The sequence below is a fragment of the Capsicum annuum genome, chromosome 7 (genome assembly GCF_002878395.1).
Source record: "Capsicum annuum cultivar UCD-10X-F1 chromosome 7, UCD10Xv1.1, whole genome shotgun sequence".
NCBI classification, from domain to species: Eukaryota; Viridiplantae; Streptophyta; class Magnoliopsida; order Solanales; family Solanaceae; genus Capsicum; species Capsicum annuum.
Window position 1 is genome coordinate 180,375,624 of NC_061117.1, and position 72,089 is coordinate 180,447,712.

A 72,089-nucleotide genomic window follows, 5' to 3' on the forward strand; every position below is an offset into this window, starting at 1 on the left:
AAATCTTTTTGGGTTTTCAATTTTGAACTTCAAACAAAAATGAAACTTAAAACTATTAAACGAAAATCTTTTTATAGTTTTCTTTTAAAGATGTATATGAAAAACCTACTCTAATAACGAGTGAAGAAAATCTTTTTTGAATTCCTTAAATAAGATCACCGAATCCTAGAAGGGCTGCCTACGTATCTCACTCCTGAAAAAGGAGAATCAAGTGTATGTAGTTCGTCTAGATTGGACAATTAAGGATTAAATAACAAACTAAACCTTGACTTAAGAGACACAACCAAAGACAGACGATGAACAACGTCAATAAAATCATTTTTGGATTTTTAATTAGACATTTCACATAAAACTGACACCAACAACTATGAAAGAATTATTTTTTGGTATTTTCGTTATATGAAATGTACAAAACTTCTACCATATTTTTTGAATTTTTTTTTTTAAAAAAACTCCTATTGAAAAAAATCTTTTTAAAAATTTTCAAATTATGAATACTTGCTAAAGGAAAAAAGGCAAAATCTTTTTGATGTTTTATTTTTTGAGTAAATGAGTGCAAAAGGTAACAAATCTTTTTGAATTGTGAAAAACAAAAGCCTTTAAGAACACTAAAAAACTACGAAACTCTTTTATTTTTTTACTCACTTTTTTTTCTTTTTTTTTTCCAAACTTTTCCTTGCCTCTACACTTTTCTTTAATTTTAGCACATGTTTTCCCCAAAGATGCAACAATTAGCACATACGGATGCTTTAGGGGTGAGTCTCCTACAAAGGATCAAGTGGGTCTCTCTAGGTCTCAATATGATGCAAATAAGCATGACCTAAAGGTTGACCTACGCTGGGTTCCACTAACAAGGCTATTCGGGGGAGCGTATGGTCGATGGTGGCTGTGATAGCTTTCCACCTACTCCATACCAGCCGACGACTCCCCCTCCTAAAATAAGGGTGACTTAACTAGAGTTTGTGTACAAAGCGTGTACGACGGGACTTGTTGCAAAAAAATGACTCGGGTTATGCAAATGATAACAGATATAAAGCGATAACACATAGAAAAAAATTGTAAACACTTAGCACGTATGCACTCAACAATGATAAAATAATAACACAATGATATTTATACACCATAGTGTCAACTAAGTCGAATGAAATTTGTTTTGAAAAAGGATTCTTTTACATTTAAACTCAGAGTCGCCACTTGGCATAAATCAGGTGTGCCAAGTCACCTTTGGAAATCTTTTTCAAAGGTTTGACTCTAAAAACTGATCCACGAACAGTGATTTCAATTAAGGAATTCTGTTGACCAAAGGTAAGATGTTTGGCATCCCTCGGTCCCGTGGTTTGACCATGGTCGCTCCGTAGAGTATATCGGCTAGTATGATGCTATAAAGTGAATAGACCAACAAAACTCATAAAACAAACAAACAAATCAAACAAAATTCAAAACCAAAATAATGTCCAGTCCAAATTATACAGTCCCAAAAATAAGAATATATGGAAATGTAAATCCTATTCTAAACTAATCCTAGACTAAGCTCCACCCAACGTTTCGGGTCTTGATCACGAACCTCCTTCGAAGACTACGTTGGGGCATTGTTCGGTGAATAAATACAATTTTCTTTGGGACATTCCCCAGCAAATGATACAAGGGATTCATATGCGATAAGACAAAAACCATTCAACAAACATTGCAAAATATTCAATAGTCCACAAGTTTAATATTTGCCTACCCAAACCTAAAAAATTTGCCTATCAATGATCAACCTAACACGTGATACTATCGAGTTTGAAAAAATTAGTGTCCATTTCAAATCAAACAGCAATCAATGAATCGAACTAATCAATATTCACCTTTTATCGATTTTTCAATTTCCTCCCCAAATTCATTCTCAATGTAATTAGCCTATTCCAATATGCAATCCACCAATCAAGAATAACGAACATTTAACAATCTTGCATAGCAACATCAAACACTCAAATGTCACCAACAACTCACATAAACAAATAAAACCATGATATCGAATCAAACGTTCACAATCACATAAGAATTAAAAGGAAAAGAAGAAAGAATCAGACCTCAATCCCGCTATCAATCAAGTATTATTCCATTAACGAGATGGAGTCCGCGCCGAAACGTCAAATCAAAATCCTCAATACGAACCCAAATCAACATCTTCGATCCCGAACTCTGATTTACTCAGACCTGATTTCTTAGTCACTGGCAGAACATTTGATCGCTTTTTTGGTGAGTAACCGTTGCTAGAATAGTGACAACAATGAAAATTTTTGGCAAATTTCCAGTGAAGGGTCAGTTTTAGTTGGATGATTTTAGTTTTTAGCAATGGTTTGCTGTTCATTGTTGTTTTTTTGGTGGGAATCGATGAGAAATAGCTGGGTTGTTATTATTTTTCCAATGGGGTTGATGGGATCTAAAGTCAGTGTTTTTTGGTGGGTTTCCAAGGATGGTTTGATCATGAATAGGGCGGCGGTGACTGGTCGACTTTTATTTTCGATGATTTTCGGCGAGGAAATCATCGAAAAATTCAACAACTACGAATTTCTCCCTTTTCCGTTCAACCCTTGACTTTCCTCTCTCCCTCCTCTTATCTTCACTCTATTTCACTCATTGTTATGCTCCTTCACTCCCCATTTCTCTCTGATTTCCACTTTTTACTCACCCCTCTTTTCTCTCTCTATGTGTAGAGTGTCTTTTTTGGAAGAATCGTAAGTCCCCTGAGTGTGTGTGCATGTATTATCTATATAGGAGTATGTATATGGTGTAATCTCTATGGAATCCTCTCCATCTATATGTGTGCGTATGTATTTTGTTATAGTTCCAAGGGAAAAAATGTGACAAAGAGGTGGGGCTAGGGGGTACATGGGATATGTAGGGGTATATGGGGTAGGTGGTGAGTAGTTAGGATAAGGTGAGGTGGTTAATTTTGATTGGGTGGATTATTAATTTGTTAGAAATTTTGTTATTTTTGTCTTTTTTTTGTGAAGAGATCACATGGGGGTAAGGTACCTGGTAAGGTGAGGGTAAATGGGTATAAGTTGATTTTGGGAGGGACAAAATTACATATCTATAGGTGCTTTGAAGGGCTAGAGATTAACTTCCAGAAGATTAAGATGAATTGTATTAGCCTTTTATTTTTTTGGTGTAAACTATAAAGGTTTGAGAAGTAGAAGAGAAAGATAAAATGTTATTCACGTACAACTCTTTATAGAGCAGATACAAGACTAATACAATCTGATAAGTACAAAGAAGTAGAAACATGGATATCAATAGCTACATATTTCATTCAATTATGAAAAATAGGATTAACACAAATGTTAGTGGTACTGACGTTGTCACAGAGAATAGTTGGTGCGGAAGACAGTGATAGGTGAAGCTCCAAGATCAAATTCATGAGCCAATTGACTTCAGAAACAGCAACAGCAATAGCTCGGTACTCAGCTTCCATGGATGAGCGTGACACAGACTTTTATTTTTTGGAAGACCATGGGATTGGTGAGTTCCTAAGGTAGACAACATAACCTATTGTTTATGTTTTGTCATGTGGATTTCCAGCCCAATCAGATTCAGAATATGCAAGAAAACAATCTATTGATTGTCGACTTAACTGGACCCCCAATGTGCTTGTTTTCTTCAAGTAGCGCAACAAGCGTTTGGTAGCCTTCCAGTGAGACTCTTTGGGATTATGCATAAAATGAGACAACTTGCTTACAGCAAACCCGATGTCAGGCCTAGTGAAAGATAGGTAGTGAAGCTTACCAATGATTCGTCTGTAAAGTGAAACATCAATAGCTGAATCGGTCTCTGTGTCAATGAAGTAGCAGGTTGATGTTACTGGCGTTGGAACACCCTTGCATTCAACCATATACAATTCATCTAGAAGATCCATGATATATTTGTGTTGGGACAAGTATATGGTAGTTGGCGTGGATATTACCTCAACACCCAAAAAATAATGCAAGAGACCAAGATCTTTGAGAGAGAATCGCTGAGAAAGTGATTTAATTATGGACACAATACTTTCCTGAATGTTGCTCGTAATGATTATGTCATCAAAACATATAAGAATGTAGACAATAGCACCAGAATTATGGAGGATAAATAAAGATGGGTAAGATTTTGATTTAACAAATTCCATACTTGTCAAGTAGCTGGTGAGCTCAGTGTACCATGCCCTAGGATCCTGCTTCAGTCCATATATGGCCTTATTGAGCTTGCAAATGTACATAGAATTTTGAGAGGACTCAAAACCAAGAGGTTGTCTCATGTACACTTCCTCTTCAAGTCTATGTCGTAAGAATGCATTATTGACATCTAGTTGATGAATAGGCCAGGAATGTTGGGCAGCAATTGCAAAGACCAAACGAATTGTTGCAGGCTTAACAACTATGCTGAATGTGTCATGATAATCTAACCTGGGTATTTGAGTGAAGCCTTTGGCTACTAGGCGGGCCTTATACCTGTCAATGCTTCCATCAGGTTTATGTTTAATTCTAAACAACCATTTACAGTCCACAACATTCCGAGAGAGATCACTAGGGACCAAATCCCATGTCTGGTTTCTGACTAGAGCATCATATTCTACTTTCATCGCTTCTTTTCACTGGGGATATAGTTGTGCTTGACGTTAGGAGCGGGGAATTGGTGGAAAAAGATTGGTTTTGGCAAGAAAATTCTTAGGTTTCAGACTATTTGTTTTTGAGCGGGTAACCATTATATGCGAAAGGGTAGCTGGTTTTTGTTGCGGTGAAGGAGCATTAAGGTATGGTGGTTGCAAGACAATGGTTGGAGGAACCTAAGGAGCTTGGACAGATGGAGTAATCTTAGAGGTCCAGCAGCTATAGGTGCGGGTAATGGGTGAAATACTTGTTGCTGCTGGAGAAAAAAGAATAGGAGCTGATGCAGTTGAATATGGAGAAGTATGACTGCTTGCTGGATTATTGGATGAAGGTGGAGATGTAGCTGAGCTTGGCAACGCTACTGTGGAAGGAATGCAGAGAGACCTTTGTGCGCCTGTAGACAATGGCTGAGGTAGTTCAAAGCAACGTAGCTCTATTGGGATATCAATGTCCATCTCCTTTGAAGGAGATAACTCATCCTAACAAATTTTCAAATTTTGATTTTTATAATTAGAAAAAATATTGCTAAAAGGATAACTAGTTTAAAAAATACTACATCTCTCGAAAGACAAGACTTTGGAGGTGGTCGGGTTAAAGCATTGATGGGAATAATGTTTGTTTGAAAACCCCAGATAGACACGGGGCTTTGATTTTGTATCAAGCTTATTTTGTGCATACAGTTTCAGCCACGGACAACATAAACAACAAAAAAATTTGACGTTGTCATAATTTGGTGATTCTTGAAATAAAAGCTCGTATGGACACTTATCTTTTAAATTTGGAGTTGTTATTCTGTTTATGAGAAAAACCGCTTGATAAAATGCAAAACTCCAAAAGGTGGCTGGCAAAGAAGCTTGGTGCATTAGAATTTTTGCAGTTTCTACAACATGTCGATGTCGTCTTTCTACTATAGCAACTCGTTGTGGAGTATAAGGTGGAGAAATTAAGTGTTCAATGCCCTGTGATTTCAAATAAGAAGTTAAACTCTAAAATTCACCTCCTCCATCAGTATAAAAAAATAATATTTTTGTTTGAAATCGGCATTCGAGTAATGGATGTAGTGTTTTAAAAACATCTAAAACCTCGTGTTTAGCTTGAATCGTGTGGAGCCACATGTATTTTGAAAATTGATCTACAAACAAAACATAATATCTTTTTCTGTCAACGGACAAAAATAGGCGATGGACCCCACACACCACTGTAAATAATTTGTAGAGGCTTATGACTCTGCAAGGAATTCATACAAAAAAATTGCTTGTGGCTTTTATTTGATTGGCATGAATTACAAATAGAAAGAGAGTCATTCTTAACAGGAATGGAAAACTTATTCAAAAATATATCTAGAGTACGGCGCGGTGGATGCCCCAAGCGCCAATGCCACAGATCTAAGGAAAACCACATTCCATTGCGGTTGAAAAGAAGAAGCATTGTCTGGCGGCTACTCATAAAGACGTCCTCTACTTCGCCCTTGAACTAGCAGCGCCCCATACTCAGATCCTTCACAAGATAAGAGAATGGAAAGAATTCAATGGATGTTTTATTATCACGACAAAATTGAGAAACTGAAATCAAGTTACTGACAATAGAAGGGGAGCAAAGTATATTGGATAATTGAAAGCTAGAATTAGATGCATATAAGTCAGTGTTACCAGTAAGACAAATTGGTATGGTGTTACCATTTCCCATAGTGATTTATTTCGAACCATTGTAGTTAGTAATGCTTATGAGACTTTAGGTATCCGATGCAACATAGTGTGTAGCCCCTGAATCAACGATCCATGGGGCTACTTGCTACCTTTTTTGTTCAGCAAAGTTGGCCTGAGCCTGAAAATAATTGTGAGATTGAGAGCGACAAACACGAACAGAGTGTCCAAGTCGGTCACATAACTAACACACTAAGTTGACTTCTTGCGTATTGGTGCGACGATTACGTCCTGGCTGAGAATGTTGTTGTTGGTAGTTGTTTTGACGACTATTATTGTTGGTGACGTTGGTCCTTATTTGAGAGTTGGACTCTTGAGCAACAGCAGCAGTAATTGTGGTGGAGTGAGGCAGAGCATTGTGTTTGAGGAAAAGCTCGTGATCAATAAGCTTTTCAAACAGTTCGGCATATGAAATTGGGGTGTCATGTGCTCGAATTACTACTGAGATTTCTCGATATTTTGGTCCAAGACCAGTGAGAATCTTGACAATGAGTTCGTCATTTGTGACTGGAGTTCCTGCAATTGCAAGCTCATCGCAGAGAGATCGAACTTGGTTGAGATAGTCCATCACAGGAAAACTCTCTTTGGTAAGACGAGCTAGGCGATCTCGCAAACTGAAAATGCGAGTTTGCGACTTATTGGCATAAGTAGTATGGAGGGAATCCCATTACTTATTGGCATAAGTAGTGGTTGCAGTGGCAGCAAGATTCGTATCTACGAATGCTAAAATTGCATTCTGGATCAATTGGTCCTGACTGAACCAATTACCATAATCGAGGTTGACTGAACCAATTACCATAATCGAGGTTGACAATTGTCTGGCTATTTGTGGTGGTGGTCACGACAGGAGTAGGGATAATCCCATCTAGATGTCCGTAAAGATTGTGTCCTCTCATGAGCATAATACTTGTGCCTTCCAAAGAGGAAATTATAGCTGCCAGCAAGTTTAGTCGGAAGTTGGATAACCGAGTTGAATTGGATAATATTGGTGGAGTTGGTTGCATCAGAGTTGGTAACAAAGAGAGCCATTTCTGATGGTTGGGAAAAAATATCTTAGAACTCTGTGAGAAGAAAAAAAAACTCTTGATACCATATAAAGGTTTGAGATGTAGAAGAGAAAGATAAAATGTAATTCACGTACAACAACAATTTATAGAGCGGATATAGGACTAATACTATCTGATAAGTACAAATAAGTAGAAACACCTAAAATACAGGAAACTATGAAACTTCTAAATATAACACATAATAACTACAGTATAATTGGATATAGTTAGATAGCTACAATATCTTAAGCTAATAACAAACTGAGGTGGCATATATTATCTATTAATATAAACAAGATTTGTCAAGCGAGGTAAAAGATTTAGTTGATTTCTTAGGAAACTTGTAATCTAACTACCCTCATGGGGTTGTGCTGACCACTCTGTAGGATGTTAGTTTCCAATTCATCATCTCTTGGATGATGAATTTTGAGTGAATACAAAGTTACCATTTCTTTTTTTTTAAAAAAAAAAGAATATACTTTTCAACTCAAAATTCGTACCTTTACTTGAGAAAAAGTGCAGGTATTTATAGCCAAATGGTGTTGCTTCCGAAAGGAAGCAACAGTTACCAAACAGTGCATCGTTTTCGAAACGACTCACACTTGTGTTGCATTTGCGCCCGACCTACGCTACATCTGCATTCAGAGGTAGCATTTGACAAACCAGAATATTTTGGCTTGGCCTGCACTCGACCTGCGCCTGACCAACGCGCACATGTCGTCATTTTATTCCGAAACGGTACCTCACGTCTCTTCGAGATGCGTTGTGACTGCATTTGCAGTCAGCAATGCGTCCGCAAATGGAGAAAAAATTTTCTATTAGATTTTTGGATTAAACATTTTACGTATTTTCAGGTTTCAAATAAATTTTGTCCAAAAAGATAACCACTCGATCAATCCGAAGCCGAGCGACGACGACGACTGCGCGAGGCATGTCTTGTTCTTGCCTCACTATTCACATGAAGGAATGTTTCTCAATATAAGCATAAGAAAGGTTTGTGGGAGAAGTTTGCTTCCTTAAATTGATTTTCACTTTTTCCTCTATGTATTCCCTCCATTTTCCATTCAAATATTTACTTAGAACCCAACAGTACACACCTACAACAATTCCTATTTCATATATTTGAGTCCTAGTTTGTCTCTTTCGTGTAGATACAATAGAAACCTATAGAACACACAACTACAATTAATTTTGATAACTCTTTATTTTTGGCTTTCATTTGAAATTATTATTTCTGACAAAACATGCTATCTTTCCTCAGGTTTTCAAGTCAAGTCTAGTACTTTCCATCCCATTGATCAATTTGGTTGAACATCAAATGTGATCCAAGTTGTATAAACCTGAAACATCCCTGGGAAACATTGGATGCTCAAAAATTGTGTAATCACTAGGATAGGAACAACAGGTTGTAGAAACAGAATGTTCCTTCTAGCTACTTGGAGCATCTATTTCAGATGCATCTTTTTTTTCTTTTGCGGTTGTAGGTTGTTTTGAGTTGTGCTGGATTTGATTTCTTCTCTTTTCTTGACGGTAAGAGTTTGTTCTTAGTTTGAACATGCTTTTGGTGGAAAAGACTTTGAACCATGTTTCCTGCAATTTTGTGGTTTACATAGCTTAACGGATCGCTGTTTATGAAGCAGTAGTGTGACTCTGATTAAATGTTCAGAACATGCTAATTATGTTCTATCATCAAAGTAACTTAATTTTGATTAAAATGAGAAACTGAATTGCGACTTTTAAAAGGTGTTCTTTCGATACGTCAATCTTTTCTTATTGCAGATGAGCAAAAAGAGGTGCTTTGTACATACTTCAATCTTTTCTCTGTCTGACTTACTTGCGACTTTTCCAAGGTGTTTGCAATTTAAACGGTCCGTTAGGATGATATTGCAACTATATTCAAATCCAAGAAACACTTGTTTTATGTTCTTCAATTAATACATAGAAATTCAGAAGTTGCCCTCGTTTCTTAAGAATATTCAAGCTAAAACCATAAGCCAGTTCAATATCTTCTCAAGAGGTATATGCACCTGGAGTAGTAGCATCTAGATTTCAAAAATAAATGTTCTATCCTTAATTAAACCCATGACCAATCTCCTTCTATTAAGAAGTGTTTGGACACGACTCTCGCCTCAGCATTTATGTACAACAAGAATCGGTCTTTTATTAGATGGAGTTATGCATAGGATACCCTTTTAGCAAATTTATTTTCTGTTTTTCCGCTAAACTCATTGTTAGCTAATGAAATTGGCTTTCTATTGAGTTACTTTTTCCACTTACCACAAATTAACCTTGCAGTAAATTTTAATTTTTGTCCCTCCTGGAATAGAACTCGTTACATTTTACATTATAAATAATCCCTTCAACTTTTAACTTTTATTTGGTTAGTTAAAGTGCACCATCTATGTTACACATAAGTACCAGCTGTATAAGCTTAGCTAGATATTTATCCCTCTTTGGTGAATGTACAATTTAAATAAGCAACGACTTGAACATACAAAAATGAAGCACGGACATTGAGATCAACATATCCGCATAAGTTAAATTACTAAATGAATCAAGGCAGATGATTAAAATTCAGACCTAAGGAAAAGGAAAAACAGAAAAGGAAGGGTTGAGAAGAGTGAACCAGAAAATATTTTCGTACCAGAAAAGAAAAAAGGGGAAATCCAGCAATACAGTTGTAGTTATATACTACGATAAGGTGTCTGTAGCTGCTCTAGTGTCTTGAAATAAGCCTCATTTATACCATTTTCAGAACAGATTGCATCTAATAATGACTGCCACACATGGATATCTGGAGTCAAGGCTAGAGAGATCATGTCCTCCAAACACATAATTGCAATGTGTAAATCACCTACTTGGCAAAGACCTTGGATAAGAGAATTCAGAGTTCCAGCTCTAGGCCAAAAGGAATTGATTGACATTTGCTCCATCACCTTGCTTGCTTCAACATATTTACCATCTTTACATAACCCATCTACCAAAGTTTCATAAGTCTCATAGTTTGGCACACAACCTACTTGCCTAGACATCCTTTCCAAATACTTAACAGCACTAATAGATTTTTTTTCATGGCATAGGCCTTTTATAACCACATTGTACAACCTAATATTTGGAACACAGTTTTTCTGTACCATCTCACAATCAATGACCATAATTGCCTCATCAACCTGGCCGTCCCTGAACAAAGCAGCTACCTTTGCTTCATAAATCACCGCTGATGGTTTGAAGCCTTTGTCATGCATTTCCTTCAGCACTTTGTTGCCTTCATCAATCTTGCCTTCGGCATAAAAGTCAACAGCCATTGCTCCGTAGCTATCTGAACTGGGGATTATGCCTTTAATCAAAGCTTCATTAATCAAAACTTTCATGTATTCTGTATCTGTTCCATTCCGGCACTGAGTAAGATCAATGTGGTTGTAGCATCTTTTCGGAGCTTTTAGTCCTTTTCGCAATACCTTACCAAGAATTTGAATGGCCTCCTGCCCTTCTTCATTATCACACAATGCTTCCAATAGAGTTCGATAGACAACAACATCTTCACCATTTCCCTTTTGAGATATCCTCCAGAACATTGCGTATAAAAGATGAGTAGCCTCATTGAGCCGCTTTTCTTCACATAGGCCCCTCATCAAGATCCTATAACTCTCTTTGTTTGGATAGCAGTTCTGGTAACTCATCTCTTGGAAAACATGCAATGCAAGATCTGAGCGTTTCATTCTACAAAGAACATTCATCAACAAATTCAACAAACGAGCCCGAGACCTCACTTCCCATCCACAAGAGTTCTCAAGGAATAACTGATAAACAAACTCTAGCTTAGATTCTTCTGCCAATATCTCTAAGAGAGTATTCAAAGATCTAGTCCATTCTATACAATTGAACTGCGTAAGAGACTTAAAAAGAAAAATGGCTTCATTTGTTAATCCAGCTTGTGAATAGCTTCTAATGGCGTTCACAAATACTGTGTCATGACACTCACACGAGTCCTCTTTCATCAGATTAATTATTCTCTTCATCTCAGTTGTTCTACCGGATCTGCCTAAGATATTAATCATAGTTCCATAAACAGGACCATTGTGACGGTAAGTTGGATACTTGCATTTTGCTTCGTCAAAAATTTGAAGCGCTTTTAGTGGGTTCTTCTGGCTCTGTATTATCTGTGAGAGCTGTTTTGGTGTTAGTATCCTTGGCCATCTTACGCCCATAAGAAGCAACAACGTTGATGAGATTCTGAAACAAAATAGGAGAGATATTATTATACCACGATTTCATGTTTCGAGAATTCCATCAAGACTATGATGTAGCAGTAAATCCTTGGAACTTAGTTCATGTATCAACTTACTTCATTCACAATTCCTCATCGACCATTCTGACAGTCATGCAGGGAGTTAATTATTCAGTGAAATGGACACGCTTAAACACAACTAAGATGGCCAATCACAGTTGCAACAAGTTGCAGGTCCAGTGGACTGAGCAAGCAATCCAGGACTTGACTTATTCCTCGGCATTTCCCACTAACACTCGGTTACTCACAAGCTGGTTTCCCTCTCAGGCAATTTATCAAACAGTTGATGTGCACCTCCCAGCAATAAGTAACAAAGGAAACGGAAGCGCCTGAGGATGTTTTTCTAAGATTGAATACACAAAGGATTTGGGATGAGAGGACGGTGGCTACAAAGAAGGAAGAGAAGAGGACTTACACAAAGGATTCGCCGGGTCACAAGCAATTTATCAAACAGTTGATGTGGGTCAGCCGAATGTCGTCTTCTGCATGTTTCCACTTTAGCGCCAATCTACCTGTTTGCTGCTTTCATTTCCTCCTTTCCCCTCTGTTTTGCTTCTTTCCACTACTCTTCTATTAATTGTTTTCATTAATGCCCGCAGACAGGGCAGAGGCCGAGGGAGTTAACATTTTCACGAGCCGGAGACCAAAATATGCCCACACTAAAAAAAATAAAAATAAAGCTATGTCATAATTATAAAAATTACAAAGTTATTAAAATAAATTTAGGAGAAGTTTGCCAGAAGGAATGAAATAAGTAAGGATATTATGACGCATATTATGAAATATAAAGAAAAGAAGAAAAGAAAATGGAGCAAGAGATGTCTTTATTTCTCATTAGTAATTATTGAGGGGTTAATTACTGTGAATAAAAATAATTTTGGATTTTTAATTCTTTTATAAATAGATATTCACTATATATATGATAAAATAGATATTCACTAATATATTTATAATACTCCTTCTTGAATGTCTAATAGATAGATAATGTGTCTCGTTAAAACCTTATTGGAAAAAACTTAATGGAAAAAAATCTAGTGAAGAAAAAGAGTATACATATCTAATAATACGCATATCGGTTGCCTCATTAAAAACCTTACAAGGAAAACTCAGTGAGACAAAACCTCGTAAGGGAAAAGAGTACAACGCATATTAACTCCCCTTAAGGAGAACATCCTTGAGTCTTTGCATCTTGATCTTGTGCACCATCTTCTTGAAAGTTGCAATTGAAGGAGAGTTGGTGAATAAATCAGCCACATTGCCACTTGAACGAATCTATTGTACGTTAATATCACCATTCTTTTGGAGCTCATGTATGTAGAAAAATTTTGATGAAGTGTGCTTCGTTTTATCTCCTTTTATGAATCCTCCCTTAAGTTGTGTTATGCATGCTGCATTATCTCCGTATAAAATTGTGAATACATTATCACATTTCATACCATATTTTTCTCGAATGAAATGTATCACGGATCTCGACTATACTCATTTTAAGCTTGATTCATGAATAACTATTATCTCGGTATGGTTCGATGAAGTGGCTAGATAGACTGCTTTGTATATGTAACGCCTCCATTCTATGAACCGGTACGCTACACGATGCTCATGACCCTGAAGGACCACAAGCTAACCCATAACTGATATTTGTACCTGTACACTACATAATATATGATTATAAATGCGAAAACATGAACTGAAAGGCCATAAGGTTCAATACTGAACATAATCTGAATAATAACAATGTCTGAATAAAGTGGTATAACAATACCAAAACAAAACTGAAATACTGAAATTTGAATCTAGTCTGTAATCTAATCTGAAAGCCTCTAACTATCTGAAGTAGGGAGTGGAAGGAACATGTCTCCAACTAACTCCCGACTACTGAAAGCCAAACTGAAATACTGAAGTAATAAAGTAGTAATCATGTCCTCGGAGAATGAGGACTCACTGCTAACTCTGACTGCTGAAATCTGCAATACTACTGCTGCTCTGGAACTCGTGCCTCTAAACCTATGGCATAAAATAAAATACCATAGCGCGAATGCGTCAGTACGACTGAATGTACTGAGTATACGAGTGAGGTAGGCTAAATGCAAAGGGTTTATATGCATGAACAATGCTGACTGATATGAACGTGAGAATACATACATGTATAAGTAACTATAACTGGACTCGTGGTGATACTGACTACTGAGTCTGAATGCTGACAACATGAGTGCACTGATACTGAGATACTGAATGACTGAGTTCACTGATATTTATATGTAAGTCACTATTAAGTGAGGAACTGATACTGCATTACTGAATAGATGAACGACTATTTCTGACAGTTCGAATTATGAAGAACTGGTTTGATTGACTGTGTCTAACAAACCTGAAATTGAATACTGATAACGTGAGTTATGATGGCTGATATAACTGATATGACTATGGTGATCAGCATAACCGATGTAACTGATACTGAGCGACTGTATCTGACAGTCTAAGTTCTGATGGAACCATCTGAGTTCCGTTCTGTATGGAGTAACTGAATCTGAGATCAGTCCTATCTAGCGAGTGATCTCTGAGTATAATGGTAACAAAGATTATTTGACTTATTCTGAGATTAGTCCTACCTAGCAGGTGATCTCTAAATCTAATGATACTGATACTGATTAACCATAGTTGAGGTCAGTCCTATCTAGTGGGTGATCCCGGAGTGTAACGCCCCGAGATCCCATCCCGAGACGTCACACGGTGCTTATGGACCCGAAGGACCACAAGTTAACCCTTTACTGATATCTGTATCTGTACACTACATAATATATGAAAGAAATGCGGAAACTGGCCATAAGGTTCAACACATCTATACATACTCAAAACTGAAAACTAAATACTAATACATTCATCATCTGTCTGAAAAGCCTTTAAACTGTATGAACTGTGGAGTTGATAGGACAAGTCCCCAACTAACTCTGTCAACTAAAAATAACAAAAAAATCTTATACAAATAATGGTAAACTGAAACTCATCCTCGAAAGAAGAGGACTGACTGCTATGACTACTGTTGTTGACAGGGACTGAACTGCTGAGGAAACTCTGGGTCCTGTGCCTCTGAACCTATAGTGCCAAATAAAATACTATAGCGTAAAATGCATCAGTATAAGGATGTACTGAGTATGTAGATGAGGTAAGGCTAAATGCAAAGGCTCATGCATATACAATATCTAAACTGAATGATCATGAAAATGTCGCACGAGAACACATACATGAGACCATAAACACAATCATCACAACTCTAGGTAATAAAACTCGGATACCACTTTACTGCACACTGAACTCACTACTGACACTGAGATACCAAATCACTGACTTATCTGATACTGAGAACTGAGGATCTGGATGTACTTACATCAAGGAATGAATTCTAAGCTTTACTGCTTTCGACTGACAGGATTAGAGATCAACCTTTCTAATGGATGATATTCAAAAACTATTATCAATGATAAGAAATATGATTATATCCGAATCTGACAACAAGGATACTCAATAGAATATGAGACTGTGAATCAAGCCTGTCTGGCGGCATATCTCTGAATATGATATCAAATAACTGTATACATGACCAAGCCTATCTGTCGGGATGGTCCATGAATCAATGGAACTATCTGAGTTACTCATAATGATAGATGACTGTATCTAACAGTCTTGATTTCTGAAGATTGATACTGAAACTGAAACTGTGGGAAGTATTCATCTAACCGACATGCCCCTACTATCTCTTAGGGGTCCAACCTCTACCCCCGGTTGGGAGGGTACTAATATCGTGCCACGGGTAAAGACATTATCTCTTCTCTAAGGTCAGGCTCTCTAGCGGTGACCCTTAACAGGTAGACAACTGTTCCTGTGCTGGCTACACAGTTCTGGAACACAAGGATTGCTTGTAAGAATCACACCCCCTACTAGCAGGTGAGTTTCCATCCTTAGGTTCGCTCGGTGCTGAATCCTACTCCCAACTGAAAAACTCTGGGTTGATTCTTAAATTGTACACAACAAAGTTGAATCCGTTACTGATCATATTTCTCAAAAAATCTGACTGAGTTGCGCTGAGATTACTTAGTTCCGTATCTGACGAAAAAGGTATCGAATCATGGTATCTGACTGACGATACAAATCTTGAATAGATTACTCAAATCACTTTAAAGATTAGAATTGAATCATTTGAATACTATTAGATCTGAGCTAATTTGCAGGACTGGGGATAGATTACTAGTGGTACGGATATTATGGAAATAACTGAGATTACTGAGCTTTCTTAAGTTCTGTAATTGTCTGAGGATATAGAGTTCTATAGTTCACTGAGTTCTGAGAATCATGTCTCGACTGGAATTATCGAGGAACTGACATGGGCTCTAGACAACAACTCTATTGTCGGGTATAAATACCCCCAGGACTCGATAACATAAAAGTAAAACATAATCATTCCTCCATCATCACAACCATTTATTCACCATCACAGTCATTTATTCATCATTACAGTCAGTCATTCATCATCATTATCATTAAAGCATCTGTTCAAGTATTTAGGAAACATAACATACCTTCACCTTTGCAATCATTAAGGCATTGCGTCAAGCATTTAGGGAAATATCAACATATACTAGCGTAGGGAAACATGCTACTAGGTTATACTTCCTTCAACAAGGTCTTACCTCAAGTACTTCACACCTAAATCAGTCTTGACATGTATTTGGACATCACATGATTGGAGGAAACTTCATACTATCACGTCACAACTTACTTGCTAACCACTTGGCATGTATTAAAAACTTAGCATACATCAAAGATCACATAATTGAGGGATTTACTACTATCACATCTTCACTTGTTCACTAAAAGGCCTTCAACAAACACTAGTCATACACGGGTCCAAACGTATTTGGGAATTTCCTACTATCATAGAATAATTCATTCACTTGGGTATTTGATCAAACACTAGGCATGCATAGACTAGCTCACAATTTGGGGCTTCCTATTCAACATACTATAATGGCCCATATGTTTCTCCTAATCTTTTATCAAACCTATGGGAGACATGCTCCGCTTATTTAACCAATTCTACACCCAAAAGTCATGAACACATCACATAGAGAGCAACTTCAAGAGGGTTTATCATCAACATCACATGAATTCCACATACAAGGGTCAAAGCTCACAAATCTTGTAAACAAACATGAATCAAAATTCAACAAAACATGGAACATCAATTTCAACTCATACAAATCATGGAATTTCACAAGCATAAAATCTTTAAGTTTTAAAGATGGGTGCTTGAGCTTCTTGGATGAAAAGGACCCAAGAATCAACATCTACGTACCTTGGGGAAACTTCTTTTTTGAAGGTTCTTGGAGAGATTCTTGATTTCTTGACTTCTCTTAATCTCTCTTAATTTTTCTTGAAGAAGAAATAAGGATTTTAATCTTGGAAATACACCCTAATTTGATGTTTTGGATGAATGAGAAGTTATGTGCCTTGATTTGGAGTGATTGGGTGTTAAATAGGGTGAAAAATGACCCAAAAATCTCTTTAAAACGGTGTTTCCGCGCTATCTCGAACAAATCTGACGGTCAGAGTGATGGACCGTCACTCTGGTGACTAACTATCACTCGCACCATCACTTTTGGTCCATAAAATGGCCTTTCTTCTTCAGTTTTGACGGCCAAAGTGACGGGCCATCACTAACTTGACGGTCTGTAAGTTTGTTCGTCACTCCTGGACAGCTCAGATAGCTCTCAATAAAATGACTATAACTTCTTACTCCGATATTGGATTTTGGTAAAATTGATATCGTTGAAGATATAATTCAATTATATATCCGTTGGTAGGTTATAAGATCAAAAATTCTTTGTATAATGGGAGATATGCTCGTTTGAAGTTGACTATGGCAATGTCCTTCTCAAGAATTCAATCGGTAAGGGATGTTTTGATTCGTCTAATAGCTAGGACATATTTAAGGCCTTAATACACATCAAACTTAATCATAACACTACCAAATAATTAAGGTTTATTTATCATGAACTTGAATCATGGTTCTACTATCGGTTAGGATTCTCGGGGTATTACAGGGAGTCTATTGATAATAATAGGGATTGACTGTATCTAACAGTCCTGAATCTGTATCTAAAACTGTGGGATATATTCATCTAACTGACATGCCCCTTAATAGCTAGTTTGGGGTCTAACCTGTAACCCCAGTTTAGAGGGTGTCAGTACCGCGCCACTAGTAAAGACAACTGCTGTAGAGTAAGTCCTAATCTAGCAGGTGACCCCTGGGATCAGTCCTATACATTTAAATGTGCTAACGGGTGATCCCTGAGTATGTCAGTCCTATCTAACTGGTGACATCTCGTACCTATGCTGGCTACATAGTTTTGGAACTTAAGGATTGATTCTAGGGATCTCAGTCCTATCTAACGGGTGAGTCCCCATCCCTAGGCTCGCTCGGTACTGAATCCTACTCCTATCTGAAAGACTCTGAACTGATTAAGTGAGATCAACTAATTATCTGAACTGAACCGATACTAGTGGTATTGTTTAGCAGATCTAAACTGAGTTTACTGAGTTTCGTTGACTGTCGGAATATACTAAGTTCTGAGGACTAACTGAGAGTACTGTAGTTACTGAGATTTACTGGGAATGCTAAAATCACTGAGATTACTGAACTACTGAGATTACTGAGATTTATAAGATTTCCTGAGTCACATGACTGACTGAGTTCTATGGATCATGTCTTGACTGAGAGTATCGTGAAAATATGACATATCTCTAGGCACACAGCTAAATTGTCGGGTACAAGTACCCCCAGGAATCGATGGAAAGAAACTAACATAGCATGGCTTACTTGAACACATGACCAATCAACACAATTCATAATTTATATATTGAAGCACTTCATCAATCATGTGATATGCATAAGCTTGTACATACATGGGAATTTCATGATGTCATGCTAGTTAGGCATTTTTCCTTCATCTAGGCATTTAATCAAAAATATTGTAGGCATAGTACATGTAGACTACATTATATAATAAATAAACATCATGATTCATCTCTAATTTCATCATTCATGGGTTTAGTCATAAGGTTGTATGAATCTATAGCTATAATAATTAAACCCACATAGAAATTATCACCCAACATGGACTTGAATTCAATTGATCATTCTCATCATAAACAAAATATGAAGTTTATAAAGAAATCCATAAACTTGATCTTAGAAAAGGGAATCTTGGGCTTCATGGACGAAAGGAGTCCATGAATGAACACTATGTATACCTTAGGGATTGAATCTTGAAAGCGAATTGAACTTTCTTGAATGTTCTTGGGTTAGGAATCTTAATTCTTGAATATCTTGTAGAGAGTGTGATGGGATCTTGAAGTTAATTGAGAAGAAACCCTAAGTTTGTTCTTGGGAACAAAGAGGGTTAAGAACTTTTGAGACTAAATACCAATAGCTAAATACGTGTTTTTGGTGTTTTATGTTCTGGGGATAAGGTTTAGGGTGATGGAAAAAGACCAAAATACCCCTATGAAATTACTTCCCAGTTGCTGAAATTATTAGCTGATGACCAAGGCTGATAAGCCATCAGATATGTCATAGCCCGTCGGCCCAGGTCATCACCTAGGAGCTGGAATTGATGGGTTGCTGTCTAAGCTTGATGACATGGCTGATAAGTCATCAGAAATATGATAAACCATTAGACAAGTCTTCAAAAATATGATAAGCCATCAGACAGGTCATCAGAAATGTGATAAGCCGTCAGACAGGTCGTCACTCAGTTTTCAGGCTGACATGCTGGAGTAAAATGGGTATAACTTTTTTCTCCGATATCAAATTTTGGAAAAATTAATATATTTGGAAAGATAATTCAATTATCTATCTTTTGGTGGGTCATGCAATCAAAAATTCATAGTAAAACAAGAGATATACTCATTTGAAGTTGACTATAGCAATATCATTCCCAAGAATTCAATCGGTAAGGAATGTTTTGATTCATCTGATAGCTGGGAGTTATTTAAAGTCTTAATATACCTCTATCTTACTCATAAAACTATAAAAGAACCATGATGTACTATGCATGAGATTGAAACATGACGCTAATATTGGTTTGGATTTTTTGGGGTATTACAGTATATCTCCAAGATATGATGGTACCCCTACATATGAACACATAATTTATTTAAGATCGAGGTTTATACGGTTCAGATAAATACCCAGCATCAGCATAACCAACAAGATCAGGAATACAATCTTTAGAATAAAATAAGTTCATATCTTAGATCTCATTACAATGTCTCTTAGTACGAGCAGAACTATACCTTTGCTAACAAATTGATTGAAAGACTATATCGAGCCTTGTAGTATTTGCAAGATACATGAGTCCATCAATTGCACTAAGATATGGTACTTCATAACCAATCTAAATTGGTATATTGTTTTCATTTTAGCAAATAATCTATTGTTTTTGAAAACACTCCAAGAGTTTCAATAATTTTCAAGCTATAAATTTATACAATATAAGGATTATAAATAAGTTTTTCAGAAACTTTTATATTTTTCAAACATTTTAAATCCTTAAAAGGTTTTCATATAAAAAAATTTTCAATTGGCAGTATTCAACATTTCATGAGTGAAATCTTCAAGTATTTGGGCTACAAATCAAATAAGTTTTAAGCTTATCAAGATGCATCCTTTCATGTCACTTGATAAATATTTCTACATTAGCATGCTTAAATAAACGTAAAATTCATATCCTTGTGATCTTTCACAATACTGCATCAATATTATATCAATGATATTGATGATATATCATTTCGTATCAGTTCACAATGTGATATAACATTTTGATATCTCATTACTTCATTATTTTCAGGTACCTGAACATCTCATAAGGTTTCATGAAATATTATGCCGTAGGCTCTTTAAGAGCGCATTGTCTTCTTATTATGATCATTTTCTCCTTATCATTTTCAAGAATTATTTCATATTAGAAGCGATTGGTCTACCACGCTTTAAGTGTGCGTAGAATTTGTCCTTTAGGACATAAATAGAAGCAATTGCAACTTAAACATGAGATACTTTCAGTATTTGACTTTCATTATCTTTTGAATGAGGATCTGATGATAATTTTTAACATATTTCATAGCTGCTTATAATCTCCCCCTTATGTTAGGAAAACTAACATACATCCTCCGTCTTCTTTAAAAAAATCCATCTTTGTACATCATGGTATATTCATTAATCGTATACTACACATCAGAACTATTAGATGGACAATGTGTGCTTCCTAACTCAGAACCAATTTAAGGGGATTTAATCATAATTTAATGGTTTGATGCATACAAGTATTTTTGTATATAATATTTCATATTTTAAACCAACACATGAAGCTTTGTTCTCATTAGCAATGATTCAATAATTTATCGAAGGCATTCAACACCGAACCATCATCATCAAGATGAATTGTCTTGATTACACAATCTGAAAGTTATGCTCTTAACTCAATTTTGTTGAGCAAGCAACTTTATGAATGTCAAACTGTAAGTTGACAATAAATGTACATGTGATTATCTTACTCATGCATCTTTGAAATATATCATATGATAGGTGAACAAGCCCTTTTTCACCTTTTATACTTTTCAAATTTTAAGGGATCTAATCCCAAAATTAGTTGGTCCAACCAACTAATAATGAGAACCAACAACATCAAAAGTTCATAAAGAATTTTCTATTTCTTCAATATATGTTTAATACTCACTATGCACATTTTTGGGATGTCACAATCATTCATGTCAATTTATGAACTTTTCTACTAGTAAGCACCAAGTTTACCATGACATGTACATCTTTCTTTAGTAAATTTCAGATTTACTATTACATCAATAAATTTCAGATTTACTACTTCAGAAGTAGATTTCAAAATTATTCAACCTCATTCGGAGATGAGTTGTGATACCATCACAATTAAGTGCACATTTGCATTAATAAGTTTCTCATTACCCAAGAATAAAATATAATCGTGCCTTAAGCCTATCGAATTCTGATAGCTTATAACCTCTTTTATGATATTGCTACTTCAGGAGCAAATCGAGGCATACACATAGTGTCGAGAATTTTTCTCTAACATATCTTATAATCATAATAAGCATGTGCAATTACTTTTGATTATTATCATTTTTTCCCTTCACGCTCATATTCATACATATGATCATTTGTCGTCTTTCAAATATATTGTGCACCGTTACCACCTTCACTTTAAGGAATAGAGCATATTCAATAGGACAAGTTTTATGATTTTTTATAAAATACATATTATTTTGCCTTAGCCATCATAATATCATCAATATGGTGCATTAAAATTCAAACTCAACGTCTTATCCATATAAAGACGTCTTACGCATAAATTGATGGGATTTAAACCCAATATCTTATTATCACGGTCCATTGAAACTTTTAACCAAATGTCTTACCCTCTTAATGAGATGAGATATAAATCCATCATCATATCTTTTAACAATATTGTTCTTTATGAACGAACTTACAACATAATTGGTTCCAAACCAATTATTTTTTTCTCAAATTCAACAATAATTATATCATTAGTAGCAAAAAACAAATAACATAAGAAATTACTAACCTTGAAATTACCTTTAGATTTACAATATCACATTGTTTGGCAGAGTCTCGTGCTGATAATGTATTATGAAATATAAAGCAAAGAAGAAGAAGAATGGAGAGAGAAGAGATGAGACTTCTTTATTTATCACGATGAATTCTTGAAGGGTTAATTACAGTGAAGGGAAAACCCCTTTATTTATAGGGGAAAACTAACCTTGAAGTTTCTAACTTTTTCATAAAAAGATATTCACTATATATGGTAAAGTAGACATTCACTATGTATGGTAAGTAGAAATTCTCTATATATGGTAATATATTTATAACAAGGTGGGATATCTCATGAGTTTATTTTACTTCTCTCTCGTCATGAAATAGCAATTTCATTATTTTAGTATACATAGTAAAATAAAATAATTTCTTGTATTAAATATGGGATAATATTAATCTCAAGTTTATTTTTCTTATTCCATCTACCAAACGACCTTTTAGTGTATTATTTTTGCACACTATATATAATTTTTAACTGAATAAGTTTTACAGCGTCAAAGTGGATAGTGCAAAAAATAATGTACTATTGTTTCTTTTATTTATTTAGTGCACTATTTTTGTGCGCTATCTAATTTTTTTCATATAGTGCACTATCCATTCATATAGAACACTATTTTTGTGTGTTGGTGAAAATTACAATAATATTACAATTGAACAATTACAAGTGAAGAAAATAAGAAATTATCTTCTTCTTCTTCAGCTGAGGTGTGGATAACTCAGTCTCTTTAAGGAGATTCAAGCCCACTACAGTAAATAGTTTCACCAATCCAGTAGTAATTTTCTTGACTTGTCCCTTTCAGGATACAACAACCTTCTCACAAAGAACAGCTCAACAACTCTGGACAAGAGTTCAGTTCAAAACTCCACAAAAAGAACACCCCCTTCAAACTAACAAAATCCCCTTTTCACTAACTTTTGTGAACTCTATTTATCTTTTTGTACTTAGAAAAAATATGTAAGACCACCTTCATTTATAAGTAAGAAAGTCTTTCATACAATGAATAAGAATGAACGAGGGATAGTAAATATGGAAGAATAATGGAAATAATGTCCTAGAGGTCACAAAATTTACATGTAACTAATGGTACTAATGATCATATTCGAACATCATAAAAAAAATGGCTTATAATATCACCAATTAAATAAGAGCTGGAAGCTAAAAAAATCCAGCCATGCAACATGGGGGTAAGTCCAATAATGTTAGTCATTTAAGTATATTCTTAAATCCTCCTGCATTAAGAAAATGGAAAAGTAGTAAGCCAATAGTCAACAGCTTACAGAGAAGCAAATTAATATTATTAAAATGATCATCTTCATCAATCTCTCACTCATTAATATTAATAAGAGAGTCCATTAGTTAAAGGTAGACTACCATGCATAATAAAGAGGTGCTCTGCATTAAACCTCTACTTAGTAAAATAATAGTTTTTACTCCAGAGTCATAGTGGTCTCAGACTTAAACTATGACTGCTGAAGGAAAATAAAATATTACTGAATTAGACATAATAATCAAGGTTCTGACATAAGCTTTGTAGTTAGCACATTACTACCTTGTGTTATCCCGATTTCATGAGTGTCTTTAAGAATGACCTTATTCTTATAGAAGTGGTCTACCTCCATACTCACATAGGTAAAATATGTCGAGAATGCTCCTATAATTTTAGCACCTCACTCATACGAGCTATAAATTTTTATTAAGATTTTTTTAAACTCGATCTCATAATCACTACAGGTAAATGCACTCACACTATAGGGAGGTATAAATAGTAGTGTATTTTTCACAACAAGTCATTATATGATTCATTTTTTTGACTAAACCTGGTTATAGGATCGCTAGTCTCAGGTTGGGTTTCCTCACATATGACTCAAGAACTTATAAGCTTCAATCTCATCCCTTCAATGTGCTCTAGATTTTTTCTCTTGATAAGGCCTTAGTCAATAGATCTGTAAGATTATCACAAGATTTGACATAATCAACATTAATAGTACCATTTATCAAATATGATAGCACATTACTGTGTTTTCTCCTTATAGGTCTGGATTCACCATTGTAATAACATTTTTGAACTCTACTAATTGCAGCAGTGCCATTACAATAAATTAAAATAGGAGGAATTGAGTTTTCAAAATAAGGTATTTGAAATAATAAATCACTCAGCTGATTTGATTCCTCACTAGCCGAAGTTAAAGCAATTAGTTCTGCTTCTATGATAGAGTTAGCAATAATAGTTTGCTTTTTAGATTTTCAATAAATAGCACCACCACCCATTGTAAAAATATAATCAGTAGTAGATAAGAAATCACCTGATAAAGTATTTCAATCTGCATCACAAAAGACTTCAATTATAGAAGGATATTTTTTATAGAACAAACCATAATTTTTTGTTTTAATTAAATATCTCATTACTCTCGTTATAGCATGTCAATATTCATTACCTGGCTTGCTAATAAACCTTCTAAGTACTCTTACTTCATATACAATATCAAGTCTAGTACAATCAGTCGCATATCTCAAACTCCCAATCGTACTAGCATATTTATTTTGATTTATAACACTATTTTTTTACTTTCAACAAGAAACAAGTGAACACTAGAATCAAGTGGAGTTACAACATGCTTGCAATTAAGGAAATTATATTTTTTCAAAATTTTCTCAACATAATGTGACTGATCAAGGAAAATTCCATCACATATTTTAGTAATTTTTATTTCTAGAATAAAATTTGCCTCACCAAGATCTTTCATATCAAAATGGCTTCTAAGAATATTTTTTATTTCTCCAATAACATTCACGTTAGAGTCAATGATCAATAAATCATCAACATATAAAAAAAATAATATGCTAATTATTCCAAGACTTATGATATATGCACTTATCACACTCATTTGTTTTAAACTTATAATTAATCATTTAAGAATTAAACTTTTCATGCCATTGTTTGGTGCCTATTTTAAGCCATATAGGAACTTAATAAGTTTACATACTTTGCTTTCTTGGTCAGTTTCAACAAAATACTCGAATTATTTTATGTAAATCTCCTCATTTAGGTTTTCATTAAAAAAAGCAATTTTACATCCATTTGAAGAATTTGTAAATAAAAAATCACAACAATGGTAATTAAAAGGCTAATGGATGTAATTCCAGCTAATGAATGTAATTCTAGTAATCGAAGAAAAAGTATCCAAAAATTCTAGGCGTTCTAGTTGCTTAAAACCTTTAGCCACTAGTCTAGCCTTGTATTTATCAACAAATTCATCTGATTTTAACTTTTCACACAAGACCTGTTTACATCCAATTATTTTACATCCCGGTGGTAAATCAACTAGCTCCCAAGTTTTATTGAAAATTAGTGATTCCATTTCATCATTTACAACCTCTTTTCAAAAAATAGCATCATGTGAAGACAAAGCTTCTTTAAAGTGATAGGGTCATCTCCAACGTTAAAAGCATAATAATCGGGACCAAAATCTTTTTCTACTCCAGTTTGTTTACCTCTTCTTAACTTAAAATCATCATTTTCTTTATTTTTTAAAGTAGAAGTAGAAGAACTAGGTAGTGACAAAATATTTTTTTCAGTTCTTAAACCCCCACTATTTTAAGAATCAAAAGAAAATTTATTTTCAGGAAAAATAGCATCGCCTGATTTTATTATAATACTATCTTCAGGATTAAAAACTAAAGATTGTACTATTTGAAGCATAACCAAGAAAAGCAAAAGTAGTAACTTTTTTACCTAACTTAGAGATTTTAGGATCCATTAACCTTACATAGGCTAAGCAACCCCAAACTCATAGATATTTCAAATTTGGCTTATGATCTTCCACAACTGAAAAGGTGTTAATTTGGTCATTTTATGAGGCACACGATTCAGCACATACCAAACTATTCAAAAGAGCTTCACCACAAAAATTTAGAGGTGCACTTGACTCAATTAGCATGACATCAGTCAACTCAACCAAAGTTCTATTCTTTCTTTCTGCTACACCGTTATGTGCAAGAGAATAAGGAGGAGGAGTTTCATGAATTATGACTAATGATCTAACAAAATAACTGAACTCATTTGACTCATATTCATAGCCTCTACCACTTTTAATTCTTTTTATTTTCCTACCAGATTTTCAACTTCATAGAGAAAAGTTTTAAAATTCTCAAAACCATCACTTTTATTTTTCATTAAGTAAACATATGTAAACTTAGAAAAATTATCAACGAAAGTGATAAAATATCTATTTTTTCCATGAGTTAAAATTTCTCCAAATTCACAAATATCAGTATGAACTAATTCTAATAAATTGCATTTTATTTCAACTTAAAAATAAAGCCTTTTTGTGATTTTGGCTTTATTCAAGCCTCACATTTTTTAAAATTCTTTTTGATCATTGAAATTAGTCCTAAACTACTCATGATTCTCATATAACGATCATTTATATGATACAAACGAGTATGTCAAAAATTAGTAGAAGAAAGAATTTAAACAGAAATAGATGTTTTATTCATTTCAACATTCAACTTGACCATTTCATCACAAGCATACCCATTTTCAACAAAAATGTTAACTTTCACAATTACATATTGGTCAGATTCAATAATCTGTTTAAAGCCTGCTCTATTAAGAAGAAAACTAGACATCAATTTTTTCTCATAAAAGGAGTATAAAGTACATCTTTTAAAATTAATACCCTTCCAGAAGTAAACCTCAAGTCGACATCTCCCGTTCCAAGCACTTGAGTTGTGTGATAATCTCCAAGCATAATGATTTTGGGGTCCTCAAAAGAAGTATATTTTTAAACCAATTTTTATCATAACAGAAATTACGGTTTGCACCAGTGTCAATCCACCATCCATCAATATTCTCCACCATGTTTATGTCTGTTATCACTGTCACAAATAGTTTTTTGGTAATATTTGCCTAAGGTGTCAGCCCACATTTTTAAAATTTACAAAATCGAGCAATATGCTCACTCTTGCCATAGATAAAGCACATTCACTTTTCATGAACATGTTAATATTTTGCTTGGTTACTTCAACTATTATTATCCGTGGGATGTCTACCATAATTTTTTTTGAATTTTTTCTTCTTAGGCTTCAAAGTACTATTTTTGTTAGTTTCAGGGGTAGCTTTATTTGAAGTAGTTAAATTTACCTTTGGTGTGATGTTGCTCTCTTCTATTTACAAAATTGCATCTTGTCCCCTTGCTTCTTCTTCCATGTGGATTCTCATTATTAAAGTCTTAAGAGAAGTTTTCTTTTGCTTGTGCCCCATATTTTTTTGAAATTCCTTCCACGAAGGTAAAATTTTATCAATAATGCCACAAACAATTAGGTTATCTCCAATTTTGACTTCTTCAGACTTGAGCTCTCCAACAATCATTATAAAGTCCTGAGTTTTGTCTACCACTAATTTGTTGTGTACCATTTGAAAACGGGAAAATTTGCTAGCCGCATATTTTGTTGCTCCAGCCTCTTTGGTATCATACTTACTCTGCAATGCTTTTCAAATTTTCTTTTCACTAGAGTAAGTTCTATCATAATAATCATACAAATTTTCAGATAGATAATTAAGAAGAAAATATCAACATTTGTTAGAGTCACTATCATATTTTTCAACTTTCTCCTGAAAAGAGATAAGTTCATCATTATTTATGGAAGATTTATCTACTTTATTTGGATTTTTCTCAATTAACATATAAGAAACATTGATAAGACTTAAGTAGAAAAGCACTTTACCCTTCCATCTCCTGAAATGAGTACCATTGAACTGAAATGGCTTGTTAAGATCTCCCATCTTGACATCCGTGGATTTTTCAGTTGTTCCTATTGAATCTCCTTAAAATTATTCATGAAAATTACAATAATATTACAACTAAAAAATTACAAGTGAAGCAAAAAATAAAAAACTATCTTCTTATTCTTCAACTGAGGTGCAAATATCTCACTCTCTTTAAGATGATTCAAGCCCCTACAACAAATAGTTTCACCGGTCCAACAGTAATCTTCTTGACTTATCTCCTCCAGGATAAAACAACCTTCTCACAAAGAATATGTAACACCCTAAAATTTTGTCTCTTGAAAATTTCTTGAGCTTTGAGCTCACTACCCAGACTACGACTCTCCCTACGAGTCGTAGGGTGTCCTAACAAGTCATAGTACCCCAAGTCATAGGGTGTCCATAATTTTTGCCTGAGATTTTTCCTTGGGTACGACTGAGGGCCACGAGTCTTAAAGACTATACGACTCGTATAGTCCCTCCCATAGCCAAACCAGTGTGGTGAACAAAGGTTTTTATGCTGACTATGACTAGACCCTACGAGTTGCAGGGTCTCATTACAAGGGACACTATCCAACCTATGAATGGATGACGTGAGTCGTAGGGTGATCCTACGAGTCATAAGGTCACCCATAGTGACTAGGCATCGATTTTAGTCTTTTATTTTAAGGTTACTTTGTACATTTTCCACTTTAGCCACATGACGTTTATAAAACATTTTTGGGCCTTATTTTAACACTTAAACAAATCAAAAACCCTCTTTACCCTCTCAAACTCTCTCAAGTAAAACAAGCTGGGGTTTTCTCAAGGTTGAGCATCTAGGGGTCAATTCAATATTTCTTCTCCATAACTGTGAATCCTTCAAGCATGTTACTTTTTCCCATCTATTATATTGAAAAAACATGCATTTTAAATAGTCTCTCATATGGTTTTGCTGTTAGTTTTAAATGTTTTCCTATGAATAGGGTTTCCCATGGGTTATGTATGATTGTTCATGCTTTATAAATGATTTTAAACTTATGGAGTGCATGGGCATACTGAATAAACTAGGGTTTGTGATTTTCTTCAATTTTGTGAATATTGACAATTGAAATGGTAATGAACCCAACCTCATATAGTGAAATTGATTTTGAATATAAAAAGTATGCACATTGAACTATTGTTGAACTATTACATAATGTGAAAGGCTAATAAAGCATAATGGTTTTGAATTGAACCTTTTGGTATTATCTATTTTCCCTAAGATAATGTATATTGAACCAAGAGGGATGTGAATTCTCACAAGTGATGATAATTGGTTTGACATGTTGATATTACCTTATAAGTGTAGTTGGTATGACGATACCAATAGTGTTTGCCTTAATGTGTATTATGATTCAATTAATAGAAATGTGTGATAAGTGTTCTAATGGGGCTTAAAAGAGGGTTGTGTAGCTGGTCCGTGAAAGTGGTGGTCCCGAAGGACCAATACTAAAAACCTCATTTGGCAGTGCGGGGATCTAAATGGCCTGGGGTTTGACTCCCCTTGCTTATAACCGGGTGGTTTGAGTTTCCCTTATTGTATGACTGAGAGGTTCGAGTCCTCCATGTTATATTTAACTTTTAAGTGCTTAAGTCACCTTAGTATATAATTGGGATGTTCAAGTCCCCCGTGCATATATATATGATTATTCTCCAATTCGCACGGCTACACGCACTGGGGCCCGACCAGAGGGTGAGAGATGGGGCCTATATAGCCCATGAATACTATTATGATGGTTAAGCTACATAATCTAGGCTAAAGTTTTAAAGTGCATGTTAAGCCTTGTTCCCTATCTCAGCATGTGATATATATATATGCATTTGATTATTTGCATTGGATTTGAATGATTTTAAACTGTTGATCATGGCATTATGTTATCCTTTTTTTCTAAGTTACATGCTAGTGCTCAACATGCTAACCATCTCTGGACGTTGTATCCCCACCAAATGAAGGAACTGAAAATACCTCTATTTTTTTGTGCAGCAACTAGGTGATCGTGGGATAGCTCGTGAGTCAGATTAAAGTTGTGAGCTTCCATATTTTGGAAGGTTTACTTCATACTTTGGTTTTATGTTGTCATAGACTATTTCTTTGGACTTATTTTGGCTATATTCGGGGGCATGTCTCGACTTAAGATGTCTTTGGTTTTGTTAGAGGCTTTGTGGATATTGCTGTAGACTTAGGTATTGGTTATTGGTTGTTGGTTTATGGTTGACGGTTATAGACATATCTTAGATCTTTTAAGCCATTGATTATGCTATTTTGTTATATGTTTGGTATTCAGCCACTGTTGGGGTATTGTATTTTGTTTGACTAGGTTAGAGAGGTGGTCTTCGGTCTACGATGGACTTGAGATACCCATCACGGCCAGGCCTTGATTTGGGTCATAATAAAGTTGGAATTAGAGCCTAGGTTCATGGTCAATTAGGTGTCCACAAAGTTGTGTCAAGTAGAGTCTCTTTTATGGGTGTGTAGTGTGCCACACTTATAAGGGAGAGGCTATGATACATTTAGGAATGTTTTTCTTTTCTTGTTGTTCTATTTCAATCCATAGAGTCTGAGGTTTTGAATCTCTACTAATTCTAGTTTATTCGCATTTTAAATCATGTCTCTCAGATGATCTAATGCTCATGGAAACTCCTCTGTACCACTTGAGGAAAATATTAGTAGAACTCATCCTGCTTATAGGGTACAAACTCGATCTAGGGGTCCAATTCCTTATTACCCTCATGGAGTTCCACCAGTTCCCTCTAGTCCTCCTCAAACTCCTCAGACTGATGTTTCTAATGCAGATTTTTGTTAGTTGATTCATATGCTTACTCAATTGGTGGTTTTTTAGTCTGAGCATGTTACTTCTATTACTCATTTTTCTGATGCCACAAAGGGTTGGCCAAGTTATAAGGTTGAGTCTTATGACCTTTACTAGTTCTAGGGTTGAGAGGGTCCTCAAGGCTCCATGGATAAGATGGAGAAGATCTTTAGGGTAATGCATGCTACTAACTATGAAAGTGTTGAGCTCGCCGCATACCAGTTGAAGGATGTGGTGTATCAGTGGTATAAAGAGTACGAGCAGTCTAGTGGAGATAATGCTGAGCCAGCTATGTGGGATGATTTCTCTAGTGAATTTCTTGATCGCTTCTTTCCTCAGGAGTTGAGATAGGCAAAGGATGAGGAATTCATGAACTTGAGGCAAGACAGAATGACTTTAAAGGAGTATGCCTTGAAGTTTCATCAGTTGTCTTGCTATGCTCCAGAGTTGGTGTCTTCTATGCGAGTGGGGATAAGGAATTTTGCTTTTGGTTTTTCTTGAGAGTTGGTGTTGGATTGTAAGGCTACCTTGTTGAAAAAGTACATGGATATTTCTAGACTTGTGGTGTATATACAACGGCTTGAGAAAGAGAAGAAGACTTCTATCCCCAAATCCCTTATAATTCTAAAACCCTTTACCATTTGGCATCTAACACTTTGAACAATTGAATTTATGAGAATTTGTATCCCTACTAATTAGGAAAACTTTTTTTTTTGAATTTTCCAATTTGGGTTTGGTGAAACTGAAGTATAAATTGAAGAATCTTCTTACTTTCCATTACTATGGATGCTTTGAATGAACCTTATGGCATATTTCTTCCTCTTTACTTCACGAGTAGCTAAATTTTCTTGTCTTGGGACTATGTTGAACTAAGGTGCAATTATATGTGGGTTGTGATGTATTTGTGTAGATTCTAGTTTGTTAATGATGGGTTTCACTATTGCTTGTTTGAATTAGTTAGGGTTTGTAGGTGAAAACCCCAAATACCCAAAATAGATTTGCGAATTAAAACCTCAAATTCTTGAAAGCTCGCATCATCCTTAAAAGAGGGATGCGGGTGAACTTTTGGTACCCATATCATCCTTGAAAGTGGGATATGAGTGACAAAGCAATAGTTCTTAATAATCGATGTAGTTTGCTATCTTTTTACTATCTTAGAAGTAAGGGTGAGTAGAGAGATAGCTATGTCTTTGGCATCTTCCTAGAAATAGGGATGCCCAATTGAAGTATTAGGTGATTTTAATTGACACACTCGTTAGGTACTCAAAAAGTTTAGTGAGTGATATTCTTGAGTTGTTGTTGAAAAACTAGTCTCAAGGACCTTCAATCTAGCCCACCATATCGTTAATAAATAGAATTTGCACCAAATCATTATGCACCCATGCATAACTTGCCCTTAGGTAGACATAATCCCAATATATTTCTGTAATACCCCGTACTTCTACTTAGCTTAATATCATCCCAAGTATGTTAAAAAGTTACTTGGAAAGATGAATCCACATTTATATACATGAAATTTTTAAGATTTTCACTTTTTATCATGTGGAAAATTAAATTAGCTTTCCAACAATACCAATTTCATCCAAATCCGACATCGAAAGAGAAAGTTATGGCTGAAAACCAGAAGGCAGTCAAAACCACCCAGGTGCGACGGTGAGAGCCGATGGACCATCAAGCTAGTGAGTATTAGATGTGTTTATGATTGTATAACCAAATCATGCTTCCCATGTTTTTGATTAAATGCCTATGTGAAGGAAAATACCATTCTAGTATGATTATATGAAATCCCCATTTATGTACAAGTTCATGCATGTTAAGTGTTTGATGAAATGTCTTAATCAATGAATTATGGATATATGTGTAGCCATTGTGGTGCTTTAGCACTTGTACTTCATGAAATTCCCATCTTATCATATTATGGATTGTCGATGTTGGTCATGTATTCAAGAAAGTCATGCTTTGTCAGTTTTATGCTATCGAGTCCTGGGGCTACTTGTAGCCGACAATTAGCTGTATGCCTAGAGCCAGTGTCAAGTTTTCATACTCTCAGTCGAGCCATGTTCATAGAAATTCAGTCAGTCATGTGACTCAGGAAAACTCAGTAAACTCAGTAATCTCAGAAACCTCAGAAATTCAGTAATCTCAGTAGTATTCTGTCAGTCGACGGAACTTAGTTAACTCAGTCCAGTTAGTTCAGTTAATCATGTTCACTGTCTATACAGATGGGAATATAAATTAGCACCGAGCGAACCCAAGGATGGGAACCCACCTGTTATATGAGGGTGTGATTCTTAGAAGAAATCCCTGCATTCCAGAACTACGTAGCCAGTATAGGTTGAGACATCATAGCATGTTATATGAGGGAAGATGAGGTGGATTAACCTGTTATATGAGGGTTCCTACCATTCTCACTAGAGTTACCTGTTATACAAGGGTTACTCAAAGATTGTCCTTACTAGTGGCACGGTATTGACACCCTTCCAATTGGGGTTACAGATTGGACCCCAACTCAGCCTTAATAGAATATAAGGGGCATGTCGGTTACATGACTACTTCCCATAGTTTCAATACAAAATCAAGACTGTTAAATACTGTCATTCAGTCTCAGTAATAGAACTCAGATAGTTCTACAGTATTCAAGACTTTCAGATACAGTCAACTCAGAACAGTACGAAACTCAGCTAGTTCCATCAGAAACTAGACTGTCATATATAGTCACTCAGTATTAGTTATTTTAGTTACACAGTTATCAGTATCTCATGTTATCATTACTCAGACTCAATAATCATGTTATCACAAACTCAGTTACAGTTATTATGTGTTCATGCATGTATTGTCACGCTCATGTTAATCAGTCAGTTAGTATAGTTCATGCGTGTGAACCCTTTGCGTTCAACCTACCTCATATGCATACCAGTACATTCAAACGTACTGAGCATTTATTCTATGGTGTTTTATACCATAGGTTCAGAAGCACGAGCTCCAGAGCATTAGTAGCATTCTAGTCTCAACAATCAGAGTTAGCAGTGAGTCTTCATCCTTCGAGGACATGACCATTACTTTATTACCTCATTAATTAATTTATTAGTTGGAGTTAGTTCTGAACATGTCCCATCAACTCCTTATTCAGATAGTTCAGTCTGTTAGAGGTTTTTCAGACTATCATGTTCAGACAGTTTATTTCAGTTGTTTTGAGTATATTATATCCCATCCATATGTTATGTTTTATCAGTTATCTTATTAGTTTTGAACCTTATGGCCTTACAACCTTTATTTCCATATTTATATAGTATATTATGCAATGTTCAGGTACAAACATCAGTCATGGGTTAGCTTGTGGTCTTTTGGGGTCACGAGCACCGTGTAGCATTCCGGGTACCAGATTCGGGGCGTTACACTTTCTCATCTTGAATTTTCAATCACATTTGTTGTTTTAAGTTGGTTAACTTGAATAGACATTGATCAATCCTCATTCCAAATCAACCCCCATTTTAAATCATGTACTTTACTTTGTTTACATTATGGTTATCTTTTTAGTAACTATTAACACCCATTGGACTAGAAAGATAATTTAGCTCCTCGTGGATTTGACCTCAACATAATTTGAGCTATTGACAACGATCGTCCTCCACCAATTTAAATGGTATAGGTGAGTGTGATCAAAATAGTGCCATTTTCGGGGAGTGAAATTTAGTTTTCACTTGTGCGATGTTATTTTTACTTAGGGTATACCTGTAGTGGTGTGTATTTATTTTTGTTGTTGTTTTTGTTTCCTTTTAGGTGATATCCATAGTATACATGGAGCCACGAGTGACAATGCAAGTCTTGTCGAGTATTTTAATGATCCTCTTGATGATGAGAAGCAACTCCATAACATTGGGCGTATAAGTGCCATCCGTATCCTGCCTACTCATGGGAACAGGGTATTTCATGTCATGAGTGTCATGTTGCATATGCCACAAATGAAGGGAATTTTAGGGGGGCAAGCCCATGAGGACCCCAATTTGCATTTGAAAAATTTCATAGAAGTGTGTTCACCCTTTGATAGTACACATATATCCCAAGAGTCCATCCAGTTGCGCCTCTTTCTATTTTTTCTAATGGGAGAGGTGGTATTGTGTCTTTGATCTCTTTCGACCGAATCAATTACTTCATGGGTTGAACTCACCGTTGCCTTCCTTGACCAGTATTTCCTACCATCCAAGATGCTATAATTATGTGATGAAATAACTAACTTTTGATAATTGAACAGAGAACCCTTGTACGAGGTGTGGGAAAGATTCAACAAAAAACTCATGCAATATCCCAACCACGAGGTCCCAGAGAATATGCCTCTCCAAATATTCTATTGGGCTCTAGATCAATTCAACAATATTGTGGTAGACAAAGCGGCAGAAGGTTCTCTTATGAAATTGACTTATCATGAAGCTACGAACTTTCTTGAGAAAGTTACCAAGAAAAACTGGGGGTGACACACTTGTGATGCCGAGGTACCAAAAGGATACCCTACTACCTCCTTTGTTGATACAGAGCAAATGAAGAGAGATAAAGAAGGGATGGAAAACATAGCAAAAATGATGACACAATTGGAGCTTTTAACGAAATATGTAATGGGTGCACCCACAAAAACGGTGAATGTCGTGGCATCCAAGGCCTATGCTAATGAATAGGCCAAGAATCTTAATGAAGAGATTCGGTATTTGGTCAATTATTTGGAGGGTTCCCGCCCCTCCTCTCAAAGGCAAGGTGGGAACCAAGGTTAGAATTAAAAATATAGGGATCATGACCGTGATTGAAGGGATAAAGATTGTGACTATGATCATTATGTTCCCCCTCATGAATGGGCAAAAAACAAAGAAACAAATCTCATTGACCCCAAAATATACAAAACCAAAGATGTCTTGGCAAGAATTTTAATAAAAGAGGAGGGAACAGACAAGATGGTTCGTGAATTGAAAGGCGAATTTTTGCAAATCAACCAAACGGTTGTGTCCCACTCCACTTCAACTAAATGCTAGACCAAAGGGAGGCCTTTCTTATGACACTATTGTAAACCCACAAAATGATGCTCAAGTTTAGCAATAGTCACTAGGAGTGGCAAGACCCTCAGAGATCATTTGAGAAAAGTTTAGGGAGAAAGTGTGGGTGCAAAAGAGCCCAACATTGAGCACATGAATATGAAGAAAAAGGCTATGGTTAAGCCAAAAGAAAAAATTTTGATATCTCAAGAAGAAGGGAAGAAAAAGTATCAGTGGAACTTGATGAAGAGGTGGTCAAAAATGAGGAGCTAAGAAGAGATACATTGCCATCTATGAAAATCCCTCCACCGTTTCCACCAAGGTTTAAGAGAAAAGAGGAGAATGATAAGCTCGGGAAATTCATGGCTAAGCTTAGCATCCTCGCTATCAATATCCCAGTACTCGAGGATATCCAAGAGATTTTGGGGTATGCTAAGCTTATTAAGAAATTAATGTCAAAGAAGAATCTTGTTGAAGGTGACACCATTGAAGTCACCCATAGGTGTAGCGCTATCATGAGTAGTGCAATAATAGAATCGAAGGAGGATCCTCGGGCTTTTACAAGTCCATCCACCATCGGGACGCATAAGTTTGAAAAAGTTTTATGTGACCTTAGTGCTAGTATTAATCTCATGCCGTTTGTAATATATCAGAGGCTTGGCTTAAGTACCCCTACTCTAATGTTGATGAGGCTTTTGATGGCAGGCCAGTCTAGTAATAAATTGGTTAGTGTTTTGTTTGACGTGTTGGTGAAAGTGGATATATTCATCCTTCCCATGGATTTTATAGTGCTAGATTGTGAGATGGACCAAGAGGTACCTATTATCCTTGGTCTTTCTTTCCTTGCTATCGGAAGAGCCATTGTCGATTTGGAGCTTGAGAAAATAAGGTTTGTTGTTCATGATGGTAAGGTGTACTTTTGGGTATGCAAAATGAAGAAACAACCCATGGAGCTTCAAGTGGTGTCAGTTACAGATGTTGAAGATGAGGAAGGGAATGAGGGGTCCCTTGAGGATCCAACTGGAAAAGGATAAAGGGCGTCGTGCCACGAAGATAACTAAGGCTCTATGTAGGAGGCAACCCATAAATGCCACAAAAGTGGCTCATATCCTTCATTTTTAATTTAGTAGCATAGATTTTAATTTTTTCATTAATTAATCCATGCATTACTGGAACTTTGGAGTGTTTTTGGCTAAGCTGAGAAGGGGAAAGTGTGAAATTTTTGCATTTTGGACTGAACAGGTGAAGTGTATCAAAATGGCGTAATAAGCTGAACATAGGAAAACAGAGGTGCAGAAATGCCCTCAGTTACCGCGATTGCGGGTACCGTGCCTCTACAATCGCGGACAGAGTTTTGCGATAGCAGTCAAGTCTATTTAAATGATCATCCTAATGCCCCATTTCCCTCATATTCCCTTGTCAACTTTTCTCTCAAATTGCACCCACTCCTAGTCATATTTTGGGCAATCCAAAAGCAGCTTAGCATCCATCTTGCATCATTACTCTGTTAAGTACTTTGAATTTGAAGGCCATAGAATGCATGAACTAGCAGAGGCCTACACTTGTGCTTTTTATTGCTAAATTATTAATTATTTGTACTTATGTGGTGGTTCACTATTGTAAATAGTGTGCACACATGTGGGGAAGTCTTGAGTACCCAAATTGTGTTCAAAATTGAAAGAAATATAGTGTGCACACCAAGTGCTCGATCAAATGCCCAAACAAACTCATAACTAATTATTATCGCATTCTAAGGGCATAATCGAGTATCTCTTAACCTTGTTCAATGATATTGATGTTAAATCCTGTGTTGGAAAATATTTTGGCTTTGAATTTTGGAATTTTACATTTTTGAAAATCTGGCCCGATCAGGCCTCAGATACCGCGATCGCCATATTTGAGGCTAAATTTCAGCTTGAGCCAATAATCCTGCACTTACAATTCTTGTGCAAACACCACCAAGTAACCATCCTATGAGCTTTACTAGACAACATAGCATAGTTTATGCATGAAAATATTGATAATAAATGTTGTTGTGTCATTATCATGTTTTTCCAGTTTATATCATGGGAGATTATGATCAATTTCATTTCATGGCCCCTGAGTGCAACAATCTTTACTATGGTGATCTTCCAAGAACAAAGCTGCTTTCAAAGATGGGAATATGATTAGAGAAGGTGCCAAAAAAGCTTCTATATTTTCATGATAGACTCGTTGCCACTGGATGGAGGTGTTTTCTCAAATCTTTGCAAGGAAAATGAGCATTGGGTACAAGAATTCTATGCTAATCTAAGCGTGGTATCTTTCTTGGACCGAGTCATCAGGATATGCAAAAAGGTGGTAAACTTTGGTGCTTAAGAGATAAATGAAATCTATGGGTTCCCGAATGCATACAACGATCAATTTGAAGCCAACGGATTTAAACCGAGGAGTTGTTTAAAGGAGAAGTTATGTTGGGTGTATTTATGCATTCTAGTTTGTTGGGTCACATCAAAGTGAAAATAGCCTATGCTTAGCTCGTGTTTCTAGTTTGTCGTGTTGGATGCCGTGTTATTTTAAACTCTAAATTTTTGTGTTTAATGTTATAGGATGCTTTTTGAATGGATTATGATGATATATGAAGGATATACAAGCTTCAAATTAAGTGGAAACAGCTCAAAAAGGCTCAAAATGGCTTAACGAAGGTACAATACGCAGATTGATGCACTTTTGAACCCCCTAGAATGTCTTGGGCATGTGAAGACTATAGGAGTGGACAAGTTGATTAGCCCGCGACGCAGGCTCATTTTGGTGCTCCCCTGCCTTAGAAAAATTCTGAACAACAAATTCCAGAGGCTTTGGGTGATTTGGAGGCGATGCCTCACCTGGAGCGGAGCTCAAACCAAAGTGACACCCCACCTAGTCCTGGACTCAATAACTGAAGGTTTTCTTGTCCAACACGGAAAGGACTTGCTCCTATACTATAAATACATGTTATATCACATTTTTAAATACTTTTGGACATCTTGGAGAATTGGAGGCTACCATAACTTCTTTTTTGGTTTTATCATTTTTTGATTTAGTTTCTTGATGGTTTTGTATCATCAATAAAAGGGATTGGATGATGATTACTTCCATTAAAGGCTAAACTCCCTCTTCGTGGTTAAGGCCAAGATCATGACTATTTTCACTTTGGAATTGATTTCATTTTAGCTGCTTATCATTATTGATTGTTTGTTTATTCTTGTTTGAACTATTTTAAGGATTAGCTACCCTTAGAATACATCAATTGTCAACCTTGTGAACTTGAGAGAGGGAATAGGACGATACAACATGAGAATAAACAAAGTATGGTTCTTGTTTTTTTATAAAAAATAAGAGACTTGAATTAGAATCTAAGATAGGGATGTACTTAGATGCCTTACTTGATTCACACGTAGGATGATATCTTAATACACTTAATTGGATTATTACATCCCCGCTCAACGATGTAGTTGTAATGTCCAAGTAGGTAAACGATTAGAGGTCAAGAGACTATAATCGTACGATTATCCCTACGAATCAACAACCAAGATAAGCAATTTAATGAATGAAGTTAAATAGCACAGTAGAATTGTTCGTAAGCCTTAACCTTTGGCTTCTATCCATAGATTATCCTAATTTATTACGTTACTGTAATAGTTTAGTTTATTTTTAATTTACAACTCTAAAACTCTATTTTTTTACCCTCCTCAATTGGTTAAACTAGAATTGGATATTTGGCAAACGCAAGTACCTGAGAGATCGATACTTGGGCTTTCTTGAAGCCACTTTACTACTTGATAAGACGACATACACTTGTGTTTGCACTTGGGCGCTGTCAAGTTTTTAGCGCCGTTGCCAGGGACTTTAACTAGGAAACTATCTTATTTTTAGTTTTTCTATATTGAGTTGTAAATAGATTTTGTTTAGTTTCTTTTTATTTTTTATTATTTCTTTTTTAATCACACTTCTTGATATGTCAGCCTGGGATAGATGGTTTTTGAGTGATGATGATTCTTGTTGTTTTTGTGGGAGACCACATCAAGCAGCTTATTGTCCAAATTTTGATGAAAGTACATGGATGAGACCTTCACAATATGATGCGGATACTATTCTATCTGTGGAGCAGACTACAACTTGGTGTTTGGTTTGTGGTCAAAGTGGTCATACTGCAGCTATGTGTGTTGTCAACCCTAAGTCAATACTGTTTGTAGGCTATGCTGAAAGGCAAAATTATATAAACAACTACAATCAAACAGTGAAGAATCAGCCACAAATTCAATCATGGAACAAACAGCAGCAGTTTTAGCAGCAACAACCAAATATGCATGTCAGGATTCAAACAAGCAATTTGGAAGATATGTTGCAATAACTTTTATCTTCTCAAGTATAGTTTATGGAAGACATGAAGAAATATTAGGTGGCTTTAGAGCAATTGAATAATAAGCTAGAGGTAGATACAGAATTGACTTCCCAACCTGTTGTAGATGAAGTATCTGAAAATTCTAAGAAGTCTGAGTATTCAGAAACTAGAGTTGTTGAACAGGTTAAAGAGATACCACTGCCACCGTGTCTATAGATGCTAAGCAAATAAAAATATGAGAAGCATATTAGCCAATTTATGGAGAAAACACAAGAATCGCAGCCACTCAATTGTTATTTTTCTTTTGAGACTGAAATTGAGAAGGTGAAAATAAGTGAAGGTATTGTGGATTGTGTAAATTTTGAAGTGGGATTTAATGGTCCTCACTCAAAGCACTTTTCTACATTATGTTTAGATGATATGTTGTCTATGGATTCATTTAAAGTAGTGGAAGAGTGTGAAGATGAGGAACAAGAATCCTATATTCTTGATTTTACACCAGATAAGCAACATGAAAACATACCTCACTTTAAGGCCGAGTGGTTTACCATGCACATTCCATTACTCGGATCCTTAATTTTTTTACCACAACCCTATTAGAGAGGCAAAAATATGGATGCAATATTGGAGATGAAATTTATATCCTCAAGGTGGAGGAAAAAGTTGAGTTGGATCGAGCCACGACACTAAATTAGGCGCTTCTTGGGAGGCAACCCAAGCTAAGGTATGTTTTCTTCTTAGTTTTGTAGTTTTTATTTTATGTAGTTCTTGTTTTTGGTTGAGCCATAGGTTAATGGGAAGTCTAAGTACCATAAATAAGAGCTAAGGAGTATGGCAAAAATTGAGTATGGCAAAAACTGAGTATGGGGTCCCACAGATCTCTTTTATGTCTAAAGGTGCTACTAGCTAGGCCTAAAGGCCTCAGGGAGTCTTTCTATCTCTTGCTTTTAGATTAATTTTGGGGATAAAGTAAATTTTTAAGTGTGGGGTGGGGAAATTTCAAATTTTTGGCTCAATTTAAAAATTTTCTAGGTTAGGAATAAGTAAGATATTCTTGTTGGTGCTATTTTTGATTTCATGGTGCAAATGTTTTTTTTTGTAGAAGTATGTTGATTGAGTGAATTGCTATTTTTTTAGACTCCTAGGCTCATGTTTGTAACGCTTGTATTTTTGGCCTAAATTTGAATTTGTGCTATTGTTTGGTTGGGAATCTATGATGATCCTATTAAGAAGATGCATGTGCCATGTGAGTGTGAGATTTTTGTATATTCCTTGTTGCATGTGATGTCTAGAACTTGTTCGGTGTGTGTGTAAAGCAAAATAAAGAGTGTGGATCTAGGAGATGATTTAGGCATTTCTTTGATTGCCTTATTCTATAACTTCAATTTGTCCTACTCATTATGGATTATCCTAGTTAAACCTCATTAATCCTTTAGCCTTTTCTTTGGTAGCTTCATATGTAGCCTAATCCCCTTCTTTGATAGACCATAATTTGATCCAAAAAGCTCCTAAGAGCTTTAATGAAAAAAAGAAATAATTGAAAGAGGAGTTGAAGAAGTTGAAGAAGAAAAAGGTGAAATTGATGCCCCAAGGTAATAACTATTCGTGTTAATAATTGATGTATGGTGGATGGGTGTGATATAATTTATGCTACAATATTGCCATGATTGTGGAAAAAAGGAAAAAATGATTTTTGTGGTAGTAAACTATGGGTCCACCAAGTGTTTGTGAAAATGCTTAAAAGAGATGGGGAAAAAACAAAAGGTATGGATGAATGAATAAGTGTAGTTTGGTTGTTGGAGAGTGATTTTAAATGTATAATGTAGTGTATTAAAGTGCTTAGAGAGGTTAGTCACTATTCCCAAATAGTTCCTACCCATCCCTTAGCCTACGTTACAACCCAAAAAAGTCCAAATTGATTTTAAGCTTTACATTTGACTATTAGTGGAGCATTACACTAAGGGCAAGCCTATGGTTCATTGTGTGTAACTTGTGAATTCTTTGTGAAAGTGAGCATAATTTGATTCTTATACCCATCATGTTATGAATTGCTTAATTGTGAGTGATTATAGGTAGCTCTCTTTTTGTGAGAGCACATATTTGATGAATGTGGATGATTTGTATGATGTCCTTGATTGAATGATTAGCATGAGTTTTCCAACTAGGTGAGTCAATTCTTCATGCTAGGATGTTTTGGAGTAGTATTCATAAGCTTTCAATTGTGATTGTAACATGAGTAGTGAAGATACTTGTATTTCGTGTAGTTATTATAGTACTAGCTTGAGTGTCTTGCATTTATTAGAAGTGTAGAATCTCCAGCTCATGAGGTTTATAGTAAATAGTTGTTCGAGGATGAAAAAGGCTGTAAGTGTGTGGTGGTGATGTTGGGTGTATTTATGCATTCTAGCATTACTATTCTAGCCTTTTTAGCCTTGTTTTGAGGATGATTCATGTGCTATATGGGTTGATAATGAGATAAATGTTTATCAAATTGTTAAAGAATGTTTTTATGATGTTCAAAGTGAGTTTCAAACAAGTTTGTACCTAAAAAATTCATTTTGAGTTCAAGCCGAAAAACTAGTTTAACTAGCTTGAGCTAGGTGCTTGTCTAGTTGATTCCAGTGGATTCTATTATTTTTAAAGAGTTCCAAATGGTTTTTATGTGTAATTATATGTGAAACAACCTTTTGATAATGCTCAAGGGTCAATTGTATCAAGACAAGGGTCAAAACAAGCCAAGGGTCAAAACAACAATGAGTTAAAGATCAAAGTGAAATTAGCCTATGCTTAGCTCGTGTTTCTAGTTTGTCGTGTTGGATGTCGTGTTATTTTAAACTCTAAATTTTTGTGTTTAATGTTATAGGATTCTTTCTGAATGGATTATGATGATATATGAAGGATATACAAGCTTCAAATTAAGTGGAAACAACTCAAAATGGCTTAACGAAGGTACAATACGCAGATTGACGCACTTTTGGACCTCTGGAATTTCTTGAGTGCGTGTTGAATGTAAGAGTGGACAATGGACGTGTGCTAAACACCAGTGGATTCATAAGAGTTCCAAATTAGTAACCATATGGTACGTGGTGGTTGTAAAGGCGATTATCCCGTGACGCGGGCTCATTTCGGTGCTCCCTTGCCTTAGAAAAATTTTGAACAACAAATTCCAGAGGCTTAGGGAAATTTGGAGGTGACACCTCACCTAGAGCAAGGTTCAAACCAGGTAGACGCCCCACCTAGTCTTGGTCTCAATAACAGAAGGTTTTCTTGCCCAACACAGAAAGGGCTTGCTCTTATACTATAAATACATATTATATCATGTTTTTACATACTTTTGGACATCTTGGAGCATTAGTAGCTACCACAACTTCTTTTTAGGTTTTATCATTCTTTAATATAGTTTCTTGATGGCTTTGTATCATTAATTCAAGGGATTGGATGATGAATATTTCTATTAAAGGTTAAACTCCCTCTCCGGGGTTAAGGCCAAGATCATGAATACTTTTGTTTTGAATTAATTTAGTTTAAGTTTCTTATCATTATTGGTTGTTTGTTTATTCTTGTTTTAACTATTTTAAGGATTAGCTACCCTTAGAATACATCAATTTTCAACCTTGTGAACTCGGGAGAGGGAATAGGGCGATAGAACATGGGATTAAACAAAGTATGGTTCTTGTTTCTTTATAAAATAAAAGACTTGAATTAGCATCTAGGACAGAGATGTACTTAGATGCCTTACTTGATTCACACATAGGATGATAGCTTAATACACCTTATTGGATTATTACATCCCTACTCAATGATGTAGTTGTAATGTCCAAGTTAGGTAAATGGTTAGAGGTCAGGAGACTATAACATGTGATTAACCCTACGAATCAACAATCAAGATAAGCAATTTAACGAATGAATTTCAATAGCGTAGTAGGATTATTCGTAAGCCTCAACCTTGGGCTTCTATCCATAGATTATCCTAAGTCATTATGTTACTGCAATAGTTTAGTTTATTTTTAATTTACAATTCTAAAACTCTATTTTTTACTCTCCTCAATTGGTTAAACTAGAATTGGATAGTCGATGAATGCAAGTCACTAAGAGATCGATACTTGGGCTTTCTTGAAGCCACTTTACAACTTGATAAGATGACGTACACTTGCGTGAGCTCTTGGGCACTATCAATTTTTTGGCACCACTGTCGGGGACTTGTAACTAGGAAACTATCTTATTTTTAGTTTTTATATATTGCGTTGTAAATAGTTTTGTTTAGTTTATTTTTATTTCTCTTTTTATCACACTTCTTGATATGTCAGCCTGGGATAGATGGTTTTTGAGTGATGACGATTCTTGTTATTTTTGTCGGGGACCACATCAAGTGACTTATTGTCCAGATTTTAATGGAAGTACATGGATGAGACTTTCATAATATGATGCGGATACTGTTCTATCTGTGGAGCAGACTACAACTTGGTGTTTGGTTTGTGGTCAAAGTGGTCATACTGCAGCTATGTCTGTTGTCAACCCCGAGTCAATATTGGTTGTAGGCTATGCTAAAAGATAAAATTATATAAACAACTATAATCAAACAGGGAAGAATCAGCCACAAATTCAATCATGGAACAAGCAGCAGCATTTTCAGCAGCAACAACCAAACATGCAGGCCACGATTCAAATAAGCAATTTGGAAGAGATACTAAAACAACTTTTAGCATCTCAAGTACAATTTATGGCGAACATGAAGAACTATTGGGAGGCTGTAGAGAAATTGAATAGTAAGCTGGAGATAGATGCATAGTTGACTTCCCAACCTATTATAGATGAAGTATTTGAAAATTCAAGGAAGTTTGAGTTCTCAAAAACTAAAGTTGTTGAACAGGTTGAGGAGATACCACTGCCACCATATCTACAGATGCTAATCAAATAAAAATATGAGGAAGATATTAGCCAATTTTTGGAGCAAACACAAGAATCGCAGCCACTCGATTGTGATTTTTCTTTTGAGACTGAAATTGAGAAAGTGAAAATAAGTAAAGGTGTTGTGGATTGTGTAAATTTTGAAGTGGGATTAGTTGGTCCTCACTCAAAGCACTTTTCTACATTATAATTAGATGATGTCTTGCCTATGGAATCATTTAAAGTAGTGGAAGAGTGTGATGATAAGGAACAAGAATCCTATAGTCTTGATTTTACATAGGATAAGAAACATAAAAATACACCTCACTTTAAGGCCGAGTGGTTTACCATGCACATTCCATTACTCGGCTCCTTAATTTTTTTACCACAACCCTATTAGCGAGGCAAAAATATGGATGTAATATTGGCGATGAAATTTATATCCTCAAGGTGGAGGTAAAAGTTGAGTTGGGCCGAGCCGTGACACTAAATTAGGAGCTTCTTGTGAGGCAACCCAAGCTAAGGTATGTTTTCTTTTTAGTTTTGTAGTTTTTATTTCAAGTAGTTTTTGTTTTTGGTTGAGTCACAGGTTAATGGGAGGTCTGAGTACCATAAACAAGAGCTAAGAAGTATGGCAAAAACTGAGTATGGGGTCCCACGGATCTACTTTATGTGTAAAGATGCTACTAGCTAGGCCTAGAAGCCTCATGGGGTATTTCTATCTTTTTCTTTTAAATTAATTTTGGGGACAAAGTAGATTTTTAAGTGTGGGGTGGGGAAATTCCTTATTTTTAGCGCAATTTAAAAATTTTCTAGGTTAGGAATAAGTGAGATATTCTTGTTAGTGCTATTTTTGATTGAATGATGCAAGTGGTTTGTTTGTAAAATCATGTCGATTGAGTGAATTGCTATTTTTTAAGACTTTGAGGCTCATGTTTGTGACTCTTGTACTTTTTAGTTTAAATTTGAATTTGTGCTATTGTTTGGTTGGGAATCTATGATGATCCTATTAAGTTGGTTCATGTGCCATGTGAGTGTGAGATTTTTGCATATTTCTTGCTGCATGTGATGTCTAGAACTTTCCTGGTGTGTGTGTAAAGTGAAATAAAGAGTGTAGGTCTAAGAGATGATTTAGGAATTTATTTAATAGCCTTATTCTATACTATCTATTTCTCCTACCCATTGTGCATTATCCTAGTTAACCCCCATTTATCTTTTAGCCTTTTCTTTGGTAGATTTATATGTATCCTAATCCCCTTCTTTGATAGACCATAATTTGATCCAAAAATCTCCTAAGTGATTTAATGAAAAAAATAAATAATTGAAAAAGGAGTTTGAGAAATTGAAGAAGAAAAATGTGAAATTGATGCCCTAAGGTAATAGCTATTGGTGTTAATAATTGATGTGTGGTGGATGGGTGTGATATAATTTATGCTAGAATATTGTCATGATTGTGAAAAAAAAAAAGAAAAATCAATTCTTGTGGTAGTAAACTATGTGTCCACCAAGTGTGTGAAAATGCTTAAAAGAGATGGGGCAAATACAAAAGGTATGGACAAATGAATAAGTGTAGTTTGGTTTTTGGAGAGTGATTTTAAATGTATAATGTAGTGTATTAAAGCACTTAGAGAGGTTAGACACTATTCCTAAATAGTTTCTACCCATCTCTTAGCCTACGTTACAACCCCAAACAGTCCTGATTGATCTTAAGCTTTACATTCGACTATTAGTGAAGCATTACACTAAGGGCAAGCCTATGGTTCATTGTGTGTAACTTGTGAATTCTTTGTGAGAGTGAGCATCATTTGATTCTTGTACCCATCATGTTATCAATTGCTTAATTATGAGTAATTATGGGTAACTCTCTTATTGTGAGTGCACATGTTTGATGAATGTTGGTGATTTGTATGATGTCCTTGGGTGAATGATAAGCATGAGTTTTCCAACTATGTGAGTCAATTCTTGAGGCTAGGATATTTTAGAGTAGTATTCGTAAGCTTTTAATTGTGATTGTAACATGCATAGTGAAGAAACTTGCATTCCGTATAGTCATTATAGTACTAGCTTGGGTGTCTTGCATGCAGTATAAGTGTAGAATCTCCATCTCATGAGGTTTATAGTAAAGAGTTGTTCGAGGACGAACAAGGCTTTAAGTGTGGGGTGGTGATGTTGGGTGTATTTATGCATTCTAGTGTCACAATTCTAGCCCTTTTAGCCTTGTTTTGAGGATGATTCATGTTCTATATGGTTTGATAATGATATAAATGTGTATCAAAGTGTAAAACCATGTGTTTATGATGTTCAAAGTGAGTTTCAAACAAGTTTATACCTAAAAGATTCATTTAGAGTTCAACCCAAAAAACTAGTGTTACTAGCTTGAGCTAGGTGTTTGTCTAGTTGATTCCGGTGGATTCTATTTTGTTTAAAGTGCTCCAAATGGTTTTTATGTATAATTATATGTGAAACAACTTGTTGATAATGCTCAAGGGTCAATTGGATCAAGCCAAGGGTCAAAACAATGAGTTAAAGATCGAAGTGAAATTAACCTATGCTTAGCTCGTGTTTTTAGTTCGTCGTGTTGGATATATGCTATAGGATTCTTTTTGAATGGATTATGATGATATATGCAAGATATACAAGCTTAAAATCAAGTGGGAACAAATCAAAAAGGCTCGGAATGGCTCAACAAAGGCACAATACGCAGATTGACGCAGTTTTGAACCTCTGGAATGTCTTGGGCGCGTGTAGATTGTAGAAGTGGCCTATAGACGCGTTCAAAACACCAATGGATTCGGAAGAGGACTAAAATATTAACCTTATGGCGCATGGTGGTTCTAAAGGATATTAGCCTACGACGCGGGCTCATTTCGGTGCTCCCTTGCCTTAGAAAATTCTGAACAACAAATTCCAGAGGGTTAGGGCGATTTGGAGGCGACACCTCACCTGGAGTGGGGCTCAAAACACGGCGGCACCCCACCTAGTCCCGGTCTTAATAAAGGAAGGTTTTCTTGTCCAACACGGAAAGGGCTTGCTCCTATACTTTAAATACATATTATATCATATTTTTACATACTTTTGGTCATCTTGGAGCATTGGAGGCTACCACAACTTCTTTTTAGGTTTTATCATTCTTTAATTTAGTTTCTTGATGGTTTTGTATCATTAATCTAAGGGACTGGATAATGAATATTTCCATTAAAGGCTAAATCCCCTCTCCGAGGTTAAGGCCAAGATCATGACTACTTTTTTTTTGAATTAGTTTCGTTTAAGTTACTTATCATTATTGCTTGTTTGTTTATTCTTGTTTTAACTATTTTAAGGATTATCCACCCTCATAATACATCAATTGTCAACCTTGTGAACTCGGGAGTGGGAATAGGGTGATAGAACATTGGAATAAACAAAGTATGGTTCTTGTTTCTTTATAAAATAAGAGACTTGAATTAGCATCTAGGAGAAGGATGTACTTAGATGCCTTACTTGATTCACACATAGGATGATAGCTTAATACACTTAATTGGATTATTATATCTCCTCTCAATGATGTAGTTGTAATGTCCAAGTAAGATAAATGGTTAGAGGTTGGGAGACTATAATCGTGTGATTAATCCTACGAATCAACAACCAAGATAAGCAATTTAATGAATGAAGTTTAATATCATAGTAGGATTTTTTGTAAGCCTTAACCCTGGGATTCTATCCATAGATTATCCTAAGTCATTACGTTACTACAGTAGTTTATTTTATTTTTAATTTACAATTCTAAAACTCTAACTTTTACTCTCCTTAATTGGTTAAACTAGAATTGGATAGTCCAAAAATGCAAGTCCCTGAGAGATCGATATTTGGGCATTCTTGAAGCCACTTTACTACTTGATAAGACCACGTACACTTACGTGTGCACTTGGGCGCTGCGAAGAATCTATATCCGTGCAAGGAGGTCCTTTAGGGAGCTACCAAGAGGAACATATCTATGAATGACTTCACTACCGAGGCTTGGATTTGGTTGACTATCATTTGTAGCTAGGTCTCCCCTTGCACCCACATAATAGCATTCTATATTTGTGGGCCCAAATAGTTGCTTGCATATTAGACGCCATTCCTTTAAATATTGATCGAGTTGTGGTATTTAATATAATGTTCTTCAAGAACAATAGTGGTATGCATCTTTTATTCCCCTCTTTGATTATCGAGTTATGCATGCGAGTTGGGCTTGTGGAAGACCCTATAGACACTTGGGGCCCTGGCACCCTATTTATTCTCTCAAAATTCGAGGTGACGGTGTACCAGGCAAGAGCAAAATAGGAAGATCGACTTATAGGCCATCCACAGTCATGCATTTTAAGGAGATCAGTGTTGATTTGAGGGCCATTAATGAGCTTGTGTTAGGATTTCCTCAGGTGTCAGAAGAGCCCTCCACCACCCTCTATTTATATATATCCCGATCTTATTATGAGAAGTATTTGAAGGACTAAGATTCATAGGGATCCACCATTTCTAGGCTTGAGAGGGCCTAATCATCCTTGGCAGAGTCTAACAGAGAGCTCCGGGACTCATACGAGAAGATGCAGAAAAGGGAGAAGAAGAGGGACAATTTCTTTAGCAAGATGTGTAATGGGGTAAATAGTCTATGGAAGGTCCTAAAACCCTGGGACAGACTACCTTCTTCCAGAGTGGAGAGCAATGATGAGGCCCCAGCTAAGTGGTCCGATTCTGATAATTCTTAAGATGATGCAGAGTCTGAGGGCGAGAGCATCTCTTGATGCGGTTTCAGGAAGCACCCTTATCTCTATTTATGCTTGATTATTTATACAGTGAGGACACTGCAGGCTTTTTAGTTGGGGTGTTTTTCTCCATATTCATTTCTCATTTGATCCTGTATTATCTAGATATTTTTAGATGTTTGATGATATTTTGGATGATTTTTTTTGTTGGGTTGTAATATTCGGGCACTCTGATGGTGCCCATATTTTCATGGATTAGTTGTTTGTCTGACTTCTAGATTTTTACTTTATCTTATTGTGTTTAAGGTGACATCGAATGAGCCTTTTCTTATGATAGATTGAGTGATGACATTGTTAAGAAAAAATGGTCGTGATTTGGTTTTGAACTAAATGCAAAGAAAATCTAATTACCTATAGCATTTTCGATTTGGGATCACATTTTTACCTATGATGAAGTCTGAGTAGCCATACGGTTTGCCCGTATGAAAGCCGAAATGTGAGACACCGGCTTGGTTTGTGGCATAAAGCAAATTGAGCGTGGTGAAAATGCAAAGCAAACACCCTCTTCATCTAAAAATTTTTCAAAAAAAATAAAGGGCACATACATGAGCGACCTTGTAACAATACTTTACCTCTTTTTGTGACTCCAAAATTTTGGCTTGTAAAAATTGATAAATACTTCATTTGGCCTCTAATTAGAAGGGCAATTGAGCCCCTTTGATGATTTTGTATGCCATGTGCGGTGAGCATGTTTGTCTAAATCTCACCCATGCTTGTACCATCTAGAACTTGCCTCGTTAGTCTCTCAAGGCTAATTTTGGTAATGCTTATCAGGTGAAATGATCCTAGTACACCTTTGAGAACTTAGGAACCCACTTTAGCCTAAATACTCTACCCATACTTAGGATAGTACCCCTAGTCACTCAATTTAAGCTTTCAAGACTTTCTTTGGAAACCATGTTACAAGCTTTAATCCATTCAAAATTTTTCCCTCTCTTGAACCCTACCCTCTTGGAACATAAAAAATGAAAATTAAGTAAATTCCTCAGTTAGGGGTGGTAAGTTTGGAATAAATGACCTTGGTCCAAGGGAATAATAGTGGATGCCTATGAGCTAAGCAATAAGAAGGTGAAAAAGAAAGGAATGAGGCATAGATTGCAAAAAAATAAGCGAATGATAGATGCTTTCAAAAAGTTGGGTAAATCAAGGTAGCTAAAATAGGCATGTGTAAAGTGTGAAAACAAAAAAAAAGAGTCCATGGTCAAAATTTGGATGGAATATTGTGATGTAGATGTTCAAGGAGGGTGTAGCCACTTTGTTCCTAAATGATATCCTACCCTTCCACGAATGTATGTTATAAGCTCAAAAAGTCCTTTGAGATCTCTAACCAAGTGTACTCATTATAGTGGCGATTGAAAATAAGGACAAGCCTATGGTATGGTACTTGTTAGAATCGAGAGTCTTTGTGTGAGAGGGAGTTTTACACTTAAATCCCTTGTTGCATATTTGATAATTTAGTGTACGTGGGAATTTCCTTCTTGTGAGGAGGCATGAAAATAAATTGAGGTGGGTGATTTTGTCATCTTCCGAATAATGAGGCAAAAGGAGTATAGTGGAGTTGAGGTCAATAGAGAGTCACTTTTAGAGTGTTAGTGATTGTTGCATTGTTTCTCTTTAAAGTCCTTGGCATCTTTGAGATTGTATTTCATAATGAAGGGTATCATGAGAATAGATTTGCCCATGTTTGATGAGCTACTTGTGGTAGAAATCAAGTTTGAGGCCATTGTGATTATTGGGTTGAATAAATGGGCTTACATTTACATTGTCTCATTGAGTAAAAGGTAGTGTTACTTGAGGACAAACAAAGGTTTAAGTTGGGTGTGTTGATGAGTGGTGAATTTACCACTCATATACATCCAAAATTCGTGCACACTATTATGATTTAAAAGTATGAATGAGACAATCTTGTTAGTTGAATGCACTGATTTCCACATTTTTCAGGTACATAGGTGATGAGATAGAAAGATAGGGATTTGAGTTAAAATATAATCAAAAGGAGAAAAAAGTGCATAGCTGAAGACCTTGCACGTAATCAGGCTCAGTTACCATGATCACAGCCAGTCAAGATTAGTTATCCTCCATGACTGCGAGGATCTCACTGCGGTCATGGTAGCCGCGATCATGACTTGGCGAGTTTGTGCCCAGGGGCAATTCTGTTATTTTACCCAAGCGACCCTAAATCCCTTATAATGCTAAAACCCTTTCCCATTTGGCATCTTGCAGTTTGAACAATTAAATTTTAGAGAATTTGAGCCCTACTAAATGGGGAAACTTTTGTTTTTGAATCCAATTTGGGTTTGGTGAAATTGAAGTGTAAATTGAAGAATCTTCTTACTTTCCATTACCATGGATGCTTTGAATGAACCTTATGGTAAATTTCTTCTTCTTTACTTCATGATTAGCTAAATTTTCTTGTCTTAAAATTATGTTAAAATAAGGTGCAATTATGTGTTGGTTTTGATGTATTTGTATAATTCTAGTTTGTTGATGATGGGTTTCACTATTGCTTGTTTGAATTAGTTGGGGTTTGTGGGTGAAAACTCCAAATACCCAAAATAGATTTATGAGTGAAAACCTCAAATTCTTGAAATCTCATATCATCCTTGAAAGAGAGATATAGGTGAACTTTTGAAACCCATATCATCCTTGAAAGAGAGATATGGGTGACAAGGCAATAGTGGACAATAATGGATGTAGTTTGCTATATTTTCACTATCTTAGAAATAAGGGTGAGTGGAGAGTTAGCTATGTCTTGGGCATCTTCCTAGAAATAGAGATGCCCAATTAAGATATTAGGTGGTTTTAGTTGACACACTCGTTAGGTACTCAAAAGGGTGAATGAGTGATATTCTTAAGGTTTTGTTGACAAACTAGTCTCAAGGACCTACAACCTAGCCTACCATATTGTCAATAACTAGAATTTGCACCAAATCATTATGCACCCATGCATAATTTGCCCTTAGGTCGACATAATCCCAAGATCTTTCTCCTTTTGAATTTTCAATCACATTTGTTGGTTTTAGTTGGTTAACTTGAATAGACATTGATCAATCCTCATTCTAAATAACCCACCCCACCCCCCTCATTTTAAATCATGTATTTTATTTTGTTTACATTATGAGTATCTTTTTAGTAACTATTAACACCCATAGGACTAGAAAGCTAATTTTTTTCCTCATGGATTTGACCTCAACATAGGTTGAGGTATTGACAATGATCATTCTTAACCAATTTAAATGGTATAGGTGAGCATGATTAGTATGCTAGGTTCTCTAAGTATGAGTTTTGGTTGAAGGCTATGACCCTTCTTGGCCAAGCCATTTCTAGTGAAGGGATAATGGTGGATCCATAAAAATTTACAGCATTTAAAAAGTGGCCTAGAACCATAACTCCAACTAATATTTGGAGCTTCTTAGGTTTAGTTGGGTATTATAGGAGGTTTGTGAAGAGTTTCACGACTATTGTTGCCTCATTGACTAAGTTGACTCAGAAAAAGGTGAGATTTCTATGGTCTGATGCTTGTGTGGATAGTTTTGAGAAGTTAAAGGATAAGTTGATTTCTTCTTTGGTATTGACCCTGCCCGAGGGTACTAATAGTTTCATTGTCTGTTGTGATACGTCCCGTGTGGGATTGGGTTGTGTACTGATGCAGCATGGCAAGGTGGTGGCCTGTATTTCTAGAAAGTTAAAGGTTCATAAAATGAATTATCTGACTCATGACTTAGAATTGTTGGATGTTGTATTTTCCTTGAAGATCTGGAACCACTATTTATATAGAGGTCATGTTGATATATTTTCTAATCATAAGAGTTTGCAATATGTGTTCACCTAGAAGGAGTTGAATCTTAGGTAGAGGAGATGACTTGAGTTGCTCAAAGATTAAGATATGAGTCTTCATTATCATTTAGGAAAAGCTAATGTAGTTACTGATGCTCTTAGAATATTATCTATAGGAAGCTTGCCTTATGTGGATAAGGAGAAGTGATATTTCGTGAAGGATATTACTGGTTGGCTAATCTTAAAGTTTGCCTTTTAGACTATGAGGATGGAGCTGTAATTATGGAAGAGGTGGTGAAGTCATCTCTTGGTGCTGAGGTAAAAGAGAAGCAAGTTTTGGATTCTATCTTGATACAGATTACAGAAAATATGGTTCAGCAAAAGGTAATGGCATTTGTGATCGGTGGTGATGGCTTGAGATACCAAGGCAGGTTGTTTGTTTTCTATATTGATGGATTGCGAGAAAGGATCTTAACTAAGGCTCATGAGATGAGGAATATGGTTCATCCTGGTTTGACGAAGATGTACCATGATTTGAAGGAGATTTATTGGTGGAATAATATGAAGAGATATATGGCCAATTTTATGGCAAAGTGCATGGTTTATCAGCAAGTAAAGGTTGAGCACTTGAGGCTCAGTGGTATATCTCTAGAGATCGAGTTGCCCGTTCGGAAATGAAAAGTGATTAATATCTTGCCTATAAGGACTAATTACTCTACTGAGGATTATGCTAAGATTTTTATTTAGGAGATCATTAGATATCATGGTGCTCTAGTTTCTAACATTTCAGATAGAGGTACACATTTTCATCTCAATTTTAGTGCTCATTTCAGAAAGCTTTAGGGACTAAGGTAAACCTTACCACCGCTTTCCACCCTTAGATGAATAGACAGGAGGAGAGGACTATTTAGATGTTAAAAGATATGCTAAGGTCTTGTGTGATTGACTTCGATGGTAGTTGGGTTGATCATTTGCCGCTCATCGAGTTTGCCTATAATAATATCTATAACTGGAGTATTCAGATGGTGTCATTTAAGGATTTATATAGTAGGAGGTATCGTTATCCTATTGGGTAGTTCAAAGTCGGAGAGTCTAGATTGTTTTATCCTGAACTAGTTCATTAGGCAATAGAGAAGGTGAAGGTGATTAGGGATAGGTGTAAGACCGCTAAAACTCACCAAAAGTCCTACATGGATGTGAGAGAAGATGAAGCTGATTAGGGATAGGTGTAAGAATGCCTAAATTTACCAAAAGTCCTACACAAATGTGAGGGGAAGGAAATTAGAGTTTGATGTTGGCAATTGGGCATTCTTGAAGGTGTCTCCCCTGAATGGAGTGATGCGGTTTGGGAAGAAGGAAAACTTAGTCTCCAGTATGTTGTCCCTTACTTGATTTTGAGGAGGGTGGGCAATGTGGCTTATGAGTTAGAGTTGCCTTCTAGTTTGGGTTCTGTCCATCCGATGTTTCATGTATTGATGTTGAAGAATTACGTAGGCGATCCTTCTTTGATTGTTTCATTGGAGAGTTTTGATAGTACAAATTCCTTGTCTTATGAGGAAGTCTATGTGGAGATCTTGGATTGAAAAGTTCTTCGGTTGCGGACTAAGGACGTGTCTTTGGTAAAGGTTCTATTAAGGAACCATAAGGTTGAAGATGCTACTTGGGAAACTGAAGAGGATATAAAGTCCAAATATCTATCCTTGTTTCTCATTTCGGATAATCTTGCTCAAGGTATGTGTTATTCTTGTTATCTTTGTTTTCTGGCTTTGTTAAAGGAATCAGGCTTTGTTAAAGGAAAGTCTGATTCCTTGATATCTTTGTTTTCTGACTTTATTAAAGGGAATTGTGGTTGTGTTGTTATGTTAAATTGTGCTAATGAATGCCTTGTCTCATCATTCGAGGATGAGTGATCCTAAGGGGGGAGAATGTAACACCCCAGATTTTTGGCCCTTGAAAACTTTTTGAGATTTGAGCTCACTGCCCAGACTATAACTCTTCTTATGAGTTATAGAGTGTATTGACGAGTCATAGGACCCCAAGCATAGGGTTTTTAGTGAGTTTTTCCTGTGATTTTACCTTGGGTACAACTGAGGGTCACAAGTCATAAAGACTCTATACGACTCGTATAGTCCTTCACATAGCCAAATCAGTGTAGTCCCCAAATGATTTTTGTGTTAACTACGACTGGACCCTATGACGTAGGGTCTCATTATGAGAAGTAAGGATCAAGTCATAAGGTCAACAATGTGTGAGCCCAAGGACACTGTCTAGCCTATGACTGCATGTCACGAGTTATAGGGTGACCCTACAAGTCGTAAGGTCACCCGTAGTGACTAGACATTAATTTTTAGTCTTTTATTTTAAGGGTACTTTGGACATTTCTCTCTTTAACCACTTAGAACCCATGTCCATAAAACATCTTTGGGGCATTATTTTAACACTTAAACAAATCACTCTTTACTCTCTCAAATTCTCTCAAGCAAAGCAAGTTAGGGTTTTCTTAAGGTTGAGCATCTAGGGGTCAATTCAAGGTTTCTTCTCCATAATTGTAAATCCTTCAGGCATATTATACTTCACCAACTATTATATTGAAAAATCATCCATTTTAAATAGTCTCTCATGTGGTTTTATTATTAGTTTTGAAACATAGGTTGAGGGTATTTGAATTTTTGCCTATGAATAAGGTTTCCCATGGTTTACATATGATTTTTCATGCTTTATAAATGATTTTGAACTTGTGGGGTGCCTGGGAATGGTGAATAAACTAGGGGATTATGATTTTCCCTAATTTTATGAATATTGACAGTTGAAGTGGTAACGATCTCAACCCATATTATGAAATTGATTTTGACTATGAAAATTATGCACATTGAACTATTCTTGAACGATTGCATAATGTGAAAGGCTAATGAAGCATAATGGTTTTGAATTGAACATTATGGGATTGTGTATTTTCCTAAGCTAATGTATAATTGAACCAAGGGGGTTGTGAATTCCCCCAAGTGATGATAATTGGTTTGGGATGTCGATGTTACTTTGTAAGTATAGTTGGTATAACGATACGAACAGTGTATGCCTTAATGTGTATTATGGTTCAATTAATGGGAATGTGTGATAAGTGTTTTAATGAGGCTTTAAAAAGGGTTGTATAGTTGGTCCATGAAAGTAGCAGTCCTGAGGGACCAATGTTGGAAAATACCATTTGCCGGTGCAGGGGTCTAAATAGCCTATGCTTTGAGTCCCCTTTCTTATGACTGGGTGGTTCGAGTCCCCCTTATTATATGACTGCGAGGTTCGAGTCCCCCATGTTACATTATATGATTAGGTGATTAAGTCACCTTATTATATGATTAGGAGGTTCGAGTCCCCCATGCATATATCTATGATTATTCTCTAGTTCGTGCGGTTACACGTACTGGGGCTCGACCAGGGTGTAAGAGTTGGGGACCATATAGCCAATGGGTACTATTATGATGGTTAAGCTACACAATCTACGCTAAAGTTTTAAAGTGCATGTTATGCCTTTTTCCCTATCCCGACATATGAGATATATATATATATATGTACATACATTTGATTATGTGCATTGGATTTGAATGATTTTGAACTGTTGATCATGGCATTATGTTATCCTTTATTCCTAAGTTACATGCTAGCGCTCAACCCGCTAACAATCTCTGAACTCTGTATCCCAATGTGATGTAGGAACCGAAAATACTTTTTTTTCTTATGTGATATGACTAAGTAATCGTGGGATAGCTCGTGAATCAGATTGAAGTGGTGAGCTTTCATATTTCGAAAGGCTTCATTTCATACTTTGGTTTTATGTTGTCATAGAATATTTCTTTGTACTTGTTTTGGCTATCATTGGGAGTATGTCCGGACTTAGGTTGTCTTTGGTTTTGTTAGAGGCTTTATGGATATTACTGTGGACTTGGGGATTATTTATTGGTTGTTGGTTCACAGTTGACGGTTGTAGACATATCTTAGATTTATTTAAGCTATTGATTATACTATCTTATTATATGTTCAGAATTCAGCCACTGTTAGGGTATTGTGTTTTGTTTGACAAGTTTAAGGGGTGGTCTCCGATCCATGGCGGACTTAAGATACCCTTCACGGCCAGGCCCTAGTGTGGGTCATGATAGAATAACGCAACAACTCTAGATAGGAATTGAGATAAAAGATCCATAGAAAGAACACCTCCTATAATACCCCAAGTTTTTATGCTCTAAACCTCTCAAAATATAATCCTCAAAGTTAGCTTTCCAACACTTTAAGTCTCGGCTAAATCAGATGTCATGGTAAAAAGTTATGGAAGGTTTCTCCTAGGACCTGGTATACTTTCATAACTACAACTCAAGCAATGAGTCATAACCACTCGTGATAAGTCATCTCGAATGAGTCATAGTCATTCCAGTGAAGACCCAAAGTTTAATCCCAGTGGCTACGACCATACCACATGACTCGTACTCAGTGACTGAGTCGTAGGGAGGTACTCATAGCTTGACTAGTAAAGGATCCAAGATTCAAGCTTTAGACTACGACTGTACCTCACGACTCGTAGTCAGTCTTGGTAAGTCATAAGGGGGAGAGTCGTAGTCAAACCAAAAAAGGGCCTCAGACCCTAGATTCCAGCTTACGACTCAGACTACAACTCGTATTTAGTACAACGAGTCATAGGGTGAGTCATAAGGACTGGGTGCGTGTTCTACAACACTTTTTTTCAGGGACTTTTATGTCTTTTTCCACTCCCTTAAAAGGCAAACACATGTTTTGGATTACAAGGGGCGGTATAAAAGACCCAAAACCACAGTTCCATCATTTATTCATAATTTAACCCGAAGCAAATCAAAAGAGACGGTTTTACTTCTTTCTCAAAAGCAAATTAGGTTTCCCAAAAATAAGATCAATTTCAAGGGTTTCACCAAAGTTTTTACTTCAGGTATGTGTTATATTCATCACTGGGTCCCTCCACCCATTGAGTCCCAAGAACTCCCTAAAATTTGTAGTGTAAAACTCTTTATGGGTTTCCAAGTTAACTATGATTTTTATGAAATCCTCTCAATTGCTTTGATTTTGAACCATGAAAATATATTCCATCATGATAATTATATTTCAATATGTTTGATAATGCAAATGTCTACATCATGATTAATTATTGAACTATGGGGTGTTACTCATGTTTTTCCATACCATGGATTGTCCAATAATTACCGTGATTAGTTACAATAGATAGTGTTGGTGGGTTATGAACACTTGAAACCTAGGAAAATCATGCTTATCATTGTTATCAGGTTATAAGTCATTCAGTATAGGCTTGTATCGTTAAATCTCAGAATAACATTATAATGAGCACTAATCAGTATTATGTCTTATTGAATACAAATAAATACCAGTGTCAATAATTTGGGAGAAACACTTAGCACCAAGTTAACTCAGGGATGGCGTTTCCCCCTTAGTTAGGTATGATTCGTTAGTAGCAGTCCCTAAGTTCCAGACCTACAGTGCCATCGTAGAGTATGAGGGGTCCCCAGTCAGTAGAGGCATGACACCCTAATCCTTTAGGACATCAATTTAGTGGATCCACATCAGCCATGTGTTGGTACCCTTAGTAAGGTATCAGCACCCTTCCAACTAGGGTTACAGGTTGGGCCCTGATTTACTCAAGTTGGGGTATGTCTATTGTATTTAAATCCCACACTTTAGTTTAGTATTCAGATTATATCAATTCAGGTTTACGTGACCAAGTGTCCATATATCCGTTATTCAGATTATTCCAGTATGTGTTTATGTTTGGTCTTGCATTCATTTTACATGTTCATGCATCCATGTTGAGTACTTAAGTGTATTTCATTTAGTTCTTTTTCACATAGAAGTATATTAAAAGTACTGATCGTATACTCTCTTTTGTGTTATATTGATTTCACGATATAGGTTTGGACGCTCAGTTTCTTGGTCGTACTTAGATAGTTCGTGTGCCTTTAAGCAGTAGTTGTGGTGAGTCCTCATCCTTTGAGGACAAGTTATCCATTGTTACTTTTAGTATTTCTTTTGTTGCAGTCACTTGGAATTAGTTGGGGGTTTGTCCCATCAACTCCCCATGCTTTAGAGGATTTTAGATTATTAGAGTTGTTTTCAATTTTTATCAGAAGTTCAAACATGTTGGGTATGGTTTTGTATTACATTTTATCAGATATTTACCAGTTTAGCTTCCACCTATGATGCTTATTATATTCTTATCCGGTGCTCACAGCACATACTAGATCACGAGTTGGCTTGGGGTCACTCGTGGCCTTAAGCATCGTGTTACGACTAGGGGTGGTCTCGAGTTATGACAATCTTGGTATAAAAGCCTAAGGTTTTTAAAGTGTCCTAGGTTATCTAAAATCCACATTAAGTAGATTCTTGTTCATGGGTGAGAAGTGCGCCACACTTATAGGCAAGAGGCTACAAGATATTTCAGGAAAGTGTCCCTACTTTTCGTATTCATGTCATGTGAAAGAGCATGAGCTCTATTGAATTTCCTTTTTTAACTCTTCCTTCATCCATTTACAGAAAATTTCTCCCAGAAGGAATAACAAAAAAAGTAATGGGGATCATCCCACACCACCACATGTCAGGAAAATTCTCCAAACGAACATGTCTCCCAGGCCGAATTCAAGACCGCTTTCACAGTTTTGGCCCAGTTTGTGGCTGCCCAGAATAACTAGTAGGCTATTTCCCTAGATAATCCAATAGTGAATATGGCAGCAGCTAGGATCCAAAATTTTACTCAAATAAATCCTCCATTGTTCTCCGGATCCATGTTTAAGAAGGATCTACAACAGTTCCTTGATTATGTGTAGAATGTGACTAACATCATGGGTGTTACTTTAACTGAGAGTGATGACTTAGCTTTCTATTAATTGCAAGGAGTGGATCATAATTGGTTCAAGCAATGTGTAAGACCCAGCAAAGTTCCCTCGTAGTCCGAACCTTAGAGCGTGTCAAGTTAAGTGTAATTCTGGCCTAAAAAGATTGAGAAGAGACTTCCCAAGTGATTGGTGTTTAAACCATATAGAATTTTCTAAAATTTGAATTTTTATCGTGTATAGAATTGAATTATCTTTCCAACAATACCAATTTTGTCCAAATCTATCATCGGGGTGAGAAGTTATAGTCGTTTTACTGAGAGTTGTCAGAACCGCCCAGGTGCGATGGACGATCCAATGGACCATCGAGTCTATGATGGACCATTTCTAAGCCCATTGTAACCAAGGCAGTAACTCTTTTTTCTGGCCCAAGTGCTACGGCCAGGAGATGGATCGTCAAGGCTGCGACAGACCATCGACACTGAGGCAGGGTGACCTTATCTTGGCCAACGTGCGACGGACGATCCGACAGACCATCGAGTTTGTGATGGACCATCGCTAAGACCATTGCATCGAAGAAGTGTGTTCTTTTTCTGACAGACATGTGACGAACGATCCAACGGACCGTCAGGCTAGCGACAAATCGTCGCTCCGACCGTCGCAACCCCCGTTTAGTATTTTAAGTCATTTTTAAAAGGGACTCTTCAATCTCTCCACTCTTTTATCAACCAGATATATTCCTAACAAAGCAAATGACTTCATGTATCTTCTAAAACACAAGAGAGCTAGGGTTTTTCCCTCAAGATCAAATCTAAAACCCTTCTCCAGGAAATCCAAGAACTCACCATAAATTCTACAAATTGTGTTGAGATTAAAGTTCCCCATGTTTAAGAGTTACAAGAACCCTCTCTCAAGATTAAGAAGAAGAGTTTGAAGCAAACTTGTTCATCCAATTTCATAATCTAAGGTATGTGGGGTTTTGAACAAGGGTTATCCTTTTACCCTTGTTCCCAAAGGCTTATTTTAACTATAATTTTCTACAATCTATGAGATTTTACATGAAATTGAATTGGGGGTTTTCACCCATTGTTATTGGTTGCAAGATTTTGATGTTTCCCATGAATTGAGGGTCTAATGGCATGATTTTTACATGTTTTCTTGAGAAATTGCAGCTGGGTCTATACCCCATGATTTTAATCCTTGAGAAGTTAATAGTTGAACTGTTTGAGTTATTAAAGTATATGAGTATGTTGAGATTATGAGCTAAATTGCTGTAAATTCCAGATTTCTATATGATTTATAAATCTATATGCTATCTAATATGCATTTTGATGAGTTTTAACTTGAGATTGAATTATGGGTCATTAACCCCTACTTGAGACTTGCACTTTTATGAACTCATGTGCTATAAGCACCCATGATTCGAGTATTCTGAGATTATTAAGAAATATTTTGACCTAATGGTCATAGAGTTTTGAAATCCACTTCACTACATGAGATTATAGATTTTATAGTTGGGTTCTTATTGAACTATGAGATTATTCTAAAGTGGATTTCATGAGATGATCGAGACAAACTAAAGGGAGTAGTATTTAGCACCGAGTTAGATAAGTTACTACAATTTCTTACCCAGAACTACGTGCCATCATAGGTTAGAGATTTTGGGCCTAAGGCCGAGATGATTGGGCCTGAGGCCAAGAAAGTGATCACTTAGTTGAGGTTATACTCCTTGGCAAGAGTATGACACCTCTCCACAACGTGAGGTTTCTTCCTTAGGAGGACAAGACGTTGGACTCCATGTAGCTCGCATAGTTTATGTCGATTAAGAGAACCTCCCTAAACTAAAGTATTTTCCATTGAGATAGAATATTTCCCCTAAAGCTTTGAAATGAGATATTTTCTAAAGTGAACGAATTGCTTTTGAGTATTTTCCAAAGAAGGAAGTAGTTTTCTCTACTAATAAGAATTGATCATCAATTTTTAATCCAAAGTCATATGATTCCGAGTTCCAAGTGTTTGAGTTCAAAAAAGTTATAAATTCTTGAGCAATAATAAAGTTTTACTCTCTATGAGATATTGTTTAAAGTTTCCTTCAACGTATGAGTAACGGGAATAAGAGGAGAGCATATATTTTAAAGCCAAAGTATAATGTCTCATGAGATTTGTGTTACATGTTTCATTCTATATGATTTATGAGCTTTAAATTTTAGACTTATTCAAGCCACGAGAGTCATTTCTATTTGCATACATGATTTGATTAAAGAGTATTGATAATGTTTTATGTAAATGCATACACCCCCATTACTCAGTACATTCCCAAGTACTGATTCACATATACGTCTATGTGCTACAGCGTCTTATAATATAGGTTCAGGTGCTCAGTTCCAGCCTCGTCTGTGATTCTCAAGTACCTTTGTCTACATTTCTATAGTGGTGAGTCCTCATGGTTCGATGACCTATCTTCAGACATTTCAGTATTTGAGTGTTTATGTTATTACTTTAAGTTTCGTTTAAGTTAGTTGGGGAACTATCCCAATGGCTCTTGAGTTCATAAAGTAGTAGAGGCTTTTTCAGACTAGTTATCAGACTATGGTTGTGTTGAGATTTCCAGTATTGTGGTCGTTTGAATAGAATATTACCTTCGTATTCCCTTTCATTTGATATAATAGTGCCAGTGTTTTGTATATTCCTTCTTGAATAAGTTATTATGAGAAATGATAGGCTCAAAGGATTAGTTTAGGGCTACTTGTAGTCCTAAGCACCGTGTGACATCTCGGGTGGTGATTTTGGGTCGTTACAAACTTGGTATCAGAGCCTAAGGTTTAAGGACTCCAATAAGCCACGTTGAGTAGAGTCTTGATCTTCGGTGTATAGCGCTCCACATCTATGACCAAGAGGCTACAAGACGTTTTAGGAAAAAGTTATTTTTTTCTTTCAGATTCCATCGTTCCTATAGTTGTCCCTCTCATCTAATAATTCATGCTCTTCTATTTCAGAAAATGCCTCTCCGAAGAGCGAATACCCATGGAAACGATGATAAGCAATCCCTACCTGTTGATTTTTTGAATGAGACTGTGTCTCATGCTGAGTTTTGAGCCCAAGCAGTCACCGCTAATATTTGGGCCAATAACTAGGCCGCAGTTACAAACCAGTAGGGAGGTGATGTAGCTACTTCTAGGATCCATGATTTCATGCGGATGAATCCGTTAGAGTTTTATGGGTCCAAGGCAGGTGAGGACCCATAGTTGTACCTTGAGAAAGTGAGAAAGATCATGCAGGTGATGCATGTTTCTGAGGAAGAAAGTGTTGAGTTGGCATCTTACAGGTTGAAGGACATAGCTTATGACTAGGTTGTATTGTGGAGGAAGGGTAGAGGTAAGGATGTTACTCCTATGACTTGGCAGGTGTTCCAAGATGCATTCTTGGATAAGTTTTTTCCGCTTGAGATAAGGGAAGAAAGGATAGAGAAGTTTATGACCTTGAGGTAGGGCTCTATGATTGTTAAGGAGTACTGCTTGAAGTTCAACTAGTTGGCCAAGTATGCTTCTGATTTGATTTCTGGCACCCGGGCTAGTATGAGCAATTTCGTGACAGGTGTTTCTTATTTGGTGTTGAAAAAGTGTAGGACTGCGATGCTGTATAGGGATATAGATCTTTCTAGGTTGATAACGCATGCACAACAGATAGAGGCAGATAAGATTAGAGAGAGAGAGAGAGAGAGAGGGAGGGGTAACAAGAGGGATAGATCTGAGTAGCATGAGTATAGTCAATCTAGGTGCCATGGAGGAAACCGCCCTCAGTTTTAGAGACTTCCTTCTATTCCATCACCTTCATCAACTAGTGCTCCCGCGCCTAGAGGCAAGCAGGAGCAAGGGCTAGTGCTCCCGTGCCTAGAGGCAGGCAGGAGAAAGGGAGTATATCTTTTATGTCTAGGTCGTAGAACAGTGTTGGTAACGGGCCCTGTTATCCTCCCTGTGCTAAGTGTGGTAGGGATCATCCCGGTGAGTGTTTCACAAATTTGAAGGGTTATTTTGGTTGTGACAATCAGGGCCACGAACATAGAGATTATCTGCATGCTAGGCAGGTGAGCAAAGATGCCCGACCTCAGGCACAGACTACTAGTACACCAGCTCCTATCCCTCATCCCGCCCTTGTTCAGGGTGCTTCATCTAGCACTGCTGGCGATCAGCGCTAGAATAGATTCTATGCCTTACCATTCGGTCAGGAGCATGAGGACTCTCCCGATGTTGTTACTGGTATGCTCCACGTCTTTTGTTTTGATGTTTATGTGTTGTTGGGCCCTAGGTCAAGTCTCTCCTATGTGACCCCACTTGTGGCTGTGAATTTCAAAATGAGTCCCGAAAAGATTCCTGACCCTTTCTTAGTCTCCACACCAGTAGGGGAGTCAGTTGTTGCTAAACAAATATATATAGATTGTCCTTTTACTGTTCTTCATAGAGTCATACTTGTTGATTTGATAGAGTTAGACATGGTGGATTTTGACCTTATTCTGGGTATGGATTGGCTTCAATGGATTGGCTTCATTCTTGTTATGCATCTATAGACTATCATACCATGTGGTCAAGTTTTAGTTCCTTAATGAGCCAGTTTTTGAGTGGTCCAGGAGTTCAGTATCTCCCAAGAGTTATTTTATCTCCTATCTCAAAGCCAAAAAGCTAATATCCAAGGGTTACATCTATTACCTAGTTGGAGTTAAAGACACTAAGTCTGAGGCTACAACTATTCAGTAGTCATTATTGTTAATGAGTTTCTAGATATTTTTTTGAAAGATATCCCAGGGGTACCTCCCGATAGAGAGATACAGTTTGGGATTGCCCTTCTTCCTGACACTCGTCCCATTTTTATTTCACCATACCGTATGGCACCTGCTAAACAAAGAGTTGAAAGAGAAGCTCAAAGATCTTTTAGACAAAGGTTTTATAAGGCCTAGTATTTCTCCTTGGGGAGCACCTATTCTATTCGTGTGGAAGAAAGATAGTTCTTTGCGTATGTACATTGATTATCGTCAGCTTAACAAGGTCACAGTCAAAAATAAATATCCTCTTCCGAGAATTGATGACCTGTTTGATCAGTTGCAAGGTGCAAGTTATTTCTCCAAGATAGACCTTAGATCTAGCTATTATCAACTTAAAGTGAGGGAATGTGATATTCCAAAGACAGCCTTCCGAGCCCGCTATGGTCACTTTGAGTTTCTAGTCATGTCTTTCGGGATAACCAATGCCCCAATATCTTTTATGGACCTCATGAATCAAGTGTTCAAACAATATCTTGATATGTTTGTCATAGTGTTCATAGATGACATCCTTGTCTACTCCCGCAGTGAGCATAATCATGCAGATCACCTTAGAATTATCTCGTAAACTCTTAGGAGTCACCAGTTGTTTTCCAAATTCAGTAAGTGTGAATTTTGGCTAAGGTATGTAGCCTTTATAGGTCATATTGTTTCAGCCAAAGGTATTAGAGTTGATCCCCAAATGACAGAAGTTGTAACAAATTGGCCTAGACCTATCTTTCTGTTTGATATTAGAAGTTTCTTGGGTCTAGCGGGCTACTACCGCTATTTTGTTGAAGGTTTCTCCTCTATTGTGTCTCCCATGACCTGGTTGATGCAAAAGAAAGTTAAGTTCCAGTGGTCAGATTCTTATGAGAAGAGTTTTTAGCAGTTGAAGACTCAACTTACTTCAGCCCCTGTGTTGTTGTTGCCTGATGGTACAGATGGTTTAGTGGTGTATTGTGATTCCTCTAAAATTGGTTTGGGTTGTTTGTTGATGCAAAGAGGTAAGGTTATAGTCTATTCCTTTATATAGTTAAAGCTGCATAAGAAAAATTACCCAACCCATGATCTTAAGTTACCTGCTGTGGTCTTTGCTTTGAAAATCTGGAGACATTATCTTTATGGTGTTCATATGAATGTGTTTATTGATCATAAGAGCCTGTAGTATATGTTTACTCAGAGAGAGTTAAATCTTATGCAAAAGAGGTGGTTAGAGTTATTAAAAGACTATGATATAAGTGTGTTGTATCACCCGGGCAAGGCCAATGTAGTGGCGGATGCCCTTAGCAGATTGTCTATGGGTAGTGTTGCTCATGTAGAGGAAGGTAAGAAAGAGTTAGCTCATGATTTACATTGTTTAGCTAGATTGGGTATTAGGTTTCTTGATTTAGCTGAGGGAAGTACATTGGTGCAAAGTAGTTTTGAATCCTCTTTAGTTTCGAAAGTGAAGGAGAAGCAAGATAGAGATCCTAGTTTGGTCAGATTGAAGAAGGTAGTTAAGGACCAAAAAGAAGAGGTTCTCTCCCAAGGAGAGAGATTGGGAGAGATGGCATGTTGAGATTGCAGGATAGATTGTGCGTTCCTTGTGTTGATGATCTGAGGTAGAGGATTATGGCTGAAGCGCATGGCGCGCGGTTTCTATTCATCCCGACACTACCAAGATGTATTGTGACTTGCGGGAAATCTATTGGTGGAATGGTATGAAGAAGGATATAGCTGAGTTTGTAGCAAAGTGTTCAATATGCCAACAGGTTAAGGTAGAGCACCAAAGACCTAGTGGTGTGATGTAAGAGTTTGGTATACCCACTTGGAAGTGGGAAGAGGTGAATATGGACTTCATTACTGGTTTACCTCTTTCGCGTCGTCATCATAATTCTATTTGGGTAGTTGTAGACAGGCTGACTAAGTCCGTTCATTTCTTGCCCATCCACTCATCTTTTACAGCTGAGGATTATGCTAGATTGTATATTCGAGAGTTAGTCATGCTGCACGGAGTTCCCTTGTCTATCATTTCAGATAGGGGTACTCAGTTTACTTCTTAGTTTTGGAGGGCATTTCAATAGGTTCTTGGTACCTAAGTTTATTTGAGTTTTATTTTTCATCCACAAATAGATGGTCAGGCTGAGAGGACCATTTAGACTCTAGAGGATATGTTGAGGGCATGTGCTTTTAATTTCAAAGGAAGTTGGGATGACCGTTTGCCATTGATAGAGTTCTCCTAGAATAATAGTTACCATGCTAGCATTGAGATGGCACCATTTGAGGCCTTGTATGGTAGACGATGTAGATCGCCCATAGGTTGGTTTGAAGTGGGTGAAGCTACTGCGATTGGGTCTGACACAGTGTTTGAAAGTATGGAGAAATTTAAGTTGATTAGAGAGAGGTTAAAGACAGCTCAGAGTCGTCAAAAGTCATATGCCGATGTGACGAGAAGAGATCTTGAGTTTGAAGTGGGTGATTTGGCGTACTTGAAGATTTCACCCATGAAAGAGGTGAAGAGGTTTGGTAAAAAGGGAAAGTTTAGTCCCCGTTATGTTGGCCTATATAGAGTTTTGAGCCGTGTTGGGAAAGTAGCCTATGAGGTTGAGTTGCCTGCGAAATTGTCAATCGTTATTTTTCATGTCTCCATGCTTAAGAAGCATATTGGTGATTCCGTTGTGGTAGATCCTTCAGAGAGTACTGATATTCATAACAGTCTTTCATTAAATGAGATTCCCGTTGAGATCCTAGATTTTTTTATCCGTAGACTGAGGAACAAAGAGGTTCCCTTGGTCAAAGTGTTGTGGCGAAACCAGTCAGTGGAGGGCGCTACTTGGGAGGCAGAAGCAGACATCCGAGCCAAGTACCCGCACCTCTTTTTCATAAGTTCAGATCGATCTGAAGGTATTATTCTTCCTTAATTCATCCCTTCTAACTAAAGTTCAGCCATATATCTATTCTTTCATGAGTTCTTGCAATTTTTGAGGTATTCAAAAATTTAGAGAGATTTTGAGCCCGTTTAGCAAATTGCTTCAGCTATGTGTACTCTATTTTCTTGTGTTCCTAGTCTAACTAGTGGCATTCGAGGACGAATGTTTTCAAGGGGGAGATATTGTAAGGCCCCACAAAGTTCCCTCATAGTCCGAGCCTTAGAGCGTGTCAAGTGAAGTGTAATTCCAGCCCTAAAATATTGAGAAGATACTTCGTAAGTGATTGGTGTTTAAACCATATAGAATTTTCTTAAATTTGACTTTTTGTCATTGTAATACCCGTGCCTTTTCCTAGCTAGAAATCATCTCAAGAATGCTAGGACTTACTTTGAAATGCAAATCTGTTTTTGTACATGCAGTATTTTTTAGATTTTCACTTTCTATTACATGGGAAATTGAGTTGGATTTCCAACAATACCAATTTCGTCCAAATTTGACATTAGACGAAGGAGTTATGGACATTTTACTCGGAACTGTCAGAATCGCCTATGTACGACGGCCCAGTTGGCGGACCGTCAAACTAGTGACGGACCACCACTTGGACCGTCACTTTCAAGGCAGAAGGGCCCTATTCTGGTTAAGGCCTAACGGCCAAGTTGACGGACCGTCACTTAGTGATGGACCACCACTTGGATTGTCAAAGCCATGCCAGTTGAGCCACATTCTGGATAAGGTGTGACAGATGAGTTGACGGACCACCAGATATTTGACGAACCGTCACTTATACCACTAACCCTTATCCAGTGAAGCCCATTTACGGTCCACGTCTAACGGGCTAAATGATGGTCCACCAAGAGTCTGACGGACCGTCAGTCGGACCGTCACATGCCATGTTCAGTTTATTTCCATGTTGTTTTAACAGAGTTATTTTGGTAACTTACCACTCGTCTATATAAACCCAATTACACCCGATTTTAGCCACTTTTCATCATTCTTTCACTACAAACAACTAGGGTTTCTCCCTAAATTAAATCTTCAAGACCAAGACAAGACTCAATCTTCTTCAAGAATCAGGGGATTTTAAATCCTTCCAGTTCAAAAACATCAAGAACCTTGAGTCAGGTATGCGTAGTGTTCATCTATAGACCCCTTTCGTTCATAGAGTTCAAGAACCATGATTTTAAATGAGAAACTTTGATTTCCTTGTTGCTATGTGATTTTGTTCATGTCAATGACCATTGTTTAAACTTCAGAATATTATTTTAAGATGATTTCCATGAAGTATGCATGTTTGTGGTTAAAACCCATGAAATTGGGTGGTTCAAGATGATTAACATTTTCTGAGAAAACCAATGCCCAAGGTGTGCATGCAAGGTGTTTGTTAAAATGCCTAGGATGCTAGAAGACCATATTTACATAATTTTATGATACCTAAATGACAAGTCCGTATTAGCTATACACTCAATATGAATTCTATGCTATTTATGTGTTGCTATTGTTGTGGTGTGAAGCATGTGTGATAATGGAATTATAGAACATGTACATGAAATGTATCCATGCTTTCCCTACCATGTTTGAGATGTTGAATAGACTCATGAAGTACACTATCCCTTACTTATGATATTATGAATTGTGGACTTAAATCTTGTGATCAAGTCATGTCATGTGTGTCAGTTTCCTTCTATCGAGTCCTGGGGGTATTTGTACCCGAAACTATAGTTGTGTACCTAGAGCCATGTTATGTTGTCATGATATCTTTAGTCAAGCCACCTTCCATAGAATTCAGTCAGTCATGTGACTCAGGAAACCTCAGAAACCTCATGATCTCAGTCAATTATCAGTATTATTCCGTCAGTCAACGAAAATTCAGTAAACCCAGTTCATGTATTGTCAGTTAAGTCATGTTCAGTCTCTTCAGATGGGAGTAGGAGTTAGCACCGAGCGAACCCAAGGATGGAAACTCACCTGCTTCAGATGAAGGTGTGATTCTTAGAAGCAATCCTTGCATTCAAGAACTATGTAGCCAGCATAGGTTGAGACATCAACACTGCCAGCTTGAGGATTGATGGGGCGGACATCAGCCGTTCTCTTTTGGGGACACTGCCAGATTTGAGGGTCACTCACAGCATGTCTTTACCCGTGGCATAGTATTGACACCCTTCCAATCTGGGCGGCGATTGGGCCCCAGTTCAGCTACTTTAGCATACATAGGGCATGTCGGTTAAAAAACTACCTCCCACAGTTTCAGACTCAGTATTAGTAAAAAAAACTCAAACAGTTCTTCAGATATCCATATACCAGGACTATTAGATACAGTTAAATCTCAATTATAGTATGAAACTCAGATAGTTCCATCAGATTCAGGACTGTCAGATACAGTTCCTCATGCTATCAGAACTATATTTTCAGCCATGTATTAGCGTACAGATTTAGCTATCACATACTCACGATCTCATTTACTATGTATGTATGTTTGCACTCTTACATTTATATCAATCAGTCAGCTAGCATTATTCATGCATGTATACCCTTCGCATTAGCCTACCTCACTCGTATACTCAGTACTCCAATTGTACTGACGCATTTACACTATGGTGCTTTCTCTTTATATTACACCATAGGTTCAGAGACACGAGTTCCAGACCAGCAGTAGCAGTCACATTCAGCACACAAAGTTGCAATGAGTCCTCTTCATTCGAGGACGATATTTCTTAATTTATTCATTTATTAATTCAGTTAGTTTTCAGTTTATGGAGTTAGTTGGAGACATGTTCCTTTAACTCCTTATTCAGACAGTACTTAGAGGTTTTCAGATTTAGTATTCAGATTCAATTTAGATTCAGTTGTTTTGGGTATTTACTACCCACATGGATGTCATGTTTTGATAGTTTCTTTAATCAGTTGAACCTTATGGCCTATTGTTCATGTTTTCCATATTTTATAAGTATATTATACAGTGTACAGGTACAGATATCAGTCATGGGTTAGCTTATACTCCTTTGGGGTCATAAGCACCGTGTAGCATTCTGGTTCAGAAAATTGGGGCATTACAGTCATGTAGAGAATTGAATTAATATTCCAACAATACCAATTTCATTCAAATCCGACATCGGGGTGAGAAGTTATGGTCGTTTTGCTGAAAGTTATCAGAACCGCCCAAGTGCGATGGACGATCCGATGGACCATCGAGTCTATGATGGACCGTCGCTAGGCCTGTCATAACCAAGGTAGTAACTCTCTTTTTTGGACTAAGTGTGATGGCCAGGACAACGGACCGTTAAGGCTGTGATGGACCATTGCTGAGACCGTCGCCGTAGAGGTAGGGTGGCCTCATCCTGGACAACGTGCAACGGATAATCCGATGGACCATCATTTACACCATCGTATCGAGGCAGTGTGTTCTTTTTTGACCGACGTACGATAGACGATCCGACGATCGTTGCTTCAATCATCGCAGCCCCCGTTCAGTATTTTAAGTAATTTTTAAAAGGGACTCTTCGATCTTTCCACTCTTTTATTAACAAGATATATTCTAAATAAATCAAATGAATTCATTCATCATCTAAAACACAAGAGATCTAGGGTTTCTCCTTCAAGATCAAATCTAAAACCCTTCTCCAAGAAATCCAAGAACTCACCATAGATTCTATAAATTGAGTTGAGATTTAAGTTCCCCAAGCAATAACCCTCTATCAAGAGTAAGAAGAAGAGTTTGAAGCAAGCTTGTTCATCCAAT

General features: G+C 36.5%; 2 protein-coding genes across 4 annotated transcripts; one reads left to right on the top strand and one right to left on the bottom strand.

Moving 5' to 3' along the window:
- Positions 1-9,872: 9,872 nt before the first annotated feature.
- On the bottom strand, positions 9,873-12,430 carry LOC107853242 (pentatricopeptide repeat-containing protein At1g05600). Of its 3 annotated transcripts, XM_016698239.2 has the most exons (3): positions 12,084-12,430; positions 11,726-11,997; positions 9,873-11,613 (listed from the first exon to the last, which is right to left on the bottom strand). In XM_016698239.2, exons 2-3 carry the CDS (start codon positions 11,728-11,730, stop codon positions 10,065-10,067), a joined length of 1,554 nt encoding a protein of 517 aa, XP_016553725.1. In that variant the 5' UTR covers positions 11,731-11,997; positions 12,084-12,430; the 3' UTR covers positions 9,873-10,064. The 3 variants fall into 3 exon arrangements, with proteins under 3 accessions (XP_016553725.1, XP_047249822.1, XP_016553726.1); XM_047393866.1 differs by having other exon boundaries at positions 11,726-12,430; XM_016698240.2 differs by lacking the exon at positions 11,726-11,997 and having other exon boundaries at positions 12,084-12,429.
- Positions 12,431-36,277: 23,847 nt separating this feature from the next.
- On the top strand, positions 36,278-37,018 carry LOC124885830. The gene has a single exon (XM_047394073.1). It carries the CDS (start codon positions 36,278-36,280, stop codon positions 37,016-37,018), a length of 741 nt encoding a protein of 246 aa, XP_047250029.1.
- Positions 37,019-72,089: the final 35,071 nt, after the last annotated feature.

What these genes read in the sequence shown, in the direction of transcription:
- LOC124885830 (XM_047394073.1), top strand. Translation starts at nt 36,278, where the DNA reads ATGAAAATCCCTCCACCGTTTCCACCAAGGTTTAAGAGAAAAGAGGAG.